Source organism: Monodelphis domestica, chromosome 7 (assembly GCF_027887165.1).
Source record: "Monodelphis domestica isolate mMonDom1 chromosome 7, mMonDom1.pri, whole genome shotgun sequence".
NCBI lineage: Eukaryota > Metazoa > Chordata > Mammalia > Didelphimorphia > Didelphidae > Monodelphis > Monodelphis domestica.
In genome coordinates this window covers 90041044-90101991 of record NC_077233.1, presented here as the reverse complement: position 1 = coordinate 90101991, position 60948 = coordinate 90041044, and the positions used below count along the sequence as shown (strand labels likewise).

At 46.2% G+C, this 60948-nt stretch overlaps 3 protein-coding genes and 1 long non-coding RNA gene across 21 annotated transcripts in view; 1 reads left to right on the top strand and 3 right to left on the bottom strand.

Moving 5' to 3' along the window:
• Positions 1–8064: 8064 nt before the first annotated feature.
• On the bottom strand, positions 8065–14873 carry HYAL2 (hyaluronidase 2). Of its 6 annotated transcripts, none has more exons than XM_016424398.2 (4): positions 14600–14873; positions 11151–12135; positions 10583–10672; positions 8065–8897 (listed from the first exon to the last, which is right to left on the bottom strand). In XM_016424398.2, exons 2-4 carry the CDS (start codon positions 12090–12092, stop codon positions 8493–8495), a joined length of 1437 nt encoding a protein of 478 aa, XP_016279884.1. In that variant the 5' UTR covers positions 12093–12135; positions 14600–14873; the 3' UTR covers positions 8065–8492. The 6 variants fall into 6 exon arrangements, with proteins under 6 accessions (XP_016279884.1, XP_016279885.1, XP_001378617.3 ...); XM_016424399.2 differs by having other exon boundaries at positions 11151–12132; XM_001378580.5 differs by lacking the exon at positions 14600–14873 and adding an exon at positions 12918–13283 and having other exon boundaries at positions 11151–12132.
• Positions 14874–18520: 3647 nt separating this feature from the next.
• TUSC2 (tumor suppressor 2, mitochondrial calcium regulator) lies at positions 18521–30138 on the bottom strand. 9 transcript variants are annotated; one of them, XM_016424403.2, is made up of 5 exons: positions 29833–29972; positions 27098–27206; positions 21338–21458; positions 20250–20311; positions 18521–19245 (listed from the first exon to the last, which is right to left on the bottom strand). In XM_016424403.2, exons 2-5 carry the CDS (start codon positions 27154–27156, stop codon positions 18792–18794), a joined length of 696 nt encoding a protein of 231 aa, XP_016279889.2. In that variant the 5' UTR covers positions 27157–27206; positions 29833–29972; the 3' UTR covers positions 18521–18791. The 9 variants fall into 9 exon arrangements, with proteins under 9 accessions (XP_016279889.2, XP_016279890.2, XP_056661006.1 ...); XM_016424404.2 differs by lacking the exon at positions 29833–29972 and adding an exon at positions 28485–29509; XM_056805028.1 differs by lacking the exon at positions 29833–29972 and adding an exon at positions 27607–27624.
• A 7298-nt stretch (positions 30139–37436) lies between these two features.
• Positions 37437–60948, bottom strand: part of RASSF1 (Ras association domain family member 1) — a 35771-nt gene continuing 12259 nt past the window's right edge. Inside the window, exons 1-5 of one of the 5 annotated variants that reach the window (XM_007499906.3) lie at positions 46686–47096; positions 40671–40775; positions 40182–40479; positions 39644–39759; positions 37437–38819 (exon numbers count right to left, since the gene is read on the bottom strand). In XM_007499906.3, coding sequence (XP_007499968.1) covers positions 38673–38819; positions 39644–39759; positions 40182–40479; positions 40671–40775; positions 46686–46838 — 819 coding nt within the window. In that variant the 5' untranslated portion in view covers positions 46839–47096 and the 3' untranslated portion in view covers positions 37437–38672. Of the gene's footprint in view, positions 38820–39643; positions 39760–40181; positions 40480–40670; positions 40776–40853; positions 41010–41241; positions 42738–46632; positions 46652–46685; positions 47097–60948 lie in introns of those variants that run through there. The other 4 variants (XM_056805025.1, XM_007499908.3, XM_007499907.3 and 1 more) reach the window with 4 other exon arrangements.
• On the top strand, positions 50632–51519 carry LOC103094069 (uncharacterized). The gene is made up of 2 exons (XR_008913464.1): positions 50632–50741; positions 51392–51519. It is a non-coding gene; the product is annotated as an uncharacterized LOC103094069 (long non-coding RNA).

Genomic DNA, 60948 nt, shown 5'->3' with positions numbered 1-60948 from the left:
AGGGTCAGACCCGAATTTTAGGAATTTTAGGCGTTATTAGAGAAATGCAAATGAAGACAACTCTGAATTATGGCCTCTCACCGAGCAGATTGGCCAATAAGAAAGTGAAGGAAAGTGACAAATATTGGAGGGGATGTGGGAAAATTGGGACACTAATGCACTTTTAGTGGAGCCATGAACTGATCCAACCATTCTGGAGGGCGATTTGGAACCATGCCCAAAGGGCTATAAACTCCCATGTGTAAAAGCCACCCTTTGACTCAGCAATACTAGGTCTGTACTCCAAAGAGATTTCCTGAAAAAAGGAAAAGGACCTATATATACAAAACTACTGAGAGCAACTCTTTTTTGTGTGGCAAAGAATTAGAAGTTGAGGCAAAGTCCACCAATTGGGGAATAACTGAACAAGTTGTGGTATATGATTATGATGGGATGCGATTGTGTTACAAGAAATGAAGAGCAGGACAGTTTCAGAAAAACCTGGGAAGACTTATATGAAGAGAGGCAAAGTGAAATGAGAAGAACCAGGACATTGTACACAGTAGGTGCAATATTATGCAATGATCAACTGTGAATGTGTGATAATTAAAATGAATTTTAAGGTTTACAAATGACAACTATTCTCAGCAATACAATGATCCAAGACAATTCTTTTTTTTTTTTTAAACCCTTACCTTCCGTCTCGGAGTCAATACTGTGTATTGACTCCAAGGCAGAAGAGTGGTGGTAAGGGCTAGGCAATGGGGGTCAAGTGACTTGCCCAGGGTCACACAGCTGGGAAGTGTCTGAGGACAGATTTGAACCTAGGACCTCTTGTCTCTAAGCCTGGTTCTCAATCCAAGACAATTCTTGAAGGTCTCATGATGAAAATGCTATCTGCCACCAGAGAGAGAACTGATGGAGTCTGAATGCAGATCAAAGCATATTTTTTTATACTTTATTTTTCTTGTGGGTTTTTTTTTGGCAGAGGAGATCTGTGTTTTCTTTTGCAATGTAGCTAATATGGAAATGTGTTTTGCATGACTACACATGTATAATCTATATCAAATTGCTTGCTTCTCAAGGAGGGGGGGAGGGAAGGAATGGCAGGAGAGAGTTTAGAACTCAAAAATTTTAAAAATGAATGTTAAAAATTGTTTTTAAAGTAATGAAAAATATAAACATTTAAAATAAACAAAAGGAATATGTATAGTAGTTGTGTAGAGGATAGATCAGAGAGGGAACAAAGTGGGGAAGACCAACTTGGAGGCCACCAGAATAGTCCAGGAAAGAAATGTTGAGGGACTGAGTGAAGGTAGCAGTTGTGCTATGGGTCATTGGTAGGACAGCTGTGCTCTGAGCAGAAATAGGGAAATGTGTAGGAAGGGTGGGTTTAGGTGGCGGATAGAATGGGTTCTATTTTGGACATCTTGAGGTGGCAATGGCATTTCCAGATGTTTAGTGGGTAGCTGATAGTGCAGTAGAGGAGTTAGGGGGAGAGATTAGGACTAGAAACCCTGCCCCCACCCAATTATGGGCTTCCCTTGAAAGTTACCCCAAGGCTGGATGCATGATTGTGGGTCAGAATCCATTTCAACTACATAGTGCCCAAACTCCTGCTGATGTTTCTTTTACTAAACCAAGTAGAAGACAAATTAAAAGGCATTTAATTAAAAGCATAGTAAAATAATTCCAAAGGAAAATTTGCTCCACACATATAGGATTATACTTTTTCCTGTGGGAGAGAGGAAACTCAAGGGACTTATGTGGCCAGGGAATACAGATGGAGAACACAGGAAGCCAAGATAGCTCGTATTCCTAAGACAGTGTATCTCCTGAAATACTTTCTCTCCTGGTGTTTCTTGATGGCATTTCTCTTCTCCTGATACTCCCCATCACTTGTCTTCTTAGCTGGTGGTGTCACTGGGATCCAGGCTGTTTTCTTCATTTCACTGCTCTAATGCAGTCTAGTATCTCTAGATACTAGTCTTCTGGTGTCTGGGATGAGCTTGATCTCTGCTGAATTACATCTTTGTGTTTACTTGTTTGTTTGTTTTTAATGGGAGATGGATTTCTATTAGTTCTTTTAGCTCATAGTTTCAAGAGACATGTCAGTGCTTTTGCAAATCAAATCTGTAGCTATATCAAGAGAAGCCCTTAGGCATCATTAGTCATTTAAACTTTCTTCTGCCTCAGCTGTCACTTTTTGAATTTGTTCTGATCTTTGAATTCAGGTGAGAAAATTATTTTTGCCTCTCATTGTGCTCCTGAATATTTCATAAAAACAATTCCTGGGAGCTTCACTTATCACACCTACAGAGGCAAGGTAGAGCTAGCAATTTTTTTGTTCTCCTTTTCTGCTAGCACTAATCCTGCTGTCCTTCTTACACATAGATTTCAGGGTCTACTATATAGCATTGCTAATGGAATCCATGGGAATGATGAAATAAAATCCCTAAATGAGACCATCAAGACAGAGAAGAAGAGGACCCAGGATAGACACTTGGGAAACATCTATGATAAGTGGGTGGAAGATAGAGGGTGATCCAACAAAAGGAATAATTAGCCCTGGAGGAGAACCAAGAGAGATTAAGTCACAGAAGCCAAGTGAGGAGAAAATATCCAGGAAAGGTATCAGGGCTGACCATCTAGAAAGCTAAAACTACAGAGAGGTCAAGTAGGATGAGGTCAGAAAAAATACCACTGGATTTAAATGAAGAGATCATTGGATCCAGAAATACCACTACTACTAAGGACATCAAAGACAGAGGTTAATGTCTAATGCATATGAAAATGTTTATAGTAGCATTTTTGTCATAAAAATACTGGAAACAATGGGTGTGTAATAATTAAAGTTGAATGGTCAAATGTAATAACTAAAAATTTGGTTTGACAAAGATAATGATGGTTTAAAAAAAGAATTGTGGTCGCCATTTATAAAAATTAAAAATTAAACTATGTGTCTGTTAGTAGCTTTAGTAGTTTTATTTACAGCAAGGTAGAGATATTAAAGTAGGAAATATAGGAAGGAGGTAGAAAAATATCACTTACCAAAAAATATCCTGTCCTAATCCTAGTGCCTCCAGACTGCGAATGTGAATCTGAATTAGAATCTCACCAGATTCTAAAGTCCAGATAAGTGTAGATTAAAAATTAATATCCAATACTCCAAGTATTATATTTTTATAAGATTTATTAATGATCAATTGAAGTAAAGAAACAAAATAGCCTGAGTAAAGAGGAGCTTACCTGGACTGCATTTGTGGGAGAAGACAGAGAGAGAGAGAGAGAGAGAGAGAGAGAGAGAGAGAGAGAGAGAGAGAGAGAGAGAAACTTTTATCTACCAAACATAAGGATGCAATGGTGGGGACGAAAGGAAAGGGACACTGGGAAATGAAGTCCAAGGATACAAAATTCTAATTACACATCAGGAAGCCAAAATCTGAAGGGTCAAAAAAAAAAATTCCCTTTCACAGGTGCTAGGAAATGGTTCAACAAATTGTAACAAATTGGGATAATGGAATATTATTTTGCCATAAAAATGATGAATATGAAAAATGCAGAGAAACATGGGAAGACTTATATGAATTGAGGTTTGGCAAAATAAGTAGAATCGAGAGAACAAATTTTGTAAATATGTTTAGGGTCTGTTTACATTGAAATGAATTAATTTTAATTCATAAAATACTATCTCTTCCGGTCACTCAGGAGGGTTCCATCTGGGACAAAACCCTAGGAGTATATAAGCTGTCAAGGGCTCTAAGCATTTCCTCTCTCACCGGTGAGATGGAAGTTCGTGAAAGAGTGTTCCTTACCTGTATGGGATAGGAATGGGAGTGGAGGTGGAGGTGGGAGGGTGGGGGAGATTTTCTATAGTTTTCTAATTTACAACTGTGGTTTATTCAATGACTTTAACCAACTGTTTTGTATGTCAAATATAGAATAAATCTGATGGGGGCTGAAGCCAGAGATTTTCAATAATTTTCCCTCTCCCAGTATAATAAATAATCCAGTAGTAGTATAATAATCCAGATGTAACCTTGTCTGTATGGGGCACCTATTTTTCTGTGCTTTTAATGTGTCTTCGATTTGGTGTAGTAAAAGAAACAACAGTGGGAGTTTGGGCACTGAGGTTGGAATGGATTCTGACCCACGATCATGCACCCAGCCTTGGGGTAACTTTCAGGGGAAGCCCAGAAGGGGAAGGAGTCCAGTGATGCTTACGTCTCATCCGGCCAACCCGCCATCGGGCCATTTTCCTGCTGTTACTCGGCTGTTCCTCCCCTCCTGGACTGTCACCCTCCACGTGGGGCCCAAGACCTAGGTCTTCCAACATGCCCCTGGTCGTCAAGCTCCCTCATTTCTGGAGCTCCCATCCCGAGGCACCAACCCAATGTGTTGGTGATTGAATGTGGGCAAATAAGCTCCCTACAAATCTTTTGATTGGCCCTAGAAACTAGCCCATGAGCCCACGTTTCTGCTTCCCATCCCATGCAGCCATTCACCCAGGCCTTCTCACCATCTGCATGCTGATCTCCCCAAAGATGTTTTCACTTCCTCTGAAGAAAACTCTCAAGTTCCCAATCTTCCCCATGAATATTGTCTGCCTTTAGTAGAATGCAAACTCCTTAAGGAGAGGTAGAGCCTGCCTAATTTTTTTTCTTTCTGAAGCCCTTACCTTCTGCCTTGGGATTGATACTCTCTGTTCCAAGGCAGAAGAGTGATAAGAGCTAGGCAGCCATTGGGGTTAAGTGACTTGCCCAAGGTCACACAGCTAGAAGTGTCTGAGGTCAGGTTTGAACTCAGGACCTTTCATCTCCAGGCCTGGCTCTGGATCCTCCTCAAAGACTTTTTTTTTTCATAGAAGAGGAAACAAGCTGAGAAAGATGAAAGGACTTGCTGAGGGAGGATCCAAAGCTACACCCAGTAATTCCTAGAAGGAAGAAGGCTGGAGTAAGGGCTCTTCCTGCCCAACACTCCCAACATCTAGAATCCTCAGGCCCAAACCCTAAAATGTCAGAGTTGACAGAGTGCTTGTTGTTCTTTTTCAAAGGATGCCAGTCATGGGGGATGTCTTGACTTTTGAGTGAATTGAATCTAAACGAGGTAGAGTTGCACAGTCATCGGCCAGGGCAGCCTGGGATAGAGGACCAGATCCAGATGCAGGAGGGCCTGGGTTCAAATCTGAATTCAGACACTTCTTAGATGTGTGACACCAGGTAGGTCACCTAACCCAATCAACTAGTCTGGCCGCTCTTCTGTCTTGGAATTGATTCGAAGGTGCAAACATCAACAGCATGGAAATAGGTTCTGATCAATGGGAAGGGTGGGGGGAGGGGAGGGAGGGAAATAATGCGATTATTGTACCAAGGAATAATGTTTGAAATTGACCAAATAAAATTAGAAAGAAGGAGAATTGATCCTAAGGTATCTTAGTATCTACTACCAGGAAGGGTTTAAAAAGAACCCAAACAAACAAAAATCCAAATCTAAGTCATTAGCCTCACTCTCTCTTCTAGAGTCACCAAAGTTCAAGACCCAAGTCAAGACGATGGGCGATGGGCCAGGATGCAGCGGGAGACCTGGGCTTCCGTGTCTGGCCAAGCCTAAACTCTCTACAGAGCTTGCTTCGGCCACCTTCAGGGCCATTTGAACAACTTCTCTTCCTCCCATTCCACAAGAGGAAGTCTTGCCGGGCTCGGGGTGGGTGTCCCCCTAACCCACCCCAGCTTGAGGTCTGTGCCCCGACCCCTGGCCCAAGAAAGTCATCCGGGGCTCCTCTAGATCCCTGGAGCCACGGGGAGGAGTTGGGAGGTCCCAAGCCTCAGAGGGGCCAGTCCCCACCCCGACCCAGAGGAGGAAACTGAGCTTCAGAGGCTACACGGCTTGTCCAAGGTCATACAGCCGGAGTCCCAGAACCCCAAGTCTGGAGTCCTTTCTATCACACCCTGCTGGCTGCCTGGGGAAGGGACTTGTCCAAGGTCACAGAGCTTCTGCCATGACCGAGATGAGACTCTGGGGCTCCTGACTCCTCCGGGGCCCAAATCAGACGAGAAGGGGGGATGCCCCTCCCCTAAACAGTGCCTTGCGCGCTGTAGATCTACATAAATCTTTGTACGGTTTCACTGGGGAGATGGTGAGGAAGTCCGGCAGCTGCCACCTTGTGTGCCCAGCCGGGAGACGGCTCGCGGCCCAGGGCAGTTTGCTTGACCAGAGGCGAGGGCAGCTTTGTCCTGAGCACGCTGGTCCCAGCTGGCACAGGAGGGAGGCACGGGTCGAATGGCAGCTCTCCCTCCTGCTGACTACCTGTTTGGCTTGGAGTTAAGTCCGTGATCCTCTCCCGCCGATTTATTTATAAAATGAAATGGGTGGAAACAGCTGAAGCCGGAGTCCTTCCAGCTCTGGATCCCATGATTCCACTTTGTGGGGGCGGGGTCAGGGGCGAGCCCGCGGGGGAGGGGGGGAAGCAGTCCCGTCCAGTGGAAGGTCATCTTTTCTCCTAGCGCTGGCCACTCGCTCCCTGCAGCCCCGGGAAGGCTTCTCTGAAGCCCATAACCTTCCCCCCTCCCAGAGGCAGTTCCCGGCTGAGCCGCTGCCTAGCCCCCCTGGACAGGACCGGCCTGGAGGTTCCCAGAATCCTACCAGCTCCCTGGGGAGGAAAAGGACTGGCCAACCAGAGGGGGGGGGTCCCACTGGGCCAGCAGCCGGGAGCCACCGGGAGATGGAGGACCCAGATTTAAACGTCTGCAGGCCTCCTTAGCATGTCCATTAGCCTCCTGAGGCTGTTTTTCCTGTGTAAAATATGGAGCTATGGGAAATCGGGGTTTAGAAAGCCCAACCTTGTGGTTTCAGGAACCCCTGGCACTCTTCAAAGACTCCCCCTCCCCCTCCTAAAGCTTTTATGTGGGTTTTCTCTTCTGACATTTATATGAGAAATTAAGACATCTTAATACCATTAGAAAAAGAGGTTTGGGGGGCCACCGGGTGGCTCAGGGGATGGAGAGCCAGGCCTAGACAGGTCCTGGGTTCAAATTTAACCTGATACTTCCTAGCTGTGTGGCCCTGGGCAAGTCACTTGACCCCTGTGGCCTAGCCCTTACCACTCTTCTGCTTTGGAACCAATACACGGTACTGATTCTAAGGCGGAAGGTGGGGGGTTTAAAAAAATTCTTTTTGACCGAAGGTCCCCCAGGTCACTCTTGAAGAACCGTGGAACAGGATCTCTGAGCGTCCTTCCAGCTCTTAAGAAAAAGATCCCGTGCTCTCTGACGCAGCTAGGCCGCTAGAGGGCTCCGGAGTGGAGACTGCCCAGAGGCTGTGGCAGGGTGTGGGAAAAGCCGGAGCTAATGCGAGTCCCCGGGGTATGATAGGGGAAGGGGAGACCCCCCAGAACTCGAATACTGCCCAGTTCAATCCTAACCCTAATCCCATCTGGGCCAGTTTGCAGTGACTCTTGGGTAAGTCTGGGGCTCACTGGGGGCCTCAGTGCTCCTCAGGGTGGGTTTATGACCCGGCAGAAGCCAGGTGAGGGGCCAGGGGCACAAAGGGGGATGGGGGATTCAGCCCCTGCCAGCCTGGGGGGCTGGGAGAGCACTGAAAAGCTGGGCAAGATGCCCATGGGAAAATCAGCGCTGTTTTCAGAAGGCTGGCCCTGAGCCCAGAACCATGCTGAGCCCCCTCCCCAGGCTCCCCTCAACCATTCCATTCTATTCCATTTCCTCTATCCTCAGTCCGCCCGTAGCACAAGCCCCCTCCTGGGCCTTGGCAATGCCACACAGGGGCCTGAGCGCAGAGAGGGCAGCAGTCTGCTGGAGGAAGGGGAGGGTCAAGTCTCTGGGTTGGGAGGGGGTCCCCCCCTTCTCCGAGAGGCCCCAGTTCTCTTAATGGCGCCTACCCGGCGTGGGAGGGTCTCTGGGCATCTCATCTGGCATGTCTATGGCTGCTCCCCCCACCTTCTGCCTCCTCAGATACGGGGTGCCTGGTTGGCAGGTCTTTCCTGTTGGTGGGAGAGTGCGAGTGACCCAACCCAAGCCTGACTCTATGCTGCCCCAGCCCAGGGCACCCCTTTCACAATCCTATACAGAGTTGTTTCTTTTTCTGTTTAATTTACAAAATATCCCAATAATAATAATAATAATAATAATAATAATAAAATATAGAGAGGAGAGGGGCAGGGGGCTCCCCACGGCCCTGCCGTGCCCCCCATCCCTATTCCCCACTACCAGTCCCTCCCCTAGCATGGGGAGACACCCAGCAGCATCTCACACAAACTCTCACCATCCCCCCTTAAAACAGGGGGAAATATAGGCACAGGATGGGGGCTAGTCCCCCTCAGACACAGACAGACACACGGAAGATCTGCCCCCACCCCTGCCCCTGTGAAGCAGGCCAAGGCATGGCCGGGGAGGAGTCCGTTGCCACGTGGGGGCTCCTTTCTCTCCCCTAACCCCGACCGCATGGGCTGCAGGCTCCCGGGCTCCGAGGGACCTCCGCTAGAACCCTGGCACGGCTGCCTATTGCACTCGGGGGAGCAACAAGAGGCCCAGGGCCATCAGGGCCGCCAGGGCCGAGGGGCCGCTGGGGCTGCCCTTGTTTGGGGCTTTTCGGCTGTGCTGGCAACTCTCCCCGTGCCAGCCCTGGTAGCACTGGCACTGGAAGTGTTCCCGGAGCTGGGCCAGATCGTTTGGGCTAAACTGGCCCTCGGCCCGGAAGAGGGGCTCCTCGGGGCTCTCGGCAGGGCGCAGGCGGAAGCTCTGGGGGTTCAGGTGCAGGAAGGCATTGGATCCAGGCTGCCGCCGATAGCATCGCCCGTGCCCGTGGCACAGGTCCTGGCTGCAGCGCAGGGCGGCCTCGGACACGTTCACCAGGTACGGGGCCAGGCGGCTCTCCAGGTACTCCTTGATTTTCTGGCAGGTTTCCTGGAGAGAACGCAGAGCGCGTCAGGGCAAGGGACGCCTTCCCCACTTCCCACACCCCACACTTCAGAAAAGGGATCGGTTTTGGCCAGCCCAGCCCATTAAGGGTGGTCCTGGGTCGGGGTTTCAAGTTCCCGGACGTCTCCTCTAGGCTCCTTTCCAAAGGAGTGCCGGGGACGGGGCAGAGTGGGAGAAGATGGGAGCGTCCAGCCCACCTGAGGGACCCTCAGACAGCTCCTGCCTCCCAGTGTGTGCCTGGAGGGAAGCCTGGACAGCACCGCCTCCTCCTGCCTAGGCCGCTCGCTCCCTCCCTCCTTGAATGTCTCCTCTCCCTAGTGCCGGACAGAGCTCCTTCAGGGCACCTCCAGAGCCCCGAAGGGGGGGTGACACCCTCTGAACGAGGGGCCTCCCCTCCTTGTGGCATCCTTTGTGTGTGAGGCCTCAGGGAGAAGGACCACCCAGGGCAGGGAAGAGGCTCTGGATCACTGGAGCCCGGGGTGGTGGGCACAGGGAGAGAAAGTGGGGAGAGACCCATTTGTCTGCAAGCCCATAGGGTGAGGATTTGGGGGAGACAGGAGGGGATCACCCCTTCTTGGATCCCTTCCCTCAGACCCTTTGTTTCCAAGAGAGCCCCAGGCACCCCCAGACAGGGGAGGGGGGGACAGGGATTCGGAGGCCAGATCTGAGCCCTTCATTCTCCCCTCCCCACCCTTTTCCTGCCTGGGGAGGCATTCAGGACAAGGGGGAGGGGAGGAGGGCGACAAGGAGAAGCAGCTGCTGAAACAAAGAGGCGAGTTTCCCCTTTCCTTTAAAGGCTAGTCAGGGAGAAGTGGGGAGAGCGGGGATCGAGAGGCAAGGCAAGGGCCGTGTGAGGGGAGAGCAGAACAGTGTCACCACGAAGCCCTCCCGGAGCAGGGATGGAACAGGGAACTCGAGGGTCACTTTTTGGCCTCAGGTTCTCCCCCTGTAAAAGGATCCTTTAAGGCCCCCCAGCTCGGCCGTCCTGTCTGAGGGCCCTCCCAGCTCTGCTCTTCTGTTCGGGGTTCTAAGAGCCCTTCTGGCGTGACGTTTTCTCTTTAAGCAGTCTGGGGGCTCTGACCTGTTCTGTTTGGCCCCAGAAAGCAAAACCAGGAATAATGACGGCAAGTTTACAAAGAGGCACGTTTTCGATTTCGTGTCAGAAAGGAAAAAAGCCCCAACAAACCTCTCCCCAAGCCCCGCCATCCCTGGGGGGCCCTTCCACCTTCCACATGGGTGAGTCTAGGCTCCTCCCAGCTGACATCTCATTCTAATTTCGACACCTCTGCCATGACGGGAACAAGGTTCCTGTCCTTCTTCCTATCTTCTGGTAAGCTTAGGACTGTAACTCACCTCTTCCTGAGCAGCTGCATCACCCCCAAATCCCTGACGAGGCGCATCTGTTTGTGGGAGGTGGTTTTGGGTCTGTTTTTGGCTTTTCTCCCTCAGACTGGAAAGAACCTTAGGCTGAGGCAGGAAATCTAGATTTTCAGTCTATGTTTGTCACTTATTCACTGTGTGAAACGAGGCAAATCCCTGCCCATCTCTGAGCCTCAGTCTCCCCACCTGTTAAAAACGGGCTCCTATAGGGTCTCGAGCCTCTGTGGCTCTCAGGATGCAAGGCAAGTCGTGGGCCAGCCCAGTCAGTCTAGTCCACAGGCAATACCTACCGGGCTCTTGGTATAGTAGGCATCTCCCCAGAAGATGATTCCAGCCGCTCCTAGTGCTGCACTCTCCCCAATGGTGGAGATGAGGTCCATCTAGGAGTGAGGAGACAGGTCAGAGCTGCAGGGAAAGGTGGGGTAAAGAGGCGGCTGCTTCCCCAATGCCTCCCCAGACACGTCTGGGCATGGTTCCAAGCCTTAGATCAGAGGCAGAGAGGGGTCCCCGGGGGACGAGGTTTGCTCTCTATCCCCTCCAGGCCTTTTGGGGTACATAAGGAAAGGAGAATTTCTGCCAGACACCCCCTCCCTCGAGGGCCCTATCCGGGCTCCCTTCCACTCTGGAAAGTCTAGGGCAGCGGCATTAGCGAGGCTTTCCAAACTCAGAAAACCCCTGGGTTATTTCCTATCTCACCCTCCTCCCTTGGGCCAGGGGGCTAGTGTGGGGGAGGCTCCTAAGGCATAGGCTCAGCTCGGCCTCCTGGACGCAGCCCACTCTTTAAAGTGGGACTCCTCTTTCAGAGCTGGCCTATGGCGTGTCTAAGGATCCCGGCTCCTTTCCGTGGCAGCTGGTTACCTCGCTGAGGACGGTGAAGCTCTGGGTGTAGGTAGGGCGAGTATAGACGAAGACTGGGAGGGAGTAGCCGGCGTGGTGCTCCCGGGCCACCCTCAGGGCCTCTTCCACCCGGGAGCGCACAAACTTCCGACAGTTGGAGGAGGACTTTAGCATGGGATCCAGGTAGATGGAAGGGTAGAGGGCACTGCTCTCGGCCCAGAGCCAGGCCAGCTGGTCGTTCCTGGAGACCTCCACGTCTGGGCAGCGACCCGTGTAGCTAGACCAGTTCTGCACATAGTCGTGGTTGTAACAGTCAGGGAAGAGGTAGAAACCCCAGAGCTGGCGGGGCCGGGTTTCCTTGGCCCACCGAAGGGTCTCCAGCATGAACTGCCGGGCCGCAAACTCAAACTCGTACTGCGCCTGCTTGCCCACCTGCTCCTGTGACCAGGTGGGGTGGCGGAGGCTGACGAGCTGGCGGGAGACCTTTCGGTACACGTCTTTGCTCTGCCAATTTCGGATCCAGACCGGGCGCCAGTCCTCCCAGTCGATGACCGCCAGACCCTCGCGATCGGGGGATCTGATATAGTGCCGCACGCCTTCGGGCAACCGTTCCAGGTGCTCCATCAGGCTACTGTTCTGGGGCACTCCACCGTGCACTGGGCGCAGATGGGAGTCATGGTATGGGTAGTAGCCCAGCCGATCTCGATAGAAGATGGTGAGATTCTGATTCACGAAGCCTTCGTTGGGTGACGCCTTCACATCAAACACACTGAAGTTCAGAGAGACCCGGAACCGAGGCCAGCAGTCCTGGGTGGGGGCATTCCAGGCCACCAGGAAGGGTCTTCGAGTGAAGATGGGTGGGGCGGTGGGCTTTGTCTCATCACTTCTGGGCCCTGCGGATGCCAGGGACACCAAGAGGGTCAGAGTCAGGGCCAGGGCTGTCCTGGCCTCTGCCCACATCATTGGGGACTCCTGTGTGCAAGCTGAAGGGCTGGCTCAGGACCTGCTGGGAGGGGAGAAAAAGGAAGGTTTTAGTGGTCTCCCAAGAGCGGTTCGCATTCTTCCTCCCCTACCCTGAGGTAGCTAGACAAGCCTTTTCAGGTCCATTCTAATTATAACTCTTCCGAAGTCTCTTAACTCTCTGGCAGGGGATCTCACTTCACTTTCCTTACATGTAAAAATAGAGAGGTTGGACTAAACCCCGGGCTGCGGCTCCATGGGGCTGGGTCCCTTGCAGCCGCACTCTATCAACTCTTCCTTTGCTCACCAGCCTCAGGTCCTCCAGGGAAGAACAAAGGCAGCCCCGAGCCCAGCCGAGAGGGAGTCCTCAGCCAGCCGGAGCAGTCCGGACCTCCCACGGCGGGGAGCGGTTGCCGGCTGGGCAGGGCTGGGGTAGGGTAGGGCAGGGCAGGGCTCCGATCCAGCCAGCGCGTCCTGAATGCCGACTCGGCCACGGCCAAGGCCACGGCCACAGCCGCCCCCGCCTGAGCGCCGGCCCCAGCTGCTCCCCACTCCGGCCCGTGTGCTCGGGCTCCCCCTTCCCGCGCGGGGCCCCTAGCGGCAGAACAAGCCCCCTTTGTTGGCGGCTCGGCCCCCAGCCCCCCCCCCCTCCGCTGCACGTGGGTCTCGCGCCCGCCGGGCTCCGGCTCCCAGCCGGGAGCGGGTCGGGCTCCCCGAAGGGAAGGCGCGGGCTACCCCCCTCCGCCCCCTCCCCCCATCAGTGCCAAAGCTAGGGGCGCAGGCACCCCGGGGGAGTCTGGGGGCGGAGCGTCACTCGTACTTACTCACCTCTTACAGAGAGCCCGAGCCACCCCCATGGCCACCGGCGCCCACAACCCCAAACACCGGACCCCCCAGTCCACACAGGGATCTTTGCAACCGTCCCAACTTTCCCTCCCACGGCCCCACCCCCTCGGCCCCGCGCGGCCCCTTTAAAAGATCAGAGGGGGGGCGGGACCAGGGCCGCCTTCAGGGTGCCAGGTGGGGAAGGATTTTTTTGAGTGGTTAGATTGGAGAAGACTCTTTCTCTAAGAGTCTCCACGAGTCTTTTATGGGAAAGACACTTCTTTTCTCTCGGGAACGCGAAAGTGCCTTGTGCTGTAGAGCCTCCCACCCGCCCCTCCGCGGAGTGGAGAGCCTAATCCCGTCTTCCCCTCCTTCCTGATACGAATGGTACAGCCCGGCTCCTGCAGAGGCGCTTCTAGCCCTTTAAAGAGACAGACAGAAACTGACCATAGAAAGGGGGGAGGGGAAAAGGGGAGGTGGGGCGCAGATAGAGAAGGTAACCTGTAGCTTTCCAACCTGGACCTCCCTTCTCTCCTCCCCTCCCCGGTGACTGTGTAGTGAGCCTAATCACCCCTTTCTTTAGGAAGGGGCAGTTTTTGGCCCCTGGGTCTCCTAACAATACCCCTGTCACTGCAGCTGGTCAGTCCTTATTCCTCTAGCCCCTTATTGCCCAGGACTGGGCCCAGTTCAACCCTGGCTGATCCCTGCACCCCCGACCCCTTCAGATCGAGCCAGGTGGGAGCCTTGCCCCAGGCATTCATCTCATCTAAAAGCACCGTGGGGGATGGGGAGGAGAGGGTCGGTAACAGCTTGGTCCCTTCCTCCCAGTGGGCCCCACGGACTCCCCCCAGAGGCTGGGGCTTTGACTGAATGCCTTCGTTACTAAGACAACAGGCCTCTGTCCAGGGAATGCCTGCCTGGCCTGGGGGAGGAGGCTGGTGGCCACCTGGTCCTGGAGCCAGGGAAGGGTGGGAGTAGGAAGGGAAGAAGGACCAGAGATGTTGAGGTAGAGGGTCTTGTTCCAAATTCCCAACTCAGCCCAGGAGGAAACTGAGGCCCAGAGGACAAAGACTTTCCTCTCCCCTCATTTCCCCTATACAACTTGGCCCTTCCCCTGTGGCCACTCTTGGGGGTGGAGGAATGTGGACATGGCTGAAACTTCAGCTTGGGGAGGGGGCCTCCCTGGCTTTAAACAAAAGGAAGGCCAATAGACCTTCCTGAGCTCCTGAAGGGGGGCAGGAAACGGGTGAGGAACCCTGCAGGAAGTTCCAGTCCTCTATTGAACCTCCAGCTGGTTTAACTCTTCCAGTACCTGCTTCTCCTGCTGTGGGGCCCCAGATTCCACCCCCACCCCCAATTCCATTCCTAGTTATTGTCTTTCGACCCCACCCACCCCTTGTGAGAGATTTTCTCCCCACATGCACATTCTAGCCCTTTCCCCATTCATAGGCAGGGAGACTCAGGCCAAAGTCTGAAGGTTGTTTTTCCCCTGATCCAAGGATTAAAAGAATCTGTTTCCATCAAATGCAGGTCCCTCAGCACTGTCCTTCCACTATCTGAGACTCAAACCATTAGCCTGTGGACAGAAGTGGAGACCCTACTTGTTAAGGCCACCGGGTACCCCCCTAACAGTCACATTTAGTCTGCCCCCCACCCACCCCTGTCAGGGAATTGGTTGTGCTCACCTGTAGATCTGGGCTTGGCTCTGTAGATGCTGATGGGTTAGATCAGGAGAAAGGGATGTTCTCTTCCAGCCGACCCTACTTCTAATCCTTTCACTGTTCTCAGAGCCCTGGGATCAATTTCTTTCTGTTTTTCCACTTCATCCAGAACCCCTCTGCCCCGTGTGTCTGCTCTCTGATATCCTTCACTCTCCCTGATGCCTAGGAGGCACCTCCTGGCTGCCTCCTGCTTCTCCCGGGCTGGGTCCCTAGTGCCTGGTGTTCTTACTAAAGTCCCATCCCCTCCCTTTTCCTCATTTCCTGCTGCCCCTCCAAGAGGAAGAGACCTAATGACCAGAGGCGGGTGGGTGGGCAGGAAGAGGCCAGTCTCCCCCAGCTTCCCTTCCGGTATCCCCAATCCATGCTTTTCTCTAGGGACTTATCTTGGGTCACCTCTTCCCCTTCCATAAATACCCTTGGCTTCCTGAGCCTTAAAAGTTGCAAACAGGGATGTGGGAGTCAGAGGAGCTGAGAGGGAAAGTTTTTCCCCACAGGGCCTTCAGCTGTGAAGAGTGGTCTGGGCAGAGGGTACTGGGGAGGAGAGGGGCAGGAAGTGGATAGGGGGGGAAGAGGGAGAAGCTGTTTCAGTAATCTCAGTCTCCCCCTTGGGCTCCTGACCATGAGAGGAACCAGAGTCAAAAGGGAAAATGAATAAGGAAGAGTTTGTTCGGGCATTCAGCTCAATTACGAGGTCTATGCCAGGGGCAGTGCCAGGCCAGTGGCTCAGGCCACTAAAGGATCCGAGATGGGAGGGGAGAGGAACAAGAGAGGGAACAGGACAAGGCTGGGCACTGAGGAAGAAAGCTTTATCTGTGTATGAAATGTGAGTTGGGGATGGGGGTGGGTGGGGAGGGAAGAGGCAGGGAAGTGGAAGGGGGGTGTTGGAGGGGAAGGGAAGGAACTTCCAGGAGCTGAGTCAGGTTTTTTCCACTGAGAGCAGAAGAAAAATTCCACCCTAAGCCTTTAAAGCCAAGAATATGCATATACATGGGTGCATATGTGTACATATGTGTAGTGGAAAGACCACATTTCAAATAAACTTGAGATTGAATCCTGGCACTACCACTTATTTGTGTGAATTTCACCAAGCTCAACATCTTTGGGTCTCAAAAATCCTCATCTGTAAAAGAAAGGGCTGGGACTAGTTGCTTTCTACTGTTCCTTACAGCTCTACCTTGACATTTGTATGAGTGTAGGGTGCTGGGGCACTGTGCATATTTATTTGTTTATGTGAATGTCTGGATCAGGGGTGTGGTAGGTAGTGGAATTGCCCTCTCCCTTATCCAGCCTCCTATTCTATCTCCCCGCCGCCCTCAACTACTCCTGAAGTGGCAGGGAGAGTCCAGCTCAATTCAAGGACAAAGATTTCCTTAAGGTGTGCCTGGTCACTAGATCTCCAATAAATTCTTGGAGTTCCCAAGGAAAATGGAAACAAAGGCAGCTAGGGGACCAGGTGGATGAGTGCCAGGCCTGGAGTCAGGATGACCCGATTTCAAATTCAGCCTCTGACACTTACAACCCATATAACTATGGGCAAATCACTTGGCCTGTTTACCTCAGTTTCCTCATCTATAGGATGAGCTGGAGAAGGAAAATAGTAAATTACGTACAATATCTTTGCCAAGAAAACCCCAAATGGGGTCCCTGAGTCAGATACAATTGAAACAATATATTTGTTGATTAGATGGATTTACCCCCCAATATCCAGGGACCCCCCATCCCCTTCCCCAGACTCAGGATACCTGGGGATACCTAATTCTCGGCACCCTTGCCCTTCTTTCAATAAAATAAAGAGGTCTCTGCTTTGTTTTGGTTTTTAATCTGTATGATGAAGGAGTTGAGCTGGACAATTCCCAAGGTCCTTTCTAGCTCCAAGTCCTAAGATACCCGGTCCCTGAAATTCTTTTGCTGTGAGGGCCTATATATTGAGGGAGAAAATTAACTGAGAAAGTCAGATAGATGGGGGAAGAAAGCTTTGAAGCCTTCCACCACCTGATCTTAAAAGCCCCCAAGGAATGGGAGAGAGAGAAAAGCTGAGCAGAGCCCTGGCCCCTGTTCAGGGTAGGGAGGTTCCCTCTGAGGGTTAAAGGAGGAAGGAAGTGAGCTCAGGCCACTGGGAATGAGGGAAGTGTCAGCCTCAACCCTCATTGTTCCCAGCTCTGGGGATCAAATGAAACAAACCCATCCCAGGGCAGAGAGTTCACCCTCAACTTTGGGGCAGGGTAGATGCTGGCATGGATGACTCTGGCAGTAACCTGGGTAAGGGCTTAGAGGGGGAAGAGTCAGGGTTGGAGATGGTATCTGCCCTAATAAATCCTTTATCGCCTATAATCAAGCCCAGTATGAAGTCCAGAGAGCTCCCAGCTTGGAAGTATGGTGTTTGGATTCCTAAGAACTCTGGAGTTACCACTGCTCCAATCAAGAACAGGCACTCGGGAGACAAAGACAAGATAACTTGCATTTTTTCACCCATATCTGCCACAACCAGAATCCGACCTAGACCTTACCACAGAGACACTTCCAAACACAAGGCCACCAGAACACTTTCTCCACCCCTGCCATATTCACTGACTTGACTCCCTCCTTGTCCCCATACCAAATCTAGACATAGCCAGGCCCAATACCATCTAAAGATAGGCAGATTGCAGATGGCTTCTCTCTTAAAGGGAAAGAACAACTTGTGGAAAACTCTAGTCTAGGATGAAGTGAGGTGAGCTAAGAATGGTAGGGGAGAAAAGGGTTAGGGATGGGAAAGGACTGAGTTGCTAGGCAGTTCTGGAAAAGAATGGAACTTCCATTCCTGACTAAAGGAGTGAAAATCAGAGGGGCTATGTAACCAAGCTCCCCTTCCTAAAACCTTACCAGGCCTTGGATTATACTCTATAAAAAGAGGGGAGGAAAGTGGTAGTGCTGTCACCATGCTCAGCTGCTGAGAAAGTAAGGGACTTCTCCCTTTGGTGGGAGGAGGGCTCTGCCAGCTATTTGCCCTGTGTGGCCCCAAAGATGTTGGCGCTGGGTTCTATCCTGCCTATCATACCCATACATCTGAGAAGTAGAAATCAAGATACCAATCGAGTCAATCAGACAAAATCAGCCAGTAAAATCCTGTTTTCACTAAATGAGTCTCCCCATAGATCATTCTGAAAAAAGATCTCCCTGGAAAACCAAAAGGAAGTTTTATATTTATAAATGGCCATTTCTAAGAGGATAGAACCTACTTTCCATGAATCAGAAGATCCAAAAGTCAGTGTCTGGCAACGAGGCTCAGAAAAAGAATATACCTATGGCTGTCAGTTTATTTCTGAGGTAGGATGTGAACCCAGCCATTTCTTCTGATTTCCAAGGTCAGTACTCTTACTCTCAATGCTGAATGGCCTCTTTATTTTGAAGGCTAATGAACAACATCCAATTCTAACTTTTCCTAATCATTTCATAAAACTGGCAACTATCCTTAAAAAATGGTTCTCAGAGCACCATCTTCTAAAGGCACCTGTCTCTTGCCCCTCCACGTCCCAGGCTCTCAATCCAGATCTTCTGGCCACACAAATACTGCCCTCTACTGCCAGAAGCTGGGGGAGCAGTTGGCACTTAACAACTATCAGGTTCCCCTCTCTCCTGTCATTCACTAAGAGTAGCCTAGAATAGACGGTGTAGGAATTCTCTTCAGCTCATTGGAGGGTTGGGGCACATGGCTAAATTCCCAAGGCACTGGCACAAATGGAGCTGCCTCCTCAGAGAGAGGGTTTTAGAAATGGAAGCAGTTACAGAATAGACTATAGCTGCTACCTTTTTTGGATCCTCATTTGGCCCTCTTAGACAAACCTCCCATGTCCCGTCCCCCCCTTCAGTCTAAAAGGCTCCCATTCCCAATAAATTGCTCACTCATTGAGATCTACAAATAATTTTATTTAAATTGAACAAAAGGGCACACCAGCCTGGGCATGGGGGAAAAGAGCAACCAGCCCGTCTCCCTCTATTTTCACGTCTGCCCCAGACTCTCTGCCACATTCACACTAAAAGCACAGTTTGCACAGAAGGACTTTAAAAAAAGTAAGCCTAAAAAGTAAACGGACTGAAGTTCTGCTTCAACAATATCATGGACATAGATATACTATTTACAAACCTTCACATTGTAAGTCTCCCTTCTGTGGTCTCCTTATCCCACCCCTGCCCAGTCGGACCCTGGAGAGCAGAAGGTTGGACCCAGTTGCCCATGCCCACTAGCAGGTAGCGAGCAGCTTGGGGGAGGGTTTGGGCCAGCACAGTACCAGGTGAGAGGGGCTGGGGCACTAAAGAGATCTAGGTAAGTTTGCCAGGCTGGCAGAGATGCCTGTGGGGGGCTGGATGAGAATGTGCTCTCCAGAGCCACTGGGCACAGGCTTGAAGGACACAGCAAGTGTAGTGTGTGGAAACTTCCCCTTCTTCTCCCAAGAAAGGGTTGGTGTGAGAACCAAAGAAGCTTCTTAGGCAGCTGAGCAGAAGTGCTGGGCAAGGATCCTCTCCCCCATATCCTTATGGTCTCTGCTTTTCTCCGGGGACTAAGGTTTCCATAGAGAAGATTCACTGCCCCTTCAGTTTCGAAACATACCCTCCTCAGGGTCCAGGTATATCTGTGGGGGGTGGGTGGGGGTGGGGAAGGTCCAGGGAGGATCACAGTGTAGGAAGTGAAACTCATCCCAGATAGGGGGCCTTCTAATCCCCTCTCCAGTTCCAGTAGGCTGAACTAATTGTGGGCTCAGAGGGAGTTCAGGGGTGGTGGTGAGATTCATTGAGACCAGCCTCCCTCCAGGTGGAGGAATCGAGGTAGCAAACGGCTGAAATGCTCAGAAATGTGAAGGGAAGGAGAAAGGAGGGTTCTGCTTGTGCATAGCAAAGCTCCCCATGGCCAGCCCCACAGCCCCATGGGACACAAGGGGGAAAGGCCAGGAAAAGAGGAGACCCTGCTCATAAAGTGCTGTGGCCCCTAGTTTCCCCAACAGTGACAGAGCCCCAGGCCTCTCCTGCCCCTTCCCCTCAGGCTGGGCAGAGGGAGGCACACGATAGGAGGAAACGGCAGGAGGGGAGGGTGGGGGTGGTTGAGGTCAGAAGGAAGGAAAATTTGTACCCTGAAATTCCTGGCCTGAGCTTTCACCCAGTTTTTATTTCCTGACACTCCTCTAGATGTTGGAGGGTAAGGTGGGGCTTTAGGGTCCAGGAAGATAAACTGAGTATCCTACCCCTTCCTTCACCCACTCAGAGCCTAGAGAAAATCCATACCAGTGAGCCAAACCAAACATCCTTTATCCCTTGACCCTCCCTCAAACTGATAGTACCCAGTACTGTGGAAGAAACAGAACTGAGCACCCAGCTTCCTCATCCCTTGGCTTGCAGATGAAAAAATACAGCCCACTAAGGGGCCCCTGTCAGATGGAGTTCATTCTGGGGTGGCTACTTTAAGCCAGGCCCCTTTCATCAGGACCCACACTTTGAGCTTGGGGTGCCCTGCCAAGGAAGTGGGGAGTTTTCCCCAGCCAAGGCCGTTTCTAGGCCCTGCTGCCCCCTCCTCCTACCCAGATGTCCATACCCACCACCCCACAGACTTGAGGCGTGGGCAGGAAGGGGCTGCAGGGCTCACATCTCACAGATGATCACTGGGAAATCCACGTGGAGGCGAGGGTGGTCCAGCCTCACAATACCCTGAAAATAAAGTGGATATGGGTTAGGCCCAGCCTCAGTTCTACCCCTTTCAGAAAGCCCCCAGGGTACTCTCCTTAGTCTCCTATCAGCCTTGACTCCCCTTGGAGGCAGTATCGCATAGAATACTGAATCTGAAATCAGGAAGACCTGGGTTCAAAGCCAAACTTTAATGTTAAGTGGCTGTGAAACTAATCATTGCTGAGTCACTAAACCTTACCTCAGTTTCCTATATTCTGTAAAATGGAGATAAATACCATCCACCTCACAAGAACTATTGTAAGGCTAAAATGAGAACGAATATAAAGTACTTTAGTAAACTTCAAAATTCTATGTAAATGCCTGTTATTACAACTGATTTCTCTGTCATCTAACACCAAAATGCTTTAAAACACTTTTAATACTAATTTGTATTATATTTATTTATGTAAATACTCCAATGATCTTTATCACTCTTCCAGGGTCTAGCACAGTTTATTGCTCATAGAGGGCTCTTAATGAATATTTTTGGAGTGAATGAAAAAAAACATTTGAAACTACTCTGTTCTATTCTTTCCCGTGTGTAAACCAGGTCTCCCCAAATAGAATGAGCTCCCAGTGGATGGGCCCAAATCTACTCCTTCACCAGAATCCCCAAAGACTGTAAGCTCTTCCTGGACTGGCCTTGCTTTTCCTGTCCCCTGTATGTCTCATTTCATAGGGGTATCATGACTGAGTGGAGTTAATGAGGGGTACTCAGACTCCATAATCTTTTACCAGGCCTTAGTAAGCTTCAAAGCAAGCAGTTTCTAATAAGAAAAAGAGAATAAGAACAAAAGGTAGCCATTTCAACTAATCCCAATCCAGGAAGATAGCGGAAAGAGCAGGTCACACAGAAGTAATGATCAAAGCAAAAATCAATGGAGGAGGAAGTGGCTCTACGGAACCTTCATTTATTTTGAGGATTAATCCCTATCTGACATTATGGAGACAAAACAGGATAAAAGGTAGAGGTTGTAGAGAGGTTCTGCATCTCTTGCTCTTCCTTACCTGAGGAATCAAGTTCTTCTGCACTCGCCTCAGCTTGGCACGCTTCCGCCCATTCTTGGTGACAATTGTTTCCTCATAGAACTCGTGGGCCAGGTCACCATCTTCATCATAATACATGGAACTGTAGGGACAGAGGAAAAAGTGCCATCAGGATACTGGGTTCTACTAACTGAATTGAGGTTCAGGGAGCATCAGTTATCCAGAACCCTCCCAAATGGGTACAGAATTTGTACAAAGTTGTTGTCTCCTCCAATACATTATGAATTCCTTGAGGGCAGGGACTATCTTTGCCTCTTTTTTTATCCCCAGCACTTAGCAGTTAGAAGCTTAATAAATGTTTACTGATTGACTCAAAGCATTGCCTGGAGTTTCCCAATGATAGCCAAAGTCACAGAGATGAGAAATCTTCATGACATAAGAGACAGGCTTTGGTAAAGGATGTGGCTAGCCTGCCTGGAGATATAACCTTTCTTTGAAGCTTTAGGGGCTGCTCAGACACTAGGAGAAGAGTTAAAAGGTGATCTTTTACAATGCTCAATGCCTCCTATCTCAAAGCTCTATGATCTGTAGAAGATATGGTGCTTTGGTGCCACTACAGGGAGTCCATTAAAACACAGGTCCTCTGTGTAGTAAGACTCCATGCCCAGGCCCTGGGCTTCACAGCCTGGTAAGCTCTGAGAAGCTGTTACCAGAAGTCTGGGACTTGCTGGGTCTTGCCTCAGTAGAAACAGCTGGCATAGCTAGAGTCTTGATGTCTGCTCTAAGATGGCAGGAAGCCCATAGCAACTTCTTCCAGCAGAATTTGTTGGCAGGCACTGGGACCAAGGACCAAGGCATTTCCTATCCCATCCCTATGCTGGATATTAATGAAAATGGCTCCAGTCCTGGGCCTCAGCAAGTTTCCACCCACACAAACTTTCCAGGCTAAATGGCATTCAGAAAAGCTGATAACTAACATTACTGCTTGACCTCCAAATATCCTGCCAAATAGGATGCAAATTACAGACTTTTCATTAGATGCCTCAGAGTTGAGGCCCTGAGTGACTTCTTCCAATCACATGAAGAAAATAGGGGTTCCAATCCTATTTACCAGGGATGTAGTCACATGACCCATGAGAATTCCTAACTAGCCTCTTCTGAAGAAGTTAAGCTAGAGTCCTCTTAAAATCTTCAGAATACGGCCTTGGGGAGATAAAAGGTAGGCACCTTTATGATCTCCTGAAGTCAATGACAGCCCAAACAGCTTTGGGGGAAACTGGATTCTATAATTTGGAGCTGGAAGAGGTCTTCAAGATAATATAATCCAACCTCATCATTTGACAGGTGTGGAATGTAGCCCAGAGAATGAAAGGGAATTGCCTACAGACCAATCTCAAGTAAGTAGCAAAGTCACATTTGAACCTAGGTCCCTCTAATTCTGGTGCTTCTCCCACTATACTGCCTCAAATGTGTATACAACTCAAATTCTAGGATCAACTTTATGCTAGCCTTAAAGAAATAAAGTTTTTTCCTAGATGAGGAGGATATCAGTAAACTTAATAAGCCTTGGTCAACAGTCTTATTCCAGATGCACAGAAAAGGACTCTCCTCCCCTCATATTTGCACTCTCAGTTGCCTCAGAGGGGAACTCACCTTTCCTTAAGAGTCTCTAATCCAGCTGGAAAAAAATCATGCAATCATGTCTACTGAGTCTGCTACAAATTTAAGTTATTTAATTTTCCCTGAGCTTACTACTACACTAACCCTCACTACTACACCGAAATTCTTTTCATTCTTTCCTGATCACAGTAGCCAAAGAGGCTCTTTACCAAAGCTCCTAAACCCCACTTTATCTTATTACATTTTCTTCAAGGAGAGGACTTCTACTTCACTGAGGTTAAATAGAGGCCATTCATCATCAATTTGGTCCCTATTAATATCCCCCATTCTCATCTCCTTGTTAAGGCCAAATCTTGTACCTCTGATACTATTCCAACCTCCACCTTTCCCCAGTCTCCCTCTTATCTTCGATCTTTTGACTCTTTATTTGTCCTTATCTAGGATCCCCCCCCCCCTTTCTTAAAAAAAAAAAAAAAATCTGAGGGGGCAGCTACATGGCTCAGTGAGGAGGGAGTGAGGCCCAGAGACAGGAGGTCCTGGGTTCAAATCTGACCTCAGACACTTCTTAGCTGTGTGACCCTGGACAAGTCACCTAACCCCCATTGCCTAGTCCTTATCTCTCTTCTGCCTTAGAACCCAGGGTTTAAAAAAAAAAGGAACTCACAAATGATGGCTCCATCTCAAACTTGCTGACTTCCCATGGCTGGAATGTTCTGCCCATCTTGGATAACTTGTTTTCTTGATTTCCTTCAAGGCTCAGCTCAAATCCCAACTATTCCAGGTGGCTTTTTATAGTCTCCTTGCCCTCTCTGGGCACCCCATCAGAGGCTAAAGCTTTCCCTACTCAGTACATGTTTTCTATCTGTTTATCTAGTTGTTTATATAGTCTCTCTTTAAGGCAGGGACTATATCTCAGGCACTCACCTACCAGTGTCTGACACATAGTTAAGTGCTTAATAAATGTTTACTGGCTTGACTGTATATCTCTTCTCCCTTTCCCTACAAAAATCCTTCAAAGAGTAGGCTGCCTTCATACCCTTTCTTACCATTTCTTTCTCAGTGTTCATTGTCCTTAACTTCTTCTGAAGTTTTTGATACTGTTGACCACCTCTTCCTTAATACTCTTTCCTTTGACTATGGCACTACTCTCCTCTGATTATCCCATCTGTCTTTGTTGGATCATTATCCAACTACTGCCCATCATGAGTGCCCTATGACGATCTGTTCTGAGCCCTCTCGCTGGTTGAATTATGTTAGTCACATAGACAACATTCACTCACTCCACACACACAAATACTATATGTATGTGTATCAAATCTGTCAATTCAACAAACATTTAAGCACCTACTATGTGGAATTCACAATTTAGGCACTAGAGATATAGACAAAAGAGTTTCAGTCTTTGGGGAATTTACGTAGGCAGAAAGGTAGGAAGGACAGGAAACAGACATATAATATGCACACAGAAAATACAAAGTCTATATAAAATAATGTCAAGGAGTAAGCATCAACAACTCTGGGAAAGATTTTTGGGAAAGAGAAACTTTTGGGGAAAGGAAAAATACATGTACAAAAATATTCGGAGCTGGGCTCTTTGTGGTAGCCAGAAAATTGGAAAATGAGGGGGTGCCCATCGATTGGGGAATGGCTGAACAAATTGTGTTATATGTTGGTGATGGAATACTATTGTGCTAAAAGGAATAATGAACTGGAGAAATTCCATGGGAACTGGAATGACCTCCAGGAAGTGATGCAGAGTGAAAGAAGCAGAACCAGGAGAACATCATAAACAGAGACTGATACACTGTGGTACAATCAAACATAATGAACTTCTCTACTAGCAGCAATGCAATGATCCAGGACAATTTGGAGGGATTTATGAGAAAGAACACTATCCACATCCAGAGAAAGAACTGTGGGAGTAGAAACAGAGAAGAAAACCAGTGCTTGATCACATGGGTTGATGGGGATATGATTAGGAATACAGACCCTAAATGATCACTCTATTGCAAATATTAATAATATGGAAATAGATCTTGATCAATGATACATGTAAAACCCAGTGGAACTGCACATTGGCCATGGGAGGGTGGTGGGAGGAGGGGAGGGAAAGAACATGAATCATGTAACCACAGAAAAATGTTCAATTAATTAAATAAAAATAAAACTTTGGGAGAAGGTAGGGAGGAATCAGGAAAGGCTTCCTGAAAGAAGTGGCACCAGAGCAGAGCAAAACAGGCAGACAAGGGAAATTACTTAGGCATAAGCATGGAGTCTGGAGATAGAAATGCTATGGAAAGGGAGAAACTAGCAGGCCAATTTGACTTGAATATAAAGAACATGAAAAGGAATTATATGAACTGAGTGGAAAAATAAGTGAAAGACAGATTATGGAAGGCCTGGAATGCCAGGTGAAGGAATTTTAATTTCATCACAGAAGCAACAGGGAGCCACCAAAGATTTCTGAGTTGAGGGGTGGTAGTGTGACATGGTCATCCCTGTGTCTCAGGGTAACAGTATGTTATAGGGATTGGTGAGAGAAGAGGATAGAAGTAAAAAGATGAATCAGAAGCTTCTGCAATGGTCTAAGAGAAGGGTGATGAGAACCTGAACTAAGGTAGAGGTTTTGTGACTGCAGAGTTAGGGATGGACAGAATACAGACTGAGGAGGTAGAAGACTAAAGAAAGACTTGACAATTGATGGGAGTAGAGGAGAAAGGTTAGAGAAAACAATAAAGGATATCTCGGGTTGTATATCATAGTGACTAGAAGGATGGTGGTGCTTTTGAGCATAATGAGAATGTTCAAAAGGGGGAGGGAGGGAAGAAGGGTTTCTTCAGACCTGCAAAGCCAGCTGTCTCCTTAGACATTTCTACCTTAACGATTCTTCAGGGTTTCATACACTACATTATCTAAAACAGAACTCGCCCCTCTCACCCCCTACAAGTTTTCTATTTCTGCTGCAGACACCACCATCTTTCAAGTTACTCCATTTTGTAAGCTCAGGCATCTTTACCTCTTTTCTCAGTCTCAATTAGTATCTAATCAGCTCTCCATCCAAAAGGCTTTATCTTGATTTTGGCCTTCACTGGCCTTGCTTACACCAGTGGTCTCTGAAGTAGAAGATCACAGCAGGAGAACAATTTATACCATAATGATACTGTAAATTCAAACAACTTTGAAAGACTTAACTTTGATAGATGCAATGACCAACCATGTTTCTAGAAAACTGCTGATGAAGAATGCTTACTACCCACTTCCTGTCAGAAAGGTGATGGACTCAAGATGCAGGAGAAAGCTTTTTTTGCACATGACCAATACGGCTCACTTGCACTGCTTTCATTATTTGTTACAAGGTTTTTTTTCTCCTTTCATTTCTTTCCCCAAAGGAAGGAGAGGGGCAGAAAAATAAATGATTGTTAATTTCATCTATAGACTCAACATTCCCCAATTTTGGCCCTCTCTACAGCTGGTTTCCTAGTTTAACCACAGCACCTGCACCAGTAGCTACCTGAATCCCAAGCACACCTATATCCCTGTTGATTACCTCAAGGCTTTGGCAGGTGCCCCCAGGCTGACTCTCTACTTCAGAATATTGGTGAATAGGTCCATTACATTGTTTCTACTGCCCTCATCCTCAATCAAAATTTCCCTAATGATGGTACTGTTTGCACTAGGAAACTTTGCTAGCTGTTAGAAGTGAGTTTGACACCTTTGTTCTAAGGTATCTCCATCCTTTCACGATCCCAGATTCTCAATTCCTTATTATTCTTGATTCTTCAATCAACTGAAATGCTTAAACTGAAACTCTCATAACCCATTGTGAACTGCCCCCCCCCCCCTTACCCCAGACAAGGGAGGAAGTATTCCCACTGGGCTGCTGGGCAAGGGGGTGGGGGAGGAGAGAAATGCAGGTAGAGAGGGGGAAGGGAACCGCCCGCCCCCCTCCAGCACTTGTGCCACAGGTTGACCAACATGGCCCTATAGTATAGGGCAAGGCGCTGTCTTCTCTTCTCCCTCTCCATTCACTCGGTGATATTCAAGCCTAGTATCTTTACTGAATTCTATTTATTACCACACCACTAATTGCTTATTCAGAAATGGATTCCCACAAATATCTCAAATGCAACCCGTCTAAAACACATTTCTCCCCAAACTCACCTCTCTTCTCTTCCCAACTTTTCAATTGATGTCCAGGGAACCTTCATTTTTCTAGACATCTGGAAACTCCTGTCATACTCAACTTCTCAGTCTTACTCACACCACACATCTAAAACAGTTGCCAAATCTTGTTATTTCTATCTACATCTTTCACCTGTCCCAATCTCTCTACTCTCACAGCTACCACTCCAGTTTAGGCTTTCATAATCTCACATCTAGACTATTCCAATAACTTCCTAATTAGTTTCAAGTCTCTCCCTCTCATTCTCTACAGAGTTGCCTGAGATTTAACATTAACCTGAACCCCTAATTCTTTCTTGGGACCTTAAGATTGGTCTTGGGTTCTAAAGGGGAAAATTTCAACTTAGGAGAGATTTACATGTCTCACCATTGGAAGTGCTTTTTGGACACCCTCTCCCCAAAACTTTTCCCCCTGCATATACATCATTACCGGGTGTGGGGGAACATTTTTGTCACTTCTTACATACAAGAATTACAAGTCAGATTACATGAACTTCCAGAATCAGGGGCAGCAGTACAGGCAGGACCCTTGGATTTCTTACTCCATGACCTACACCCAGGAGACAAGGGACACAAAGAACTTTCAGTGAACTGGTAGGATTCAAACTGCTTAGTAAGGCCTCTTCCAAATGTTGCCAACTATTATGATTGCCACCAAAATCAGAGGAAAAAGGCTCTTGGATGTATTGCTCTCATAACTTGTACCACCTGTTAATACTATTTAACTGTACCATGGCTTTCATTCTATATAATTTTCTTTTTCTGGTGTCTGATTGTTTTTATTTTTGCTTTTTTATGACTAGGCTTTCATAATCTCACATATTTAGTTAACTTTTTAAAAATGCTGGGGACCATCATAATTCCAGGTAGTCTAAAAAGATGAAAACAACAGATGTCTCCAGAAAAACTACAATGTGAGACCCTGAATGGGCCTTTAAATATAATAAACTGAACTGTGGAGCTGGGTCTTCCATCCACTTCTGTCCTTTCTTTTTGTCAATATTTAATTTTGATTGTAAAACCCCTGTGCCAGAAAAGGGTAATGCCCCTAATGGCTCCTTATCAATGCATCTTTCAATAATTTTTAATATGTTATGAAACCTCCAAGTATATCAGACCCTCCTTGAATATATATCTTTGGACCTTTATGCAACCTGTCTCCCAATGAAATTAGATTTTTTTTTGGGGGGGGAGAATGTTGAGAGAATTTAGTACTAGCCTGAACCCCTATTCTTTTTCTTAGTACCTTAAGATCAGTCTTGGGTTTTAAAAAGGGAAATTTCATATTGATTTAAAAATAGTTAATTCTGAGGTTGCAATTTAACCCCACCCTTTGATTGAATTAAGAAAGAGGTCTGGGGCTTACCAGTATAAGCTTATCTGGGAGGACAATTGAGAGGCCTTGGATGAAGATCTGCTGGGCTGAGGTCAAGACTGCCAAATTGGAGAGACTCAGAAAAGTGACATCATGGAAGATATAAGACTTGGGTCCAGAAAGAAAGGGGTTCTCTTTGGCCTTGGCATGGTGAGAGGTAGCTGCTAGGTTAAGCTCAAGCTGAGGCAAGCAGTGGCTAGGGAAGGAGACTTGCAGAGAGAACAACTAGCCACACTTGGCTGGTGCCTTTTCTTTCTCTCACCCACTCTTTGAATTAATTTAATAAATAATTATAAATCAACATATAGTCTCCAAGAGAATTTCAATCTTAACATGCCAAAGTGATTTTCCTAGTGTACAGGTCAGACCATGCCACTCTTCTACTCAAACTCTAAGATCAAATGATGTTCTGTCTTCCTCTCACATTAACTTCCAAGTTATAATCCATACATAAATTACATATATGGGAGAGGAACTCAAAATTTTATCAAAAGGGTGCCTAATCAATAAAGTTTGGAGACTTCTGGCCTAGACTTAAGAATAACTTCCTCACTGAACTTCCTGCTCCTAACCTCTCCCATTCATCCTACACAAAGCTGCCAAATTAATATTCCTGAAACATAGGTTTGATGTCACTACTTTGCTCAAAATCTTTCGAGGTTCTGTAATTATATGTTAAAATACAACCTCCCCTTTAAAGCTTTCTACGATTTGGCTCCGCCCAATCTTTCTCTTTCATATTGCTCTTCTGCTTTCTCTAATTGGGTCAACCTGACCACAAGTTATCTCCAGGTAGGAAAACCGAACCCCAGAGAGAAAGTGATTTACCCAAGGTCAAACATGTGGTGGGTAGAGCCCGAATTCAAACTTGGGGCCCGGCTCCAGTTCCAGTACTCTAACCAGCAACGACTCTTCAGGGCCCCTAGGATGCCCTAACCAGCAGACTAACGACAATAGGAGGAACACCACCTTCTACCTACATTCTCTAAAGAAATCATTCCCTAGTGTCAGAGGTTCATTCCCACCAAGCAGGCTACACCCCTCCCCCTTCCCCGCCCAAATAGAGATACCCGCGGGGCTAGCAGTACAGGAGTCAGAAGTCTGGGAGGACCTAGCATCTAGGCCGCGGAAGGCATTTCTTCCAGCAGACCAGCGCAAAAGGCCGATCGATCCCACCTCTCTCAATCCCAGTCCAAGACGGAAAAACAAGCCCTCTCCCCGGGGCATACAGCAGGCCGCGGCGAGTACACTCCATTGGCTGCTACCCACCCGCCTCCACTCCAAAGTCCATATGCCCGCGACAGGCAACCCCGGAGGCCGTATCCCCCCAAGTCCTTACCCGCGGCGGGTGAACACGAAGGGCGGCGCGGTGCGGAAGCCCCGAGCCCGGGCCAAGGCGTGCTGGGCTCGGGCCGCTTCTGTGAGTTCGGGGCTGCCTCCCGGCCCCGCAGACGCCGCCGGTGCCGAGAAGGGCCACAGCCCCCGGCCCTTGGAGCCGCTGGTGCCCATGTTACGGCCCGCGGAACATCGCGGGGCCCCCGCGCCTCACAGCGCCCTGCAACAGCCTGCCCCACTCCCGCTGACGGATGAACGCCGACTCCCTGGGATCTAGCGGCTTCCGCCGCTACTTCACTTCCTGCGCCTCCTCGAGCAGCTTCCGCTCCGCCCTCCTCGCTTGTCCATTGGTAGTTGGAGATGCCAGGTTTAGAATAGGGGCCAATAGAGACCCTCAGATAGCAAGGCTCCCAACGTGCCCTGCGGCTTCAAGGCTAAATGCTTCCGAAAGACTTCAAATCCCAGGATGCCTACCGAGCCGGACTGCTTACAGAGGCAAATGAAACTACAAATCCCAGCATACCTAGACCTGGCCGCGCCTTGACCTCAAGCATCCCTAGGAGACTCACTAGTTTGGCGTCAGTATAATCTCGGGTTCTGTTAGCGTTTTGAGGCTTCACAGTTCCAAAGAAACTCATACAAATTAGGGGTGCGTTTAGAGGAAGGCGACCAGGTTGGGAGGAGCCTGGAAACCATCTCACCTCTTTAATAAACCTGGCTGTGTTTTATATATATATATATATATGAAGAATAAGACATATATAGGAGAGTGGGCCCTCCTGACTTACAGCCTTTAGGCTGTAAGTCAGGAGGGCCCACTCTCCCCGAACTCCTTCAGGGCCAGGACTGGGCTTTGGAGGTCAGTGTTGCATTATTGAATGGGTGGAAGCAGCTACAGAAACTTGGAGAAGAGTAGGCTTAACAAGGAACAGATTGGAGGTAGTGTGATGCTTGATCTGAAACCAGGGGACCCGAGTTCGAATATGCTTTCTGTCACTTATTAGTATGTGATCCGGGTCACATTACTTAACTTCTGCCTGCTTTCGTTTTCTCATCTCTCAAATGGAGGTAATAATAGTATTGCCTCTCAAGGTTGTTAGAATCAGATGAGATAGGGGGCAGCTAGGCAGCTCAGTGGATTGAGAGCCAAATCTAGAGATGGGAAGTCCTAGGTTCAAATCTGACCTCAGACACTTCCTAGTTGTGTGACCCTGGGCAAGTCACTTAACCCCCATTGTCTAACCCTTACCACTCTTCTGCCTTGGAACCAATACACAGTACTGATTCCAAAACAGAAGGTAAGGATTAAAAAAAAAAAAGGAATCCAATGAGATAGTATTTGTAATACAAACCTAAAGTGCTACATAAATTCTCATTATTAGTAGTATTTAATAATTATTATTACTTCTATTTACAAAGCCTAAAGTGTTACATAAATTCTCATTATTATTATTATTTAATAATTATTAGTTCTATGATCTTGAATATGTCAGTTCACCTCTAAGGATTTCAAAACCTGTAAAATGAAGGTATCATTCATTTAGCTCTAATTATGAGCCTATAACATTCAATGTCTAAAACAGTGGACTTCAAATTTTTTTGCTTAGATACCACTTATCAGTAAAAACATTTTTGAGCATGTATCCCCAATCAATATGTGTATACTTATTTAGAAGTTAGATACATGTGCCAATATATATTATATAAGACATGCCTCAGAATAGAAGTTTTATGGATGAGAAAGATTGAATAAACAATATAATTATATATAACATACTAATTAAAATAAACATTATTCATATTTTAGCATGCAATGTGATCAAATGTTTCCTTGTTTTTTGAAAATCTTGGTTTAACAGTTTGTAAGACAGTGATTCAAAAGTCTTTTTATGCCCACTTTGTTTCCATATTTGGTATTCATGTCTACTATAACTGAAAAAGATATGGAAGCAGTGTATCACTGTCTATATTCAGTAACTCCTGAAACTCATTTTTCAATCCTACTCACCAATTGTTGAAAGTAGACTAGTCCCTAGCTCTGTGATTCTGAGCAAATCACTCCATTGCACAGCTCTTACTATTCTTCAACATTAGAACCAATGCACAGTATTGATTCCAAGATGCAAAGTAAGGGAAAGAAAGAAAAGAAAAAGGAAGAAAGAAAGAAAGAAAGAAAGAAAGAAAGAAAGAAAGAAAGAAAGAAAGAAAGAAAGGAAGGAAGGAAGGAAGGAAGGAAGGAAGGAAGGAAGGAAGGAAGGAAGGAAGGAAGGAAGGAAGGAAGGAAGGAAGGAAGGAAGGAAGGAAGGAAGGAAGGAAGGAAGGAAGGAAGGAAGGAAGGAAGGAAGGAAGAAAGGAAGGAAGGAAGAAAGGAGAAAGGGAGGGAGGGAGGAAGGAAGGAAGTAAAAGAGAAAAGAAATTAGGCTATTAAATTTCCATCTCCCAATATTAAGTAATTCTTGCAAACTAATCAGAAAGCGTTACATTTTTAAAAAATAGGTTTAAGACCCACTGAGACTCATCAGTTTTAAGATGTGGAAGATTTTGAAACATGTTAGAAAATTCTTTTTCCAAGTTGAGGCACACAAGTGAGAATTTTCATAGGTGATCATTTTTTGATGGAAAATTAGTTTAGAATTGAAATATCTGGATAGGCAAGATGGCTATCTCTCTAGGGTATTCCTTGGGGGCAATTGTCTCCATTTATAAGGGGTAGGCTGTGCATGGCAGCAGAAAACTTTCAATCAGTAGAGATAATTATCTTAAAGCAACAGCATTTACCAAAATTGCTTATAAGAATAGTAGCTACAAAACATTTTCCCCATAAGCCTGGGACATGTTCTCCATAAATACACAGAGCATTCATGAGAAGAGTGGACACAAACTCAAGAGTACAATGGTATTGGGGGCAGCTATGTGGCTCAGTGGAGAATGAGCCAGACCTGACAATGGGAGGTCTTGGATTAAAATCTGGACTCAGACACTTCCTAGCTGTGTGACCCTGGGCAAGTCATTTAACTCCCCACTGCCTAGCCCTTACGGCTCTTCTGCCTTCAAATCAATACACAGTACTGATTCTAAGACAGAAGGAAAGGGTTGAAAAAATTAAGCTTGGCAGCCTCCTAGTGAAGGCATTTCCTGCTTCTCTTTAAGATTACTTTGTATCTATCTGTGTGACCCTGGGTATGTCTTCCCCTTAAAATCCAAGTGTCTTGAGAGCAGGGACTATTTTGCAGTCTTTGTATCCTGTATTCCCATTGCCCAACAGAGTGGCTGATACATATAAATAACAAATAAGCAAATAAATACTGTTTGGTAGATTACTTGATTTCCTGAGGAGGGAAGGTGCACTACATTTTATCTCTCCCCTAAATGGCTGCAATCCAGCCAACACATCTTGGAGGCCATGGATGTAGCAAACTGGACACACATTTGGAAGGCAGGGCAGCCTGTGGCAGTGATCTTGGGGTGGGTGTATTGGATACAGATGGCTTTTTCTCAAGGTTCTTTCTTCTTGAACTAGGTGTGACACTTGGCACTGTTGAACACCCTCTTTTCTTCTAGATACTCTTTCCTTTCTGGGATGTTCTGATACTACTCTCTCTTGGTTTTCTTGGTCCTCCTTTCCTTTTTCTATCTCATCATCTATATTCTTTTGTATTCCCTTTTCTCTAAATATCCTTTCTTTTCTTTTTTAAACCCTTACCTTCTGTCTTAGAATCAATATTGTGTATTGGTTTCAAGGGAAAAGATCAGTAAGGGCTAGGCAATGGGGTTAAGTGACTTACCCAGGGTCACACATCTAGGAAGTGTCTGAGCCTAAATTTGAACCCAAGACCTCCCATCTAAATATTCTTTCACTTGGCAACCTCATCAACTTCCATAGATTCAGTAATCATCTCTATGCAAATAACTTTGTCATTTAAGATATATATCTAGCATTAATGTCTCCTGAGTTCTAATAGTGCACCTCCTCCCATTTATTGGATATGTCAAACTGGATATTCTGTAGACATGTGAAATTCAACATCTTTAAGACAGAACTCATTATCTCTTCCCCAGACTCATTCCTTTTCCAATTTTTCCCATTTCTTTCAATGACAACAGCATTTTTTCTATCTTCCTGGTTTACAACCTTGGAATTATGCTTGGGCTCCTTATTCTCCATCACCCCATATAGAAAATTAATGAACAAATCTTGACCCAACTCCATAATTTCTCTTGCATGTAGCTTTTTCTCTGCTACCGACACTGCCACCACCCCAGTTCAGGCTAGTGGCAGCTAACTGGTGCAGTGGATAGAGCACTAGGCCTGGAGTCACGAAGATATGAGTTCAAATCCAATCTTGATTATTTACTAGATCTGTTGGTAAGCCATCTAACCTCTTTGGGCCTCAGTTTCCACATTTCCACATCCTCAGTTTTCACAGGTACAAAATGAGGAAATTGGACTAGAATTTCTCTCTTGAGCTCAAAACTTTATGAACCTTTTCAGACAACCTGAAGCTGAAGAGTTTCTCGAATAATACTAACAGCTTGCATTTATATAGTGCCTCCTATGTACAAGGCGCTGGGCTGGGCTTTCAAGTATCATCTCATTTTCCTTCCTTTCTGAAAATCTCTCATTTTTCTTAGAATTTACCTGCAGAGAAATCTACCCTGTAAGACCAAAGTTCTTCTAACTAATGGAATTCTTTATGGAGTGAGAACCAAAGGTTGAAGCAGCCAGGAAGCCACTGACCAGAGGTGAGATAGAAAAAGGGGGACAGTGTCCCCAAGGCCAGGCTGAGATAGACATCCACTCCTCACGCTACTGTGACAGAGGTCTGAACTCAAGGAAGAAGGGCAGGCTGAGGTGCTGCTGAATCTTCTCTCCTGGATGGGGAGGAGCCCCCCGGAGGTCTGGATCTTAAGGAGCAAGAAGGTTCTGACTGGAAGGCAGTTAGCTCTCTCAGCCTTGAGACAGGAAAGGGGAAGGTCTGACCAAGACTTGATCCTGAGGGAAGAATCATCTTTCTCCCTTGGTGACTGGACATCCTTCCCCCCATCAATTCCCAACTGAAGTGGCCAGCTGGAGAAGACATTAGGCTTCTGACAAGACCACCTCACAGCTCCTGGTGCCCTGGGTCTGAACTGTGCCAATTGGGCCAAGACCAGGGCTAGCCAAGGCTGCCAATGCCTGGGTTCCCCAACTTGAGGAGGGAGGAAGGGACAGCTAGAATAGGGACACCTTTCCCACTTTCCTCACAAACTTTTCCTGCAGCCATTTCCCTGTGTTATCCCCAACTGAATTAGTTTGGAATAAAGATTGTCGTCTTTCTCAAATTGACTTGAGTGTGAGTGGGCCAGCTTGAGAGGAAGAGTAATCTACCTGAGGAGGAAAGCTCTAGACATTAGTAATAGAGGAAGACAAGAGCTGGTTTGGGGAAGCAGCCAAAGCTGAGGGAAGGCTCAAGGGGAAACTACTCACTCCCCTTCTCCTCTCTCTTGGCCCATTTTAACATCAGCTGTCTCCCCTGGACCCTGCTTTGAGAGAGAAGATATCCATTCTTCCTCTCTCCTTTTACCAGCAACTAACTCCTCTATTATACTACTACAAACTTTTTGATGACTCAGTGGCCCTCACATACACGCCACAGAATCATTTTTAGGCCAGAAGCTTTTGGCATTCTATGCTGATCTCAACCAAAAGCCACATGACTTTTTTTTGGAAGTCATTTTCTATTCTCAGAAATACTCGTTTGCTGATCCAAGATATTCACAAACTATTCCTGCCCCATTTCCATTTAGTGCTGTCACTAGTGACTAGTGTTTACTCACTGACTACTTGTAGATCTGGCATTGGCCTTTGGAGATCTGGTCCAAATTCAAGTTTATTTCCCCTCAAAAGTATGCTCTTCCTCCTTACTAGACCATGATATCACTATTTTGAGTCCAGCATAAAAAGAAAATCTTGTCTTAGCTGTGTGACCCTGGGCAAGTCACTTAACCCCCATTGCCTGGTCCTTAAACAGTAGTTAGTGATTCTAAGACAGATGTAAGGGTTTCCAAAAAAAAAAGAAAAAAGAAAAAAGAAAACCCTGTTCTATTCTTTTCCCTCTGCCTCTCATATTCCAAGTCCTATCAATTCTCTCTCTCCAGATCTCTCAAATTCACTCCTCCAGCTGCCCTCCCCAAACTGCACAAAGCCTTTTCTGATCATCATTGTTAGGCTCTTTAATTATTTTAAGATTTTTTTCTATCTCCCTGAGTAGGACAAGGACTGCTTATATCTAGTACCACCCATGTAGTATTCCATCAATGTTGAAATCTTATCACCTTTGTACATATTTCTTTACTATCATCTTGCTTGTATGCCTATATTAGCCTTAAAAAAAAAACACACACATTAAAGAAAAAACACAACTCTTACCTTTTGTCTTACAATAGACACTAAGTTATCTGTTCCAAGACAGAAGAGTGGTAAGAGCTAGGCAATTGGTGTTAAATGACTTATCCAGAGTCACACAGCTAGGAAATGTTTGAGGCCACATTTGAACCCAGGACCTCCTATCTCCAGGCCTGGCTCTCTATCCACTGAGCCACCTAGTTGTCCCTAAAAATTCATTTTGTATTTTCTACTCTTCCCTCCCTAATCCTGGAGTTATTCCTTGTAATTAGAAAAGATTAGCAAAACTAATCTGAAGCTAGTCTGAAGTTATAGTCAGAATATTCCTCACCCCATGGAAGAGCAGAGCCTCTTTTTCTTCTCTGAGGACATTATGGTTCTGCTGCCCTTCCATTTGTTTGGTCCTTAGTCACTTCTAAAGGGAATGTTCCTCCAGGAGAACATTGTACACAGTAACTGAAACATTGTGGGAGGATCACATCTAATTGACTTTGCTACATAAAGCAATGCAGTGACCCAGGATAATCCTGAGGGACTGACAAGAAGGGTATCTACTTCCAGAGAAAGAACCGTGGGAGTAGAAATGCAGGAGGAAAAGTGACTTATCACTTGTTTATATAGGTATGTGATTGGGGGTTTTGCTTTGGAAAGATTACTCATTTATAAAAATGAGTAATAAGGAAACTAGTTTTGATCGATAATCCATGTATAACCCAGTGGAATTGCTTGTCAGCTCCAGGAGGGGAGAGGTAAACAACCAGAATCATGTAACCATGGGGAAAAAAAGTGAATGTTCCCGATTCCACTCCCTTTACTTTGCATCCGTTCACCCAAGTCTTCCCTAGCTCCTGGAATGGAGTCCAAGGCCACCCGTTCATCCTGGCAATTTTCTGTCTTCCAGTTAGGCTCCCCTCTACCCTTTCCAACACCGCCATTACCTTTGGAAAGCTCATCCATACGGGCTGCCCTTCTGTCCCGTCAATCGCATCCCTGCTTTCATGTTCTTGTTATCCCTAAAGTGTCAGTTCCACAGACATGTATTCAGACCAGTGTATCCAGGACACCCACTCGGCCGCTTCCTGCCTTTTAGCGGGGCGCAGTGGGCTCTAGTTGTGGGATCGGCACACAGCTTCTGCCCTAGCCAAGAGGTTTTGTTTTGCTTGGCTGTCATTACTACATGTTTGTAGCACCGAGTATGGCGGACAGTGAAATCAGAGGCAGAATGATTGGCCCAAGCTTTATTCCCGATTCCTCCTGGGCCCCAGGCCCTTATTGTAACACCCCCAGCAGTCATCCACAGGTCCCACACACTCAAGGTCTCCGCCTGGGAGTCACTCAGCTGAGATCAAGAAACATGCCATCCATTACATGCAAATCCTGACAAACAGTGGGAGGGAGATGCCCTCCGTCTGGTTAGCACCCTGGGCTAATGGCCACCCCTCAGAGCCCAGCAGCAGCCAGGGGAGCTCCTTTCTGAGCCTCTCATTCACCAGAACTGCATCTTCAGCGAGCAGTCTTGTCCTCGTGACAGGGCGACGGCGCGCTTGCTGGGGAAGACCTTGGATCTCCAAAGGTTATCACTGAAATTAAACCCATTTCCCTTCCCTTCTCCCTAAGGGCCCCTATATATATATATATATATATGTCCAGAGCTCGCGAGCCCTCTACCTATATAATCCCACATAGACACAAGACTGTTGGCCCTCAGAGCCGTCATGTTTAGCTGAAGCTATTCCATCCTTAACGAGATTGTCTCGGCCAGGACTAACACAGACTCTCTAAAACAAGCCAACAGGGCCTCCTTTGGCCGCCATCTTTGAGCCATGCAGAGCAGACTCTCACCACCTGGGAGCTCTATTTGAGAGCTCCCTTGGTGTTCTCGGGGCTAAGGAGACTTTCTTGGGGGGGTGTCATAAGGGACAGAGAATGTGTCTGGGTTTTTTTATACCCTTACTTTCTGTCCTATAACAACTTTTAAGATAGAAGGGCAAGGGCTGGGCACCCGGGGTTAAGGGACTTGCCTAGGGTCACACAGCTGGGAAGTATCTGAGGCCAGATTGAAATCCAGGTCCTCCCGACTCCAGGTCTGGTGCTCTATCCACTGCACGACCTAGCTGACCCTTTGATTGTGCTCTTTAAACCCTACCCCAACCATGCTCCTAAATGTATCGTGATGAGTCAGTATTTTCAAAGAGGCCTTGTCAGCCTCTGTCATTCCAAAGTAGCAGCCATGATGCTACCTGAAGGACATTCTCTGTCCCCACACACCTAGCTAGCTCCCCTTTCGCTGGGAAGCCCCCACACACACTCACTCTTCAGGTCCAGACACATTCATGACATCCATTCTGTGCTGCCCCCCGCCACCCCCCATGTGCTGCCCTTCATCCACTCGGCCTGGTGGCCTCTGAAGCCTTTAAGCAATCCTGACCCTGGGGTCAAGAAGGAGAAGGCCAGAGGGGTCATCCTAGGGGGCGGGCTCCTAGCGCTTCCTGCATCTTCTGGCGGCAACGAGAATACTTCTGCAAGATTTGTCGAACATGCTCTTCTTCCTCCCGTTGCAGGATACGAAGGAAATTATGTAATTCAGGCATGCTGAAGGCATCCCACTAAGGGTAAAGATAGATACGAGGCACTTAATGCGCTGAGGAGCCCTGTGACTTCATCAAGCCTGATTCATACTTATCCCATGGCCCTACCGGGTCCAACTCAGTCATTCAGAGGGAGGCTTCATACTGAGATGGCAGAACACACCTTCCTTGTCCTTTACTCTAGGAGCTGCAGAAGGCAGACTTTGGGGCTTTTATTTTTCCAGTTCTCTTAATGGCAGAACAGGTTCAGAGATACCCTTTATCATGAGGCCCTTGGGGTTATCTTGGAACCTTGTTTTTCTGATGATAGTTTAGTCCTTCCTAGTACATAATTTTGCAATATTTCTGTTACTGCATACAGTACTCTCTTGGTTCTGCTTGCTTCGCTTTGCATCAATTCAGACGTCTTTCTGGACTTTTTAACCCACCCTGTTCATCGCTTCTTAGGGCACAATAGTATTTCATCACAGCCATATACCACAACTTGTTTAGCCATTTCCCAATTGACGGGCATCCCATCTCAGCTTCCAATTCTTTGCCACCACAAAAAGCCGCTCTCCTATCTCTGATCTATTTGGGATACAGACTTAGTAGAGGTATTGCTAGGTGAAAGGGTATGAAGGGTTTGTGGGCATCATTTCATGATGCAGAGACACTTTTTGGCCTAGATTGTGCAGCATCTTACTCTTGCCTCTCTCACCCCAACCCGCTCTGGCGACAACCGACGGGAATTTAATGAGCCTAGACACCGTCATCCCGGACACGTGGAAATGGCCAAAACACAGCGTGGAATGGGGCCCAATGCTCCCCCAATCCTCTGTCAGAGTGGAATCAATACTTACATTCACATCTCCAGTCTCATTCTCCTTTAGGACAAAACTCAGGGCTTTTTCGCTGGGTCCAGCCAGCAGGCGTAATCGCAAAGGCTGTTCATCATCGGAGAGCTTCCGTAGGTACACTGCAAAGCACAATCCCCCAGTTATCCCATTTTTAGAGCTATGAAGGCTTTAAAGCCTATCAAGGACCCAACACAATCAACTCAGCCTAATTCCCCCTGCCAGTTTTTTAACTAGAAGAACCCTAGTAAATGAGTCACTTTTCTGGAAAAGAGACCCCAGAATCCTGGCTGTCAACACAGATAAAAATAATATGGGCAGCTAGGTGGCACAGTAGATAGGGCACCAGGCCTGGAGTCAGGAGGATGTGGGTTCAAATCTGACTTTAAGGCACTTTCTACTTGAATAACCCTGGGTAAATCATTTAATCTCAATAGCCTAGTCATTGCCCTTCTGTCTTAAGAGTTGTTACTGAGACAAAAAGTAAGGATTAAAAAAAAAGGGAATTAGGGAAGGAGAAAAGGTTGCTGGGTAGGAATTCTACCTTGGTCATGGCGCTCTGCCCGCTCAAATAGGGCAAATTTTCGGGGATTATCCACCACCAGGAATTTCCGGAGCAGCGCTTCGATGACCTCTCGGGCTCGTGTTCGGGACAACACGTGCAGGTGCTTGACTGTGTCTTTGGGGAGGTAAAAGGAGGTACGGCGTTTCACCGCTTGGTTCTTCCCAGTGGGTCGCTTGGCATCCTGCAAGGTGGGTGGCTTCTTGGTAGCAGGCACAGATACGGGGCGCACAAGTTTCAGCTGTACCTTGATGAAACCCGTATAGGAACCGTCCTTGTTCTGGAGGAAGGAAGAGACGTGCTCAGGACTTGGTGATGGGATGCTAGGACATGCCCCAGGGTGTACAGAGCAGAGGACAGGATTTACTCAGAAACAAAAGGGGATCTTGTGACCCCCAAGCCTAGGAAGAGGCCTCCCTCTCTGCTTGTATCCTGCTCTCATCTAAATCCCCTCCCCACCGCCAGGTTTACCAGGCTCATGAAGAGGTTGCTGTTGATCTGGCTGTTATATTCCTTAATCTTCCGCTCAATCTCACTTTGAGACAGGATCGGTTTCTCCCACTCCAGTGGCTCATCCTAAGGCAGAAAACCTCATTATAGGAATGATGTTGTTAAATAACAAGACCTGGGTTCAATGACTACCTCTGATGCTACCTGTGAGTCCTTGGGTTTCAGGGTTGAACCAGAGGCATTCAATGTCTCTCCCAACTCCGAATCTCGAGCTCTAGGACCAATAAAGGTAACATGGCAAATCTTGCAAACCAGGACTGAAATGTCTACTTCTGGTCTTGTGGGCAGTCCTCCAGGGCTTTTTTCCTAGGTCTGTCAGTTCCTTTGTTCCAGGGACAGCACAGTGCTATAGCCACCAAGCACACGGGCTCTAGGGCCCTCGTGCATCACTGAAAGACATCCGAGCAACTGAGATTAAGAGCAAATCAGGCGGTGGCAGCAACCACTGGAGCCATATCGTGGACCAAATTCAAGCCAACAACAGAAGGGACTCCAGAGAGGGTCAAGGGCTTGGAATGAAACCATTTCTTACTTAGCTAAATCCTCTTCGCTCCCGAAGCTCATTCACCCTCCACGCCCTCGGAGCTCAGTTTTCCAGACTCTGTGGTGAGCGTCTAGGCGAGATCCTGGGTGTAATGGGTCAGGGTGTGTCCCAAGAGATCACAGTTAACACCAGAGCCCACTCTGCATCTCTTCCTGGGAAAGGAACCCTGCAATAGGGTGGGGGCCCTGACTCATTGTGAGGTTTGGAGGTGATAGCCGGTTACTACCCTGTTATTAACCTTGGAAGCCTAACTCACAGGGCTGGTGCAAACCGAAAGCTTCACCAACTGTGGCATGGAAGAGAAGGGCAACTCCCACACCGACAAGCATTAAGCCCAGAAATGGAGGGCTCGGGTCCAAAGGCGGACGGCGTCATCAGTGGCAGAGGAAGGTCCCGCCCAACTCTGGAAAAAGGGTTTTACTCTAATATGTCTGGGATCAGCCTAGCAAACCCAGCCAAACATCCCAAAGCAGACACCAGAGGTAGACACAACCTCTAGCCATAATGAAAATAGAAATTCATCCTCGCCTAGCTGCAAGGATAAGGTAGACCTCTTGGGTTGGAGGCATACAAGAGACGTTTTCAGGCTAGCCTGGCACAAGCGGGTAGATGCTTTTCCTCTCCCTTGCTCTAATATTCGCAGAGCTGCAGATTGATTTGGGCACCAGATACCTCAGTCTGTCCCTTCCCCCATGCTAGACTTTTCTTGGCCAAGCTCCCTTAGCTTTGTAGCACCAGAGCTCCCCCTCCACAGAGGGAAGGGTGGAGCCTGGAGGGCAGGAAGGGTGGGACCTGGGCTGGAGCTTGAGCACTGAGCTGGTCTTACATTCAATTGCATCAGTTTTATTTCCTGTTGACATCAGACCCTGACAAGAAGGGTGAGGGGGGTCATGGATGAAAGCTGAGATCACCACTGACCAATGCTATGCCCTGGGGGAGTTCAGAAAACCCTGCCCCTTCCTGGCTCATGGCCCACCCTAAAAGTTAAACCAAAGGCCCACTCAAGTAGCTAGAGCTACCCGTCCTTCTCAGGACCAGCTGGATCCTCCATGGAGTAGGGATGGGAGGTGGAAGGCTTTGAACTTGGTGGGGTCAGCACAGTCTGGGGACTATGAGAATTAGAATGCTTATCAGGGCCTCAGGACTGCAGGAAGGACACGGGGGGAGCTCCACTGAGAAATAGAGCTCCCCATGGTTGCTGGCTTTCAATGGCTGGTCTCTTCCTTAATCAAAATTTGCCACTTTTCATCTCTGAAAGATTACCTTCAACCGTATTTTGCCTAGTTTTTGCCCTTCTGTCTTAGGGTTGTTACTAAAACAGAAAGTAAAGTTTAAAAAAAGAAGCAGTTCCAAACCTGGCCTCAGACACTTCCTAGCTTTGTGACCTGGGCAAGTCATTTAATCCTACGCAGGAAAGGGAGGGAGAGGGGGAAAGGGGGAAAAGGAGAGAAGGGGAGGGAGGGACAGGGAGAGGTGGGAGGACAGAAAAAGATCAATCACCTTCTGTGTTTATTTCCATGTAGCAAAATGTTGATCCCAGCACAGAATGAAAGGTGAAGGCTGAGGAAACAGAGGGATGTTCCCAAAGAGGCTGCAATGCCAAAGATCCAAGGGTGCCACACACCCCTGGCATTGGGAAATGGTTCCTCTGAGGTTGAGAATGCAATTCAGCTCAACTATTTATTAAGTATTTACTATGTGCAAGGCATTGTGCGAAGGTCTGAAGAAACATGGACTTGGAGTCTTCAAAGTAAGTCAGCCTGGGCAGGGCAATTCTCAAGCCCAAGGGAGAGTCTCGATCCAAGATCTCCATTGGAAATTAGTGGAACCAAAGGAAGTGGGAACAGGAAGCAGGATGGGCAGGATACAATAGAAGAATGCCAGACTCCCTCAGAGCACAGGACCACAGGGCAACAGACAGCAGCATCCTGTTTATAGAACAAAGGGAACTTTCTCCCGCGTTCCCTTAGACAGAAAGATCAGCCAGGCCACACTGGGATAGTACTAATTTATCTTTCTTTAGACAGCTCCCAGCAATCTCCACCCTCCATAGCTAATCTCTGGGAATAGGAAACATTGCTTTTGCTTTAGAGAGAATTCTGAACTTGCTTGGAAAGGTGACAATTTTCTTTTTCCTTTTTAAAATTTAAAAAAAAAGTTTATTTTCAACCTTTACCTTCTGTCTTAGAATTGATATCAAGTATGGGTTCTAAGGCAAAAGAATGGTAGGGCAATGTGATAAAGTGACTTGCCCAGTGATGTATCTGAGCAAGGATCTGAACCCAAGACCTCCTATCTCCAGGTGAAAAGCAAAGATTTTCAAGATCCTCTTTCCCAAACCTGTAACAAAATTATCCTTAGGGGAGGAAGGTCTTAGGAGAAATCCTTGCTCATACTTCACTAGAACTAATTCTAGAACTCTATGCTTTTGTCTAGAATATTTCACAGCTACAGCAAGCATCCTCCATAAATACTTCATTTTCTTCCAGGTTTGACTTTGTGACCCCACTTGTCACTTAACAATGAAAAAAGGCCATGGCTTAGTCACCCCCCCCCCAGTCACTTAAAAATTTCTTTTTTATTTAAACCCTTACTTTTCATCTTAGAATCAATACTGTGTATGGATTCCAAGGCATAAGAGTGGTAAGGGCTAGGCAATGAGTGACTTGCCCAGGGTCACATAGTTAGGAAGTGTCTGAGGCCACATTTGAACCCAGGACCTCCCATCTCTAGGCCTGGATCTCAATCCACTGAGCCATCTAGCTACCCCCAGTCACTTTTTAAATGGACCAACATACTTCTAGGGAATATATATAGTCCAGGGTCACTTTAAGCTTAGCTATCTGGAGACTACCTCAATAAGACACTTTAGGATCTTTGGATGAACACAAAGTGGGGGACTTACCAGGTGCATCTCAGGTACTACCAGTACTATCTCATTTTGATCCTCACAATTGCCTTGTGAGATAGGTGCTATTATCATTCCCATTTCAGTTTCGGAAATTGAGGCAAACTAAAGTTAAGTGTCATGCCTAGGGTCATACTTCTGTTGTGTCTGCGGCCAGATTGGAACTTCCTGACTCCAGGCCCAATGCTCTATCTACTGGGATTCCACTAAATAATCTCTTTCTAGCTCCAATACTTGAATTTCACCTCTGAGCTCCTTACTTCTGACTCACAAATTCCTTCTAGCATTCTCTTAAGACAGTGAAATCCAGGATACTGATCCATCCAGATGTGATTAGGGAAGGAGAACCTGCCAGGAGATGTCTAGATTAGTTTTGGGAAAGAGACTCAATTTACAAAAGTGCACAATTCACTAAGGTAGGCAATAGCATCTTTTCTTTCTATGGGATCCACTGTGGGGAGGCACATTTTCCCTGCTACCCTTGCCTGGTTTTCCTGACCACCAAGTGGGGTTATGAACTCTTCTGTCAGGGGTTTTCCTAAATAGAAGTTTAAAAAGGGGTCAGAACACTCTGCTGGATCAGAATCACGACTTGGGCCAGAAAGAAATCCCATCTATGACAACCATTTATAAGGGTTCTATTAGTCTTCCAGACTCCTGGCTTCTTTATTAACTATTAAGCACAGGGCAGGCAAGATTATCTCTAACCAATTAGAGCCAATGTATGTTTTACTACTTCCTTACAGGCGAAGTGAGACTTCTGTTGATTGGTCTTCAAACAATTCCTCTCAAGCTTGGGGGTGGGGGTGGGGGTGGGGACTTGAAGAGTTCTGGCATTCTAGGGGTGGTAAACACTCAAGCTCTTCCCAAGCTTACAGGGCTGTTTTCCTACTAGTTCTTGCCTAGACCTGCCATGCACTGTCCTGATCCTCCTCAGCATGCCCTCCATTCTGCTTCAATTTCTCTCTATTTTTCTCCACCCTTTTCCCTTAAGAATCCCTGCCGCCCTCAACCCTAGCCTTCTCTTTTTCTTGAAAAAAGATACAAATTTCAATTCAGACCTTCGACTGTCAGCCTCCAACACAGGGGTAGAATACCCCTTGTCTATCCCTGGGGGTGGTTCTTCCTGATTCCACACATGTTCCCCTGATAGAGGCCTCCCTTCCCATCAGAGGCTCAGAACTGTGCCGGTGTCATTGAGTTCAACCCTCTCATTTTACAGATGAGGAAATGAGAGTAAAGGATAAAGTTAGGGTTTGACCCCAAGTCCCCTGATGCCAAACCCCAAGTTCCGTTCCCAATTCAGGATGCTGATGCTGCTTTTTGCACCTACTCGCAGGTATCCAAGCAGGGAGAGGGCTGGAGGGAAAGTGCCCTAGGCAGCTGCTCCCAAACATTACCCAAGCTACTTCCCGGAACAAAACTCTGGACTCAGGTTTTCACCTAGAGAACAATGCACGACCTTGTTATCCTCCAGCAGCCACAGCTGCCTCCTCCTCTCCCCAGCAGGTCCTGCCACTTCCCCAGCTAACCTGAGTCACTCATCGAGTCCCCCGCCAGCTGATTATCTTTCGATCAATTTTAACACAGCTAAGGATGGGCAAAAGCCCGGGAATGGAAGGAGGGTGTTGGTACCTGGTACTAGCAGGGTGAGCGAGTGCTTTAAACAAGACAAACAAGCAGGTGAGAAGACTCCCTACAAGTATAGAAATTGTAGGCAAGAACTCTGCAGTTGGAAGAAGGAAGTCCCCGACCGGGGGAAGCGACCCGGGAGGAATAAATGCATAAATTAGGCAGCAGTGGTTTATTCCCGAAGGCGGAGACGTTAGAAAGGACGAGCAAGGTTTAAAAAGTGCATCCTCCGTGTTCTCCTCCCACTGGAAGTTCTGAGCCAACCACAGAGCGCCTACCTGTCCGGAAGAGAAATGTATAGCAGAAAGTAACACCTAGAGAAAAGGATTGTAAGCGCAGCTTTCTGCTGGACCTTTCCTCCCCAATCCGGCCTTGCCTGCCTACAGTCTAAATTTTCCACAGCCTAAGGAGCCAGCAGAGTAGGGGCAATGTCTGCAGCCCTGGCGGGGAAAAGCTGACTGAGAAAGGAGCACCCCTGGCCTTTTGCGGGGGGAGTAGTAGGAGAACCCATAGAAGCCAGATCGGCAGCAGCGCACAGCAGGATAGGGAAATAGGAGGGCGTGGGGGGATTTCCTAGGCGTCAATAATCAGGAGGCAGCTGCTGCCGGCCTGCGTGGCACTTCTCTATCCATTGGGCCGCCCAACCCACTCCATCCCACCCCTGAAGGGCCCCCAGAGAGCCCATCGGTTTCTCTCCCGGGCCAGGGCCTAAGTGAGGGTGACAGAGTCCGTCTCCCTTTCCAGAGGGCGGAGTATCCGGGAATTGGGAAGGGGGCAGGATGGGGGAGGGGGAAGAGGCGCAGCAGCAAGAATTTCCCTTGGGCTACACAGGCCTTAACTCTTCAGCTGCCGGCTCCCACAGCCCCGCTCCCGGCCGGGCTACCGTCTTCACCTGGTCCCGGCGGGGCTTGCGGACCAGCGAGGTGCGCGCGGTGAAGTACTGCTCGAGCTCCGAGTCCGAGTCCTCTTGGCTGCAGTAGCCGCTGCTGGTGGTGCTGCTCCAGGTCATCTCGAAGGCTGGGGTCCCGGCGTCTGTGTCGCTCATCCCGCGCCTTCCTCTCGCCCCCAAGTCTGAGGGAGCGCACGCCACAGGTCTAGGGGCACGGCTCTGAGAGGAGGAGTGGGAGTGGGTTCTGGGACCCGCCTGGAGAAGAGGGACGGGAGAACCTCGAGGCGGGAGGTACCGGGCCAGAGAGGCGTAAGTCGAGCCGGCTACCCAGGGGCTGGTGAGCGTGTGCCTCAGCAAGAGCGAGCCCAAGCGGCCGTTAGGATGGAGACGTCAGCGAGTCCGGCAGTCAGCGCCTCCTCGATTGGGGGACACGTCTGGGCCCCGCCCTGTTCCCTCCTCGGGAGCGCCCCGCCCCCTCCCTCCCTTTTCCGGTGGCCTCCGGCGGGTTCCCCACCCCCGCTGACTTCATCGCCTAAGCAGCTCGACTCCGCAAAAGGGGCGGAGCATGTCTCCTGTGCCTGCGGCTGGAGATGCTGCGTGGAGGAAGCCCTCGGGCCGGGACCTGGGCGCAATTCGCCGTGAAGTCATCCCGGGGCGCACCAGGCCACTGGCTCCTAGCTCAGGGCCCTTCCGGGAATGGGCTCTCAAAATCCTAGCCAGATATAATTGGGCGATTCCTTCTTCCATCATCTCCCCTCCTACCTCTTCACCGAGGGTTGGGGGAACTGAGGCCGAGGAGAGAGGCTGGACTTGTCCAGGGCCACACAGCCAGTCAAGTTTTAGAGCGAGGAAAACCTCCAACCGAGAAACAATAGCTGCCATTTCTACAGTACTTTAACATTTTCCAAGAGTTTTATCACCATTTGATAGACGAGGGAGTTGAGGCCCAGAAAGGTTCACTCAGCCAGAAAGTAACAGACACTGTGTGTCTAGAACCCAAGCTTCTTGTCTTTCAGAGTGGGGGGCTCTTTCCCCTCTCCCTGCTTCGTTCTGTTATGGTATCCTTCCCGAACCCCAGGGGTACATATCTGCACCCCTATAACAGTTCCTAGACCTTCAAAGCTCAGCCTGAGAACCAGCCTTTAACATGAAGCCTTTCCTAATCCCTCTCTCCTAACAGAACACCATTTTTGGGTATATATCCTATAGGAGAGACTGTATGAGGCTTTGTGGCCAGAAAGCTGGCTCCCCGCAGGAAGATGTGCTTCATGTCCAGCCTCTGACACAGACAGCAGGACTGCAATCAATGTCTCAGTGCCTCCAGGCAAGCCTCTAGATACAAATTGTTGAGAAGTTGCCACCTGGTTTTGTTGCTGTCCCACTTCCACTTCTCTCTAGTCTAAAACTTAAAGGTATTTGTTGCTGCCCCAGTAAGATGTAAGGCCCCCTGAGGGCAGGGATTTTCATTTTTATCTTTGTAATCTGTGCCTATCACACCGGAGGTGTTTAGTAAATGATTGCTGATTGACTCCTGGACTTCCCATTTCCTACCGGAGGCTCTGAGGCAGGTTTGCAGGCTATGTTCAGTCTCTTCTGTCTCCTCCAGACCCCATTTAGAGTTTTCTTGGCAAAGATACTGGAGTGGTTTGGCCATTTCCTTCTCCAGCTCATTTTACTGACAAGAAACTAAGGCAAACTGGATTAAGTGACTTGCCTAGGATCACACAGCTAGTGTCTAAGGCCATATTTGAATTCAGGTCTTTTTGAGTCTTCCTGACTTCAGCTGCTTTATATATGTCGGTATCTAGCTGCCACTTAAGGGCAGCAATCAAAATCTTCTCTTTCTCCTCCTGTGTCCACAACACTGGGCTCTGTACACAATTACTTAGTTGTTAAGAGAATGAATGAATCTTCTCTGTGACTCCCACTCATGCATAGGGAACCTGGTCTGGAAATGTCCAGCTCCTACAAAGATCTAGGACTGGAAAGAACCTAAGATCATTTAGTCCATCCCCTCCTTCCATTATACTTATGACTTGCCCATGGTCACAAGAGTAGTGTCAGAGGCAGGGTTTGAATCCAGCTTTTGACTCCAGACTCTTTTCCTATGAAAAATCACCAGGTAGAAGACAGCTTTAAAGTCCCTGGGCTGTCTTAGTGAAGTCAACAGGAAAGTGAAATACAATGTCCAGTATGGAAGTTATTTGGGCATGTGCTAAAATTTCATGACTTCAAAACTTCCTTTCTATTCATTATTTTAGGGAAGGAGGAATTCCACTAATTTTGGAAACCCACAAGAGAAAACATCTATTGGTGCTTTCCCGTCGTAAATTTAGATAGGATCATAATCAACAAAGTGGCATGGGCATTGTACCCCCAGAAACTCAGGCAAACTATCATCAGGGAAGTTCCTTTGCTCCCTTTCATTCTTGTGACTCCTAACCCAAAACATCTGATAACTCCTATAAGACCTGGAGAGGATTATCCTCCTTGGATTGTCCTTTAGATTTAAGATGGACAGAGAGATGAACCTCCAGGCTACACCTCCATACCATCCGGCTATATCACAGACATCCATCTGTCCCTAAACTATGAGGGTCACCCCCTATATCTCCAGGCAGACCCAGTCAGATGATGAAACCCCCCAATGAATGAGTATTTACCACTCTAGAGTCACCATGACACAGCATCACATCTACACTGTTGTAAAAAGTATAAAATCCCCAGAATTGATGTTGTTTGGGGGGACAGCCTTTCCATTCATGCTGTCCTCCCAAGGAATGGCTCCCCATCTTGCTGTTCCACCTTGCTTTCCTCCTGGTCATTCTCATTACTTTCTAAATTAATAAATTTCTCTCTATTTTTTTAAGCTAAATTTTGGAGTCTTACATTCTTGCAAAAGGTATCCTTCCCTAACCCAGGGGGTTCAATTTTAGTACTCCACAACAAAAGTTTCCAGGGGGAAATCACATGCACAGAAAGTCTATGCAAGCAATGGTATTTGTCCAGATAGACCTTATCTATGGGGAAAGTGGTCCTCAAAATTTTCTCAGCAGCTTTGCCACCATTTGAAACCTTGAAGAATATGTTGTCCAAACACAGAAATACCAAGAGACTGTGCTTTGGCGAAGTGGGAAAGAAAAGCTCCCTCATTTTGGGGGAGGGAATAACTTTTTAAAGACACTTAAGTGGCTGAGTTTACTTGGTGCAGTTAAGGATTAAACCTGTCAATTTTAACAAAACGCTGCTGTTACTTCTGAAATAAACTTGAGTTTGTTCTGGTTAAAAAAAAAAAAAGTACCTCTGCTGTATTCCCAATCAGATCATCTCTTCTCAATTCTAGCCTTGCATTTACAGGCCCACTTTTAATAATTCAAATTTCATTCCAATGTCCTGCTGGCATTTCAAGTCCAACATGTCCAGAAATGAACTCGTCACCTTCCCCATAAAATCTTGTCCTAATTACTATCACTGGAGACCAGGGCCAAGAAGTCCTTTTCCTTCAGGGGACTTCGATTTCCTCAGTTGTAAATGGAGGAGTTTGGATTAGATTATCTTTAAAGTGTTTTTTAGCTCTAAAACTATTATATTATCTTTGGGGTAGTTTCTGTTAGTGACACTAGCATCTCAGTCACCAGAACCTTCTGAAGTCATCTCTCTCTCCCATTTCTTCCACCACCAATTAGAAGCTGAATCCTGTGGATTTTACTTCCATAAGCACCTCTCTCTCTCTGTCTCTGTATGTCTGTGTGTCTGTCTGTCTCTCATTCCAGGTGCTTCTCTTTCTCCCCCATTACATTCAGTTCCCTAAATATGCAAGACTATGGAGCAGCAGCTAGGAGGCACTTTCTTCTTTCCTTTTTTCTCTAAGTACCAATGAACAATGTAAATAGCTTGTTTACATAGGACTTTAGGACTTCCACAATGCCTACTATCCTGCAATTAATGGGCCAGAAAGGGCAGCTGTCAGAGGTCTGTCTGGGTGTCAAGCTGGCTGGTGGAACTCTGAAAAGAGCAACTTTTCAGAAAGACTTTGTGGCTGACTCTTGAGCCCTCAAGGTATGTCTGTGAGATGGTTCTGGGAACCCAATAAGTGCTTTAGAAATATTCACTGACTGCCTGACTTGGAGAAAGAAGCTGGCAGGTTCCACCTAGCTGCCTGGCCAACCCCGGTCACTGGTGTGCGGTGACGAGGTAAACCTGTTTTCTGTTTGCCTGGAGAGACTGAAAAGTGATCAAGTGTCCCTCTGCAAATAGCTTTTATATGTATCTGTTCCTTTAGGGACAAGACAGAAGAGTGCTTTTGGAGGAAAAAAAATTGGACTTCCTCAGAGGACCCATTTTGGATGTTAATATCATTACATTTTCCTTTATTTCCTGTTAGTAAATTCCAGTGTCTATATAAGAAGTCAGTGAATTCTTGGGGGTTATGCTGAGACAGGAAGATGAGTGGGAATTCCAAGTAGGGGAAGGGCACAAGATCCAAGGATTATTTGGATTCACTATTACGCTAATATTATCCAGTCCCTGAGACTTTATTTTTAAAGCCTTTTGTTATTATTTTTTTAAACCTTTACCTTCCACCTTAGTATCAATTCAAAGACAGAAGAGTGGAGAGGGCCAGGCAGTTAGGGTTAAGTGACTTGCCCAGGTCACACAGCTAGGATTGCCTTTGGTAATTAAAAAAATGTTTTATGGTTGCCTTTCAGCTTATCAACACTGTTATTTCAATGTGCTCTTCAGATGGAATCTTCCCTTGTGATGAAGAAAAACAATTAAGAAAACAACATCTGCTACAGTGGCTACATGTGAAAATATAGACATTATTCTTTTGGAATTCGTAGTCTTCTGGCTCTCTGTCAGGAGGGGGAGGAAATGTTTTATTATCTATCCTCCAGGATCATCTCTGGTTTGCATTACTCCCAGTTGGGCTTCCTTTTACATCTACATTTTGTGGTTGTGTATTTTGTTCATTCATAGAAATCTTCTCATGTTTCTTCGAATCCCTTAATAGTTATTAGTACATACTCAGTAGTTTTTTCCAGCCATTCCATGATTAATGAGCATCTGGTTTATTACTGGTTTCTTGTATAAGGAATGATGCTCTGAACATTTGGATAAATACACATCCATATTGAACCGCTTACTTTCTTCGGGTATATGAGCAGTTATAGGATCTCAGAGTTAGATAGAGTATGGACTGTTTAATCACTTTAAATTCATTCCAATTTATCCAGAATGGTTGGGCCACTTTTTAGCCATGGGATATGCCTGTCTCCTCATAGTCCCTCCAACACGGACCCTTCCTATCTTTTCCCTTTTTGCCAGTTTGCATAGTGTTTTGATTTGCATTTCCCTTATTCTAAGTTATTGCTCTAATTTATAGGTGGCACAGTGAGAGTGTCAGGCCTGAGTTTAATCTTGGACCCAGCTACTAGCTGTGTGATTCTAGACAAGTCACTTAACCCTGCTTGCCTCAGTTTCTTCATCTATAAAATGAGCTAGAGGAAGAAATGGCAAACCATTCCAGTATCTTTGCCAAGAAAACCAAAAATGGGGTCATGAAAAGGCTGACGTGTCTGAAAAACAACTAAACAACAACAAAGCTATTTGGAGCATGTTTTCATGAGGTTGTTATTCTCGTGTGCAATTCTTTTGAGAACTCTTTATATCTCTGAACAATTAACCAGTTAGGGGTCCTCTAAACTTGAAAATGCAGAAACTGTGCCCAGTAACCAAGGCTGGGAAAGCTAGGTAGGTACCTTTTGTATCATTACACATTGAAGTGAGTCTATGAAGCTCATACTTCAAGTACCTACCCTCAAGGTGCCTAGAAGAAAGCAGCCCGATGGCTACTATTCTAAGTCTACTTGTTGGTATATAGACTGTATGCTACAGACCCTGGGTATATACAGCACCGGCTCTGATACCCAAACTCCTAGCAACTGACTTCAATAAAGCACAGTCTTCAGTCTGAAAGAGGGAAATCTGTGCTGCAGAGATCTGAGCCTCTTAGAAGCACCATTTCCCAGAATGCTTCGATGTTCTACAAACGTGGCCAAGTACAGGCTCCACAAGTGGGCCCTTGTCTAGGTGTGCCTTATTTTGGGTGAAGCTATGGTGCCAACTTCAAGTTCATTCTGGATCTGGGATAGGGTCAACAGACATTCTACATGATCTCTCGGCTGGCCATATTTTCTTCCTCCTTGTGTTTGGAAAGAAAAATCGAGGGCATTTAATGCTGTAATGAGGTCCTGGGGCGGGGGAGAAACTTTAATTACCTGGTACCCCTCCCCTTGTATGGCTAGCAAATTCCCATCTTTCCCACCCCTAATACCTAATAATTCATCAGCCGAGGAGGGAAGCCCCTTCCCTGGTTACCACTTCTGATATTTTCATTCCCATTCCCATTGGATCTACATCCCTAGTTTTTATGCCACTCAGCTCTGTCCTTCTACTGTGCCCTCCAGTAGTCCATTCTATTATTAATAAACTTTCTTCAGATTAACTGACCAAATGCAACTTGTGGGAGGGCAAACCAAACTAGCTGAAACCACAAAGCATTCTCAGGATGAGACAAGAGGCACTATATGTTGGGTTAGCAAAACCACTGACACCACCTTGACCATTTCTTTCCCTCAGACCACAATGGAAATAGCCCAGGACCATACATGAATAGGCAATTTTCAGATAAAGAAATCGAAACTGTCAATAATGACATGAAAAAGTGCTCTAAATCTCTTAAAATCAGAGAAATGCAAATTAAAACAACTTTGAGGTACGCCTTATACCTAGCAGATTGGCTAATATGACAGCAAAGGAAAGTAATAAATGTTGGAGGGGATGTGGCAAAACTGGGACATTAATACATTGTTGGTGGAGTTGTGAACTGATCCAACCATTCTGGAGGGCAATTTGGAACTATGCCCAAAGGGCTCTAAAAGACTGTCTGCCCTTTGATCCAGCCATAGCACTGCTGGGCTTGTACCCCAAAGAGATCATAAGGAAAAAGACTTGTACAAGAATATTCATAGCTGCGCTCTTTGTGGTGGCAAAAAATTGGAAAATGAGGGGATGCCCTTCAATTGGGGAATTGTTGAACAAATTGTGGTATATGTTAGTGATGGAATATTATTGTACTCAAAGGAATGTGAACTGAAGGAATTCCATGTGAACTGGAACGACCTCCAGGAATTGATGCAGAGTGAAAGGTGCAGAACCAGGAGAACATTGTACACAGAGACTGATACACTGTGGCACAATCAAATGCAATGGACTTCTCTACCAGCAGCAATGCAATGATCCAGGCAATTCTGAGGGACTTATGAGAAAGAACCCTATCCACATCCAAAGGGAGAACTGTGGGAGCAGAAACACAGAAGAAGGACAACTGCCTGATTACATGGGTCAATGGGGATATGATTGGGGATGTAGATTCTAAGCAATCGCCCTATTATTAGTGCAAATATTAATATGGAAATAGATCTTGATCAATGACACATGTAAAACCCAGTGGAACTACTCATTGGCTATGGAAGGGTGGAGGGAGGAGAGGAGGGAAAGGACGTGAATCATGTTACCATGGAAAAAAAATTCTAAATTAATTAATTAATTAAATAAAAATTTTCAAAAAAAAAAAAAAGAAATAGCCCAGGACCCAGAGCCCAAGAACCCTGACCACTGGCTCCTAAATACATCATTAAATACAACAACAAATAAATCTTAATTTTCCGTCTTAGTATCAGTTATAAGACAGAAGAGTAGCAAGGGCAGGCAACTGAGATTAAGCTACTTGTCTGGGGGTTACATAGCTAGGAAGTATCTGAGGCCACATTTGAACCTGGAGCCTCTTGATTCCAGTCCTGGTTCTCTATCTACTGTGCTACCTAGCTGCCCTCTGAATATGTCATTAAAGGGAGCATTTTCTACAAAAAAAAAAAAAAAGAGGAGCCAGCCATCTTTGCCACTACCAACACCAAATCATTGATCAACTGCTCATGATAGGCAGGTGATCTCAATAACCTGGCCTGGGCCACTGGTTCATAGCCATCATCAGTGGAGGCAACTCTGGTGGAGATGAGACTTAGAACCTTTATCTGCACATAGTCCAGATATTGAGGACCTTGAAAAGGTCCCCCCCCCCCCCCCGACATAGTCCATGGCACTGACAAATGGCTCAATATCGGAAATGGTGAGAGTCTTATCATTGGAAATGTTCTTAAAGAAGATACGTTGCCATCTGCTGTGGTGCTACATCCTAGGAATTATGGGAACCTATCTGCCTTGCAGCTGAAATTCCCTTTACACGGCTCTCCCTATTAGTATGTGAATTCCTTGAGACTAGAGACTGTCTCCTTTTCCATTTGTATCATTAGTACTTACAACAGTGCTTTGCACAGAATAAATGCTTGATACTTTTTCATTCACTCATCCTAGATCTCTTCCTTCTTTCCATATTTTTATATTCAATGATCTAACTCCCTCCATATCATGCTGTGTTCTTTGCTATATATACCCTCTAGTACTGGGATCTTCTTCTTGAGTAGCAACATTTTGGAGCAGAAGGATCAAAATACTTCTTGTTCCTCACCTTTCCCTAAAACCCTCTCCTTTCTGACACCTCTCAGCAACTTTTTTTTTTTTTAAACCCTTACCTTACGTGTTGATACCAACACACAGTACTGAAGAGTGGTAAGGGCTAGGCGATGGGGATTAAGTGACTTGCTTAGGGTCATACAGGTAGCAAGTGTCTGAGGTCAAATTTGAACCCAGAACCTCTTGTGTCTAGGCCTGGCTTTCAATATACTGAGCCACCTAGCTGCCCCAGCAACTCTATCTTTGAAGTATATCACGAGTAGATGTTTTTTGGATTCATTGGGCCACTTCTTCCTCTTGAAGTCCAGTGCTTGTCTCACTGTTGTTCCCTCCACACCTCAAAACACTTCTTCCTCTTTCTCTCCTCTTTTGTTTTGGGCTCCAAGAAAGAGGTAGGCCTTTCTCCATGCCAAGGCCAATGGCACTCCTTATTCATCTGTCCTTGATCTCCTTCCTTCTCCTTTCCTCCAGCAGCTTGCCTCCTTCAATCATCTCCTTTTTCTCATTTTCAATCTCTGTCTATTTGCTCCTATTGCCTATAAACATGCCTTTGGATCCTTTATCCTTGAAAAACTTTTACTTAGCTCTGATGTTCCTTCAAACTATGGTTCTGTAGCTCTTCTTCCTTTCATAGCTAATAGTCTAGAAAAACTCCCCAACAACCATCTACCCCCCAAAAAGAATCAGAAAGATAAGGGGGGGAAACCACCTAGATAGAAACCCAAGAACAGAAACTATAGAGGGGAAGGAAAGGAGAGAATATTAAACAAGAACTGTTGGAAAACTGGAAATCAGTTCAGTAGAAAAGAGACTTAGACCAGCATCTTATGTACCACAATGACCTCCAAATGGAGAAGACCTGAATGTAAAGGTCACACGATAATAAGTCAGAGGAGAATGGGAAGAGGTATCTTTAAGATCTCTAGTTGGGAGTGGGGGGAGTTTATGGCCAAACAAGGGATAAAAGATATTCGAAATACATAAAAGACCACTAAAATTTCAGAATGCTTCATGTTGCCATCGTATCTGGAATTGCTTACTTAAATGAGAAAAATTAAAAGGCTTCTACACAAACAAAATCAATTTAGTTAAAATGAAAAGCTGTCATTTGGGGAAAATATTTTTGCATTAAATATTATTTTTTAAATAGAATGGCCAAGATGAATGGGCAACTGACACAAATAGTTAACACCAACAGCAGGGATTCTTAACTTTTTTTTTGTATCATGGTCCCCTTTGGTAAAACTTGTGGATCTCTTCTCAGAACAATGTTTTTAAAGGCATAAAATAAAGTACACAGGCTTATCAAGGAAGGCAATTTCAGTTATTAATTTTTTTTAAATTTCATGAACTCAATCACATACCCAAAAGAAACCACATTATCTCAATAGATGCAGAAAAAATGTTCAACAAAATACAATACCTATTCTTTATAAAAACATTAGAAAACATTGGAGTAAAAGGAGCTTTCCTTAAAATAAAAAGGGGCATCTAGGGGACAGCTGGGTAGCTCAGTGGATTGAGAGCCAGGCCTAGAGACGGGAGGTCCTAGGTTCAAATCTGACCTCAGACACTTCCCAGATGTGTGACCCTGGACAAGTCACTTAATCTTCATTGCCTAGCCCTTACCATTCTTCTGCCTTGGAGCCAATAACACAGTATTGATTCCAAGATAGAAGGTAAGGGTTTAAAAAAAAAAAGGCATCTATCTAAAATCATCAGCAAGCATTATCTGTAATGGGGATAAACTAGAATCCTTTCCTCTAAGATCATGGTGAAGTAAGGATGCCTATATCACTACTACTATTTAATATTATATCAGAAATTCTAGCAATAATAATAAGAGCAGGAAAAATTTGAAGGAATTAAGAATAAGCAATAGGGAAACAAAAACATCACTCTGCTGATGATATAAAAAGAGAACTCCAGAGAATCAACAAAAAACCCAATAAGAACAATTAACAACTTCATCAAAGTTACAGGACTCAAAAAAAGCCCATATAAACCATCACCACTTCTATTTATCACAAAATTCATCATCAAGAGATAGAAAAGAAAATTCCATTTAAATAACTATAGACAAAAAAAAATTCCTAGGAGCATACTTACTTACCAAAAGAAACCCAGCAACTATATAAACACAATTACAAAATATTTTTCACATAAATAAAGCCAGACCTAAACAATCGGAAAAATATTAATTGCTCATGGATAGGCTGAGTCAATATAATAAAAATTACAATCCTACCTAAAATAATTTAACTATGAATATATCCCTATATTCATACATACAAATTAAACTATCCAAAAAATATTTCCTATAACTAGAAAAAATAATAACAAGATTCATCTGGAAGAACAAAAGATAAAAAATATCAAGGGAATTAATGGGGGGAAAAAGAAGGAAGGAGGCCTAGCCATATCAGATCTCAAACTATACTACAAAATGGTATCATCAAAGCAATGGCTTAGCAATGACTAAGAAATAAGAATAGTGGGGGCAGATGGGTAGCTCAGTGGATTGAGAGTCAGGCCTAGAGATGGGAGATCCTGGGTTCAAATCTGGTCTCAGACAGTTCCCAGCTGTGTGACCCTGGGCAAGTCACTTAAACCCCATTGCCTAGCCTTTACCACTCTTCTGCCTTGGAACCAATACACAGTATTGATTCCAAGATGGAAGGTAAGGGTTTAAAAAAAAAAAGAAATAAAAGTAGTGGATCAAGGGAATAGGTTAGGAAATCAATCCACAGTAATTAATGACCTTAATGACCTAGTGTTTGATAAACTCAAAGATCTAAGCAATCAGGGGAAGAATTTGACAAAAATTAGTTATAAACCAACATTTCACATCATAAACCAAGATAAAGTCAAAATGGATACTTGATCTAGAAATAAAGAGGGCTACCATAAAGAGATTAGAGGAGCATGGAAAAGTTTACCTTATCAGACTTATGGTTAAGGGAAGAATTCATCCACCCCACCCCCATTTCCCCATTCTAGTTCTAAATATGTTCCCATAAGAATAAGATGAGAGAGAAAACAAAGGTCTAAATATAGGCAGAGGAGATAAAACTATCCCTATTTGCTAGTGACCTGGTAGTTTTACCTAGGTAACCCCCAGAGAATCAGAAAGTTGTTTTTTGGGTGTTTTTTTTTAATGCAAATTTAAGGGTCCAAAATGACAGGACTGATCTGTGGACAAGCAAAGGTAGAAGATAGACAGCCATCTGGATGGCTTAAAGACAGCAAAATATCAAATTTGGGACTTGGGAGACTGAAATGGAGGCTTCTGAACTATCCTTGAAGTCATTGTTCTCTGTGTGTGTTGTGCTCATTTAAGTTCTTGCTGTTACTACTACTGACCTTGGCGATGAGTCCTCATCCATTTTTCTAATGGCAGCACTCCCTCCTAGGGATTACTTTGGGATCCTTCTTGTTTTCCATGGAGCTCAATGCCCAAGTGTTTGCCTTTCTCCTTCACCTCTAGATGTGTCCCTAGCTCTTCTACCACCTGGGGCGGATTCCACTTTATAGGATAGATGCTCTCATCATCTGCATGGTGTGTGGAACTCCCTCTGCTTCACTGTCCTGGAGGGCACTGGAATACGTGTGTAAAGCTTCACAGTCACTTTTCCTGACACTCCGATAGAAATGGTGTGCACTTTAGTCTTTGAGCGTGGCCACTGAAGCTGATCCAGGAGCTTCTTTGTTAGCCATTTTCAGCCAGGGACAAGATATATTTCTGGTGGCTATCATCTGGGTCTTTCCTCATCTTGGCCAGGATATGGCCTAGGAGTTTCCCATTCTCACCCTCAGCAACACAGGAGAGATAAGCCCATAAGTCATGGCAGAAATGGTATTCCAGCTGATAGTTTTCTGGAAGTGAAGCTGGTTAGGGATGCACATTGATCAAGATTGACTTCAATGGTGGAGAGTAAAAAAGAGACACCAAGTGTCAGCCCTTGGACCACCAGCCTATAGTATGGAGAGACACTGAGATTTAGTAGAGTGAAAAAGAGAGATGGGCTAGGGTGGGAATAGCAAGAGAGAAGTTCATGGGAGTGAAGGTAAGAATCATGGAGAAGGGGAACCTAAGCACAGTGGACAGAGAGCTAGGCCTGAGAAGGGAGGACCTGTGTTCAAATCTGACCTTGGACACTGCCTCGATGGGTGACCTGGGCAAATCATTTAACCCAAATTATCTAGCCCTTTCTCTTCTCAATTCCAAGATAGAAGATCAAAGTTTAAAAGAATAAAACAAAAGAATCATGAAAAGAGATGAGGAAATCCTCTCTTTGACCAAAAGATATCTGGTATGGCATCCATAATTGGGAGTGGTCAGCTCCTTCCGGGCTTGGACCCTCTCCCTCAACAAATAAATGGAGACAATCATAGGATACAAAATAAAATAGAAATGATCAGCATGTGTATATAGTAATAACAAAATCCAGAAGAACATGATAGAAAGGGAAGTCTTGTTTAAAACAACTACAGAAAAACACAAGCTATCTAGAAGTCAATCTCCCAAGGTACAATTAACAGTTATTTTAGATACAATTACAAAACACTCCCCAAAGAAATAAAGAATGACTTAAATAAATAATTGGAAGATTATTCAGTGCTAATGGCTAATGTAATAAAATTCATGCCAACGTAATAAAAATGATACTCCATAAATGATTTACAGGGCTAAGATTTTATCAATTATACTTCCATGGGAATACTTTACAGAGCTAAAAATATACAGAATATCGTATAACATAAAAATAAGAGAAAAATTTATTTTGAAGAACACAAGATCTAGAATTTCAAGGGAATAATGAAATGCAAGAATAAAGGGGCAACAGTATTATATTTTAAAAATATCTATTGTATTAAAAAGTTTTATTGTATCATAAAACAGGAATCACTGAAATTATTTGGTACTGAATACAAATAGAAAAGCAAATCTGTAAAACTGACTCAATAAAGAAGAATCAGAAATAATTTAACACAATGCTCAATAAATCCAGACACATAAATTACTTGGGAGGAGAACCCTATACTTGAGCAAGGAATGCTAGGAAAACTAGAAAGCTATCTACCTAAAATTAGGTTTATGCCAGTAACCTATACTGTATACCCCAATAAATTAAAAATGAATATGCAGTCTGAATATTCAAAGTGATGCCACTTACTTCCTAGCTGAATGACTCTGGGCAAATCACTTAACCTCAATTGCCTATCAATTGCCTCTCTTTTGCCTTGGAAGCAATACTTAGTATTGATTCCAAGATGGAAGGTGAAAGTAAAAAAAAAAAAGTAATGCCCCACCCCTACCTACCCCCTCCCCCAAAAGAAAAAGGAAGAAAAGAAAGAATCCAATCAAGTGCACTTTTTAGAGCTAAGTGCAGAGGGAGAGAGTTCTTTAGTAAACAAAGATTAGAAATGATCACAAATGACAAAATGACTTCCAACTGTATGAAACATAAAGTTTTGGCATGAACAAAATCAATGCAACTATGAAAAGAAGAGAAATGGGATTATGGGATTAAGACAGAAAACTTTACATCAAATATTTCTGATAAGGGTCTGAGATCCAAAGTATCTAGGAAACTAATAAAAATACACAAGCCATTTCCTACTGGATAAGTCAAAAGATAGGAACAAAAAATTCTCAAAAGAATCAGAA

Coding starts and splice junctions, on each gene's coding strand:
- HYAL2 (XM_016424398.2), bottom strand. CDS start 12,092: ATGATGTGGGCAGAGGCCAGGACAGCCCTGGCCCTGACTCTGACCCTC. Junction 10,673..11,150: donor GCTTCACCGTCCTCAGCGAG/GTAACCAGCTGC, acceptor CCTCACTCCTAG/ATGGACCTCATCTCCACCAT. Junction 8,898..10,582: donor CCTACTATACCAAGAGCCCG/GTAGGTATTGCC, acceptor CGTTCTCTCCAG/GAAACCTGCCAGAAAATCAA.
- TUSC2 (XM_016424402.2), bottom strand. CDS start 30,002: ATGGGCACCAGCGGCTCCAAGGGCCGGGGGCTGTGGCCCTTCTCGGCA. Junction 20,312..21,337: donor AGAAGAACTTGATTCCTCAG/GTAAGGAAGAGC, acceptor CTTTATTTTCAG/GGTATTGTGAGGCTGGACCA. Junction 19,246..20,249: donor CCAGTGATCATCTGTGAGAT/GTGAGCCCTGCA, acceptor CACCCCCCACAG/ATATACCTGGACCCTGAGGA.